The following is a 71,292-nucleotide window of genomic DNA, read 5'->3' on the forward strand; positions in this document are numbered from 1 at the left end:
AGGTAGGGTTTTAGAATTAAAATTAATTATAAATTCTACGTCCTTTTTTGCTTCCTGTCCTCCTTTTCGGATACAATTAACTATGCGTTTAATCCAAGGCGTAGATAAGATCTTTTCTTCTACTTCCTTCTAGACGTCTAGGTTTGGTTTCCATCCTTATAGGCGCTTTTTCTTAGTAATGTAGTAGTAGTTGTTAAATTGATGTATAAGGCCGTATATACATTTCTTATTCCATCTTAAATTAGAATTAAAATTGCCGTTAGAATTAGAATTACTATTAGAATCTAAATTGGAATTTAAATTATTTTAAAGGGTTGCAAATACAGAGCTATTAGCAGTAGTAGCAGAGGATACCACTTACTACATGCGGTAGTGCTCCTTAAATTCCTTAATCAGTTCAATAATAAATAGTGCATCTTCGCCCTTCTATTCCTTATAAATAAGGTCTACTTCTAAAGCTCCTATAAAGCTAGAAGAGATTGGCTTAATTACTTAAACGAAATTGTAGTATGCCCTAAATCCCTAAACGTCTAGAAGCTCCAATTGCTCCGTAAGCTCATAGACGTTCCGCCAGTTATTTAACCATTTTTCGATGCTCTGCTTTTTATTATAGGATTTTAAAGCCGTATATTAATTAAGGACCTTATATTTTTAACCTAAGGAGGTAGGGGCAAGTGTAGTCTTTAATGCTTAAAGCCGTTTGTGTACTGTATTGAGGCCGTTAATAAGTAGAAGGTAGGCTACCAATATAGTGCGAACGATATAGTTACTAATATCGTTTATAGCCTGTTTTTGCTTCTTATATACGCGTAAATCGTCCTTATATTTGGCGTAGAGCTAGTTATAGGTAGTAAGCTTAATTTAGTCCAGTTAAGCTATTAATATAGCATTAGAAAGTACGTCTGCTAGTATAGGTTAATATAGTGGTTCTAGCTTTAAAAGCTCGTCTTTTATAGATGGGTTGATATACTTCTATACCTTATTAGTTATGGCTATATCTTAGATAATAAAGAACCATTAGATCCAATTAAATGGCTAGTTAAGAATAAGGTTAACTTTTAATTCGTTAGTAGTTGTTATTTTTAAAATTTATGGGGTTAGGCAGGGTCCAATTAGTAGCTTAGCGAAAACCTTATTTTAATATTCTAAACTCTTAATTTAATTCGTCCGTTCGTTCGTTGGTCGGTTATACAGTTATTAACTAGGGTTAATTGTCCGTTTGTTTAATAGGTAAAGAAGCTTAAGACACTTGCAAAGGTAATAGAAGTAGTGACTTCTTAAATAAGGTAATAGATTGATTGGTTAGCAGGTAGTGCGATCCGGGCTTATAACTGTAAGCTTTGCAGTGTGGGAGAATTAAGTAAACGACTTAATTGTAAATCTATAGAAATCAGGTGAAATATATACACAAAAGTAGAGCCCTAATAGTAGGGTCTGTAACTTGATCTTTAACTTATTTAAGCCATATACAAGGTATGCGAGATATATAAGGGTAGTGCTTTGGAGCCTTCTAGGCTGCAGTTGTATATCTCAGCACAGTACCAGTAGTCGGTTACATTAGAGGTAAGCAGAAAATACAGCATTTATCTTAGTTTTCTACCTTTTAAATAGCTTAACCGCAAAATCCAATTTTCTAAATTTTAACCCCCCTATTCGTCCTACCTTCTTACCGCTTTTAGAGCTGTTAGATATACATATAATAGTATATAAGGAGAATTAGTAGTATTACTAAATTAATATTACTGCTATCTATAGCGTTAATTAATTTTTAGAATTTTTAGAATTTTTTTTAAAGGGCGGAAATGTTACTTATATTAAGAGTTACGTAACCTCCGAGAATATATACTACTTAGGACCGCATATTAACAGCCACGACTTCTCTACACTATAGTTAAGATTTTATATATACCGTACTTAGAGCTACTTAAAATAACTATTACCTATAAATCTGCCAATTTATAAATTAAAAATTAGACATAGTTAGAGCTGTTAGTAGGGTTTATTAATTGCGCTCCCTATAATAAAATCTAACTAATAAACAAATTAATAAATTAAATTAAAAGTTCAGAACGTCCAAATAAGGTTCTATTAAGACGCTAGCTAGACTCTAACCTAAACCCTTTCTAACCTATTAAATTCTAAAAATAATAACCTCTACTAAATTTAAAATTATCCTTATCCTTAATAAGCCATCTAATTAGATTTAATGGTTCTTTATTATCTAAGACATAGCTAAAACTAATAAGGTATAACGTAGGTGATGGGCTTTTGACGGTTGGGGGGGGTTTTGACGGTTTTTCCTTATCGCTTGCCTGATTAGGCTTAGCAACGTATACTACCGCTTTAAAAATTAAAACATTTAATTCCTTAATGCTTAATCTATATTTAAGAAATTTACCACTAACGCTACTATGCCCCGCTGGACTCGCGAACCTAATACGGATTAGAGGATTGAGTTAGCAATTGCTGGCTTTAAGATTGGCCTCTATAAAAGCCGGGAAGATGCTGCAAAGTCCTAAGGCGTTAACCCAAATACATTGCGTAGGTGACTTAACGGCAAATATAAATCTCATAAAGTCGCGCATACTCACCAGCAGCGACTACTACCTCCTGCAGAATCTGCAGTCGTGCGACAGTATATATACCTTATAAATGCAGGCTTTCCTGCTCAAATTTGAACGATCTGAGTTATTATAACTAAGATTCTTAAAGAATAAGTAAGAAAGCTTCCTCCCTATTAACCACTACTACTGCTAGGTAAAGTATGGATAACTGCCTTTCTTACCCACCAGAATAAGCTTCGCGTTTACTACACTTGATTACTTAATTAAGAACGTGCAATTGCTAGTAATAACATTGCCGTAATTAAGGCCTTCTTTAACGACTATAATACCATGATTTAAAACTATAGAATTCTGCTTAAGGATTAATATAATATGGATGAGACTGGCTATGCTATGGGGCTTGCTCTAAGTGCAAAAGTGGTAGTTCTTAGAGGTAGAAAATAAGCCTTTAAAACGGTAGACGGCTTACGTGAGTAAGTAAGTTAAGTTAACTATATAGGAATAGGCGGTAAAACGATTCCACCTTATATTATTTTTAAGGGTAAGTAATATACAGATCCGCTATAGCAAATGGCTAAGGAAGCTGTACCTAGCTGTACTATTAGAATAACTAAGAATGGCTAGAGTTTATAGGAGTAAGACCTTAGTTAGCTAGAATACTTTAAGCGATATACTTAACGAACTAAATAGTGGTAGGCCTTAAATAAAGAGGACAATAACGATCTTAATTTAAATAGCTACCGCCTACTTATAATAGACGGTTATATAAGCCACATTAACCTTAAATTTATTTAGTTCTGTAAGGACTATAGGATTATACCAATCTGCCTTCCTCTGTATACAACTTACCTACTATAATCTCTTAATTTGGTAATATTCTTACTACTTAAGCGGGCCTACTTACAGAAAGTAGATAAGTATATTGCTTTGGGTATTACGGGCCTTAATAGGGAGTAGTTTTTTAAGATTATTGGCAAAATTTGGTTAGAGATCTATACTGCTAATTATATTAACAGCGCCTTTAAAGCCGTAGGCCTCTACCTATATAATCCAGAACGTGCCCTTAGCCGCTATAAAAAAAGCGATCCTATTTGGGCCCTTACACCTACAGATGAATTAGTATTACTACTATTCTCTCCCTTATATCTATAAACTCTGATAAGCGCTAATAACCGCGCCTAATATCTAAGGATAATTACTAACCCTAAAACGTTACCGGAGGCAGTTAAAAGCTATATTTAAAAGCTTGTTAAGCGGCTACAATTATATAAAAATTAAGAGGCGTTGCTTAAGTAGGAAAATAAAGACCTTTGCTACGGCGCTATAGAGAGGAAGAAAAGGAAAAAGGATAAGAAAATAGTACTATTAACAGTAGTAGTGCTTACTACTAACGCTATAAAGGCGATTATTGCTGCTAGAGAGGCTATAGAGGAAGCTAAAAGAAACGCTAGGGAATAAAGGAAGCAATTTAAAATTAAGCGGGAGGAGGCAGTAATACTCTATAAGGAATAAGTTAAGATATAGAAGGAGGCTTGGGCTGCCGCATTAGAGGCTAAAAGGAAGATAAAGCAATACCAGTAGTAGTTTTAAGCAGCGCTGCTAGCGTTAAAGAAGGTATAGAAAGCTTTAGAGACTGCATCTAGGATAGCAATAAAGAAGAAGACAGCTAAGGTATAAGATAAATTTAGGAAGACAGAGGATCAAGCTACATTAGCTAAAGCGCTCGCAACCGCTGCACAATTAACGGTAGAGGCATCTACTGTTATATTTAAGGCAGCAACGGCTTACTTAAAGGCTTTAATAGCAGCTACAAAAAAGGTAGCAGAGGTTAATACGTAGGTAGAGGTAGATGACGATAAGCAGAGCAATTCGAGCGACAGTGAGGTGCTAGATGAGGACGTTGACATGGACGTTGGCATGGATATAGGCAACGCCGTGCAGTTAATTAAGTAGAGCTTCCAATACAAACACTATAAAATGTCGCGATAGAGCCTTGATTATATAAAACTAAAGCTTCATTTTATTAATATCGTGGATAATGCTGCGTAATGCCTTTTATTAAGAAAATGCCTCAATTAAGCATTTTGAGGTAGTTTTAATGTTCAAAACCGTCAAAACCCCCCCAACCGTCAAAAGCCCATCACCTACGTTAGTAGTATGTTGACCTATTTAAGAAGAAAGATGATCTTCTAAAGCTAGAACTACCAAATTAGCCTATACTAAGGGATATACTACCTACGGCTATATTAATAGTAAAGCTAGACCTAAATTAGCTTACTGCCTATAACTAGCTCTACGCTAAATATAAGGACGATCTACGCGTATACTAGAAGTAAAAATAGGCTATAAACGATATTAATAACTATATCATTCGCACTATATTAGTAGCCTACCTTTTACTTATTAATAGCCTTAGTAGTCGGTTATATTAAATATTTAAGGCTTCTCTACTACTATAGTAGCCACTATAGTGACAGAGATACCCTGTATTTTAGTAAGTAATTAAGCCCATCTTATATAAGAATCTTATGCTTATTAGTACTTACTAAATTACATACTTATAAGGCCTCCTCCCGTCTATAAATACTCCCTTCTCTATACCTTCCTTTCTTCTTTTCTTCTTTCTTATAAGAGCTAGTGGTTCTCTAATACTCCTCCTTAATCCCTATTAAGGGATTTATTAGTTAATATAGCGATATAGCCAGTATTAGATAAGAAGATAGGTAAGAGAGAAGATAGGAAGGACAGAGGAGTCTTTAATAGGTATTAGCCAAGTAATATTAATGTCTATATTATGGCTGCCTAATCTCCCATTTATAGGCCTCCTCCCATTTATAAATACTCCTCCTCTATACCTTCCTCTCTTTTTTTCTTCTTCCTTATAAGAGTTAGAGGTGCTCTAATACTCCTCCCTAGTCCCTACTAAGGGATTTATTAGTTAATATAGCAATATAAATAGTATCGAATAAGGAGACGGGTAAGAGAGGAGATAGGAAGAATAGAGGGGCGTCTAGTAGGTATTAGTTAAGCAATATTAATGTCTATATTATAGCTGCCTAATCTCCTATTTATAGGCCTCCTCCTATTTATAAATACTCCCTCTTCTATACCTTCCTCTCTTCTTTTTTCTTTTTCCTTATAAGAGCTAAAGGTGCTCTAATACCCCTCCCTAGTCCCTACTAGGGGATCTATTAGTTAATATAGTAATATAGATAGTATCTAATAAGGAGATGGGTAAGAGAGGAAATAGGAAAAACGGAGGGGCGTCTGGTAGGTATTAGTTAAGCAATATTAATATCTATATTATAGCTGCCTAATCTCCTATTTGCAGGCCTCCTCCTATTTATAAATACTCCCTCCTTTATACCTTCCTCTCTTCTTCTTTCTTCTTCCTTATAAGAGCTAGAGGCGCTCTAATACCCCTCCCTAGTCTCTACTAAGGGATTTATTAGTTAATATGGTAATATAAACAGTATTAGACGAGGAGATAGGTAAGAGAGAAGATAGGAAGGACAGAGGAACCTCCGGTAGGTGTCGAGTAGCCTCCCTTTCGTCTCTGCCGTCGCCTCCCTTTCGTCTCTGCCGTCGCCTCCCTTTACTCCTCCGCCGTCGTCGCAGGGGCGCCGCCGATTATATACCCCCTGAGGACGCGTCACACGACGCGTCACCACAACAACTAACCACCTCCACTACAACCAGTCTGCCATAAGGCAGATAACCCCCTCTATAATTAGTCTGCTATAGAGCAGACGACCCCCTCTATAATTAGTCTGCTATAGAGCAGACGACCCCCTCTATAATTAGTCTGCTACAGAGCAGACAACCCCCTCTATAATTAGTCTGCTATAGAGCAGACAACCCCCTCTATAATTAGTCTGCTATAGAGTAGACGACCCCCTCTATAATCAGTCTGCTATAGAGTAGACAACCCCCTTTATAATTAGTCTGCTATAGAGTAGATAACCTCCTCCCCTATAACTAGTCTGCCATAGAGCAGACGACCCCGTCTATAATTAGTTTGCTATAGAGCAGATAACCTCCTCCCCTATAACCAGTCTGCCATAGAGCAGACAACCTCCTCTATAACGAATCTGCTACAGAGTAGACGACCTCCTCTACAACGAATCTGCCACAGAGTAGACGACCTCCTCCCCTATAACGAATCTGCCACAAAGTAGACGACCTCCTCCCCTACAATAAGTCTGCCATAGAGTAGACGACCTCCTCCCCTATAACCAGTCTACCATAAAGCAGACGACCTTATCCCCTATAACTAGTTTACAGCTATCGCGCTATAGGCAATTACTATACTATAGGCGTATAGCAGAGGCACCGCAGGCGCACAGCAGACGCACCACAGACGATGCACTGCTAGGGTAGCTATAGTAGGGGGAAAGAGGCCGGCCTGTATTACTTTAGTACGTAAAATATAAGGTATATAGGCGAATTAGTGTTTATAACCTATACAAGACAACCTTATAAAAAATTTTCCTTCTAGGGTGGGTTTATATAGCAAGGTTCGCCCTTATAAAATACCCGTTTTCTAGAACGTAAATCTAGGGTTAATAGCCTACTTTTAGGGAGAGTAGCTATTAATTACTAATTCCCTACCTATTCTTAAGCAAGGAGAAGAAATAGGTCACATTACTGAAAAAAGTCGTATAGGAATAACTGGTAGTTATCTCTAAGCTGGCAAACTATATAGAGCCCTTTGTTTTTATATACAAAAATGTTACTAAATCTATCTTTTAGAGCGCTTTTTCTACTCTAGGAACGGCAGAATACGGCAGAAATAGATAAAAGAGCCAGGATTTCTTTATTTCCTTAGTGCAAACTAAATATTAAAAAGCAAAATACCAGGATAAAACTCCCCTAGCATCTAAAACGGGCCAGAGTGTCCACTTAGTTACTAGTATATGTTAAGCTGCCCTAAGGGATTTATGTATATAGGACTATAGCGCCATAGCCTAGAGGCTGCATGCGCAGTATTGTACGTAGTATAATACAATCGGATATATAAAATAAAAAAAAAAGGTGTCGAGTAATATTAACGGCGGTTTTTGTTACCTAAAAATTGTGTTATATAATAACATTTAGGAACGCAAATATATACCCCTGTCCTATACTTATACCACTACTAAATATTCTAGATTTTATACTTGGAGCTACTTATAATAGGTATTTCTAGAAGATCTGCCGGTTTAAAGCTCTATAATTAAATATTGTTAACGTTTTATATAGGGGTTATTAATTAAGCTCCCAAGACACGATTTTTAAAGTTTAACACTATACTAATATTATAACCTTCTTATAGTGGCCAAGCCACCCCTAATCTCCTCCCCCTCCTCCCCCCTCCTATTACTTAGTGCCGAGCTATTACGTTATTGCCAAGCTATTACGTTATCGTACGTCCGAACTAGGTAGGTAATAACGTAGTTATTTAATTATGTTAGACGTCTCTATATACAGTTATATCTCTTCCTATACACGTATTTAATTAAGTTGGGGTAGTAGACTTACCTTAATTTCAGCTATACGGCGATTTAGTTATTAGGTATTAAAAATATTTAGTATATAAAGCTTTAAATTGGAATTATTATCTACTATATTAGATTCTATATAGAGGGCTCTATATTAAAGCTCTGCAGTCTAAATATATACTAGATTCGTGACCAATATAATCCTTAAGCCCAGCTTAAGTAGGGCGCCTTGGTTACTATAGTAGATCCTTACCTAGTAGTAACTAAGGCGCCTTAATCTTACTACTACTTCTAAATTAAGCAAAAGCTCTATATAGGGGGGTCCCAGGGGGTCTCCCCCTGGAAAACCTTATCTCTATATATATTAATTAAAGTCTATATAATAAAGCTCTAAAATTAATTGGCTTATTACTTATAAACCCGGGTCAAAATTTACGTTGGGGGATCAACGTTCCGCATGTTAGATTATTAGAATACTAGTCTCGAATAATTATCAACATCAACCCAGGTTTTTACACCCCAATAGACCGGTGAGCTATGTTCTCAAATAGGGACAAAAAAGGTGCTATGAGACTCGACAAGTTATTCTTCAACCCCCGTCCGTACGGTCCTTGCCTTTAGATACCGTATTGAAGGCGACCACCAGAATGCTTGCAGGGTCTGCGAGCTACGTAAATCCCATAGGATAGCATTGTAAGCACCCCCCATTTACTGGAAACTTTGCGAAGCCATAATTGGAAGATACGCTGAGAATAGGGGTTGTCAGTATCTAAAATGGTTCAGTTGTCAGGCAGAAAACAGTTGCGGGAGTGTTTAGATTATACCTCTCCAGCCTAAGGCCGAACGATGTCCAGCTCCAAAGCGCCTGTGGTCAGACTGCCCGGCCTTGTGTACTATCTAGCACATTTCCCTCTAACATAGAGCAGCCTCAGCGGGTAGGTACAGGGGTTATATATGATAAACGTGGGTTATCTAGTGTGCTACAATACAGTGCTCTGGCAGGGATTCTAGCACGCTTGCTGACAACCACATCGGACAGTTAGAGGCAAATCTGCGATTAATGAAAGCGAGATGGAAAAGCTTTATGACAGGTCTAAAACCACCCGCCCCTTCAATTTCCCATCGAACATTTCCTGGAACACATCCGTAAGCTTATCCATTTTCTCGACACGGAAATGCGTCTTTACGACGCCTCGAGCCTGCATTTTACATCAGCACAGTACTATAACCCTCAAAAATCGAAGGAGCAGGTAAGAGATGGAAGGGGATCCTACAGCAAAATCCAAACACTCAATAGCCTCCTTCCGATCACCCACCGCCACTCCCACAATACTGAGCGCCTTGGCGATCATAAGCTGCGGCAACGCGCTCTTGATCGGCATTGGTTCGCCTTCCGGGACGCCCACACAAACCACCCTGCCCCCGAACCGCAGCATATCTAGACTCGACGCATAGGCGGCGTTGTTCGCCGTCAGGATTAGGACGGCGTGCGCGCCGAGACCGCCGGTAAGCGCTTTAATGGCTTCCGGGATCGACTCGGTGCCTTCGAGCGGGATGAAATGCTCGGCGCCGCAGGAGAAGACGAAATCCTTTTTTGAGGCCGCGTCAACGCCGACTACGCGGTGCGCCATGGCGCGGGAAGAGAGCTGGACTGCTAGATGGCCGAGACCACCGCCGGCGCCTGTACATGAGTATTAGTAGTGAAATGTAGTATATTTGCTGCATAGACTGTTAAGATTGAGAAATCGGGAGGTAGAAGATGTCAGAGCATAGTAGGGGAAGCACGCACCCAAAATTACCACCCACTGCCCGCTCTTAGCATTGCTTTTACGAAGGGCAGAATACGCCGTCACACCGGCACAGAGCATGGGTGCAGCAGAAGCGCTCTCCAGGCCTTCGGGGATGGGAGTTACATAGCTTGCCGGACCAAGCACGTATTGTTGGAATGTGCCTGGAGTGTAGTAACCACTGATTTTCTACAATATATGTCAATAATTGTGGGCTAATAGGCAGAATTCACGTAGTAGAGAACACATACCTGGTTGAAGCAGATTCCGTCATGGCCGGAAAGACAGGCAGCTGTAGGGATTCAAGGAAATGGTTAGCGTTGTACTGAATTCCACTAGAATTGAGCTCGGGAACATACGACAGCTATCACAAATAGCACTAATCCACTTAACGCCAACTCTATCTCCAACCTTAACGGCCGCATTCTCTGTACCTGGACCCATTTTGACAATTTTCCCCACCTATGCCATATTAGTCTCCAGTCCTTGAGCTGAGTCTAACTAGATAACCTACGCCTTCATGTCCTCCAACCTGTCCAGGCCGCGTTGGGAACGGAAGACCTGCCCAGCTAGAAACACCCCACCGCAATTAGCATCAAATTACTATTTTTAGGAGAGAAAAAATGGAAATCTAAAGTACCTATTCATCATCACTCCGATGTCTGAATGGCAGACACCCGAATGGGTCCTGTAAGTCAACCATATTAGCAAATAGCCTATACTACAACAGCAAGAGTGAAAGCGAAGAAAAACTAAACATACAGGTTAATCAAAACCTGGCCCGGTCCCGGCTCCGGCGTCTCTAGCGTCTCAACCTCCGTCGAGATGCTGCCCGGCTTGTCATAGACCGCCGCCATATACGTCTTAGGAATCTCGACTTCCGCCATATTGCTCAATGCCAAGTCCTCAAGTCGTACACGAGAAACGCGTAAGTATACAGGGTAGTGCTAGACAACGCGCCGTCACTTGAGCTCCAGATCCAGATCCAGAAAAACTGCAGAAGCTAGGAACATATAGCTCGAAAAACGAGGAGCCACCCACCAAGGGCTTCCCCACCCTATATATCTCTCCGCGCCCTCGTCCGCGCCGCCGTCCTACCCGTGCCACCAAGACTGGCTACAGCACCAATTGTAAGTCCTTGCTTGCCTCGGCCATCTACCCCTGGCCCCACCGCCCCTCTCTGCGGGGAAGCTCGCGCCACGCACGGAGTGTCGGGCGGCCTAGAGACTACGGAACGCAATTGTGGGGATTCGCGATCTAGCGGATGTCATGCTGATAGTGCCGTGAGCTGACTCGACTTTGACCGAGGCGCGTTCGTTGCTCCCGATATGCAAGTAAGAATTGCCGTTGCATCGTTCCTGCGCGTTGTGGCGGCGGCTGAGGGGTAGAGCCAAGAGGTGCGCGGAAGAGGGAGGATCGGTCGTGTGATTTCACTCTCAGGGGTTAGAAATAGATGTGAAGTTCTATGACTAAAAAAAGACAAGGAGCTGATATTTCAGTGTAACTCCCGGCACGCCCGTGTGAGGTTAGCTCTTCAGAGAGTATTGATAATCCAAATGGATGCTGTATCTCTCTATCCAACTCAACCGAACCCCAAGACAGGCAGGTCTTAGACCGAGGAGACATTGTGTATTCGTATTCACAGCAAGGATACAAATATTGCGTTTTTATTTTTGAGAACCTTTTCAGCGATAACTAAAATATGACTGAAACTGTGAGGCGTAAACCGACCCATCCAGTAACCTCAAAACACGGACCTCCATTTTGTGAAGTCAATGCCGAGAAATTATAGTTACGGGTCTAGCCGTCCCAAAGCAGACAGCCATTCCCACGTTTTCCATACATTTATCGTAGCGAATTTGAGGAAAACTCCTAGAGTTTTTCATCTTGCGTAAACTTATCTTGAATTCATCTCTCTTTACGCGCCAACCTCCACCATCGCACCTAACGCCCGCTCAACGTTCAGCCAACTATCACCAAACTGCTCAATCGCATCCTGAGCTTTAGGCACTCCGATCAACACAATGCCTCTTGGTACGACCACATCCTCAATGCCAAAGCAGCCGAATGCAACCACTTTCTTCAGACTTGGGCAACTCTTAAACATACCAGCGACCACGACTGTATCGACAGTCGTACAGAATGAAACATTGATTTCCTCAAGGCATAGATATTGCTTCTGACCATCAAAGACATCAGAGAAGGCGGAGTGTGTGATATGGCGGCAGCTGGCAACGCTTAACCGCTCGACCTTGGATCCAGAATGCGCCATCAATGCCTTGAAACCCGCAGACGCCAGGCCAATAGGGTCTTCCGGTCCTTCCGGGTTGCTATTATCTATATCTCTATTGCTACTGAGATCCACAAATCGAAGAGGTGGGTTCGCCCAGTCGGTGAAGAGAGCGACGAAGTCCACGTCGGCACAGTAGTCATTTTCTGTAAAACGGAACTTGGATAGATTCCGACACGTGTCGTGGATTGCGGCGAGGACATTATCTGAAGCATCGAGGAATCTCTCGAGTGATAGAGTGCGGAGCTTGGAGCCGGCATGTCCAATGAGATTGACGAGACGCTCCCCGGGAATCTCCTGGTTGAGCTGAAGAGAGAGGTGCTCAAGCTTCTCCAGCCTAGCAATCGCATCTATGGCTTCCACGCCCAACTGGCAACAACGCTTGAACTTCAGGCGAGAGACATTCGGACAGAACTCAACCATGGCTTCAACAGCCTGATCGTCAAAAGCCGCGTCTAGCCATTCTAACTTGAGTGTTTCAAGTTCCTTAGCACGGCGAACGAATATTTCGATCCATTTGTCGTTAGTGACGAGATTGGCGCTGTAAAGTTGGATATACTTGAGTTTGGTCGCTTTCTCGAGCATGTATTCCACGTTTTCATCTTTGAACTGACAGCAGTTTCGAAGGGAGAGCTTCTCTACATAGGGAACGATGGCGAACATCTGTCGGTAGTTTTCAGTCTCCAGATCTTCTATATATTAGCAGTTTTCCCTTTAGTGATCAGACGCAAACCTACTAGCACACTCATGTATTGCAACCGTGTCTAAATCTGGCCGCAAGAAAAGATCTAAGGTTCTAGGATTCATGACTCGATTCTTCGAGAAGATCTCGCTCAAACGATCTAGAACGGTATCCGGGAGATCTCCAAACTCTTCGATGTCGTGATGGTGTTGGGCAACCTTCTCAATACACAATTGTTGTAGAGTCTTCGCTCCCTGGGTAACAATGCCGTCTAGACGATTGCTTTCAATTTTACGTCGCCTCTTTCCGGTCGCGGGTTTCCTGGCTGCCTTCTCGGCAGCCTTTGAGTCCTTGGTCAGCTCTTTCCCGCAAGGCGTACACACTAAACCTCCATCCGGACCAGCCTTGCTATACGGTGTCACAGTAAACCGCTTGCTGCAGATCTCGCAGTTTTCCAACTGGCCAGGAAGCGGCTTGGCCTTTGCGTACATATCGCCCAGCTCATTATAGTCTTCGTCGTCCTCGTCATCGGAATCATCACGCTTTTTCTTTTTTGACGCCTTGCGCTTCAGCTCCTTGCCTTTCTTGGCTCTTGCTATAGCCTCCTGATTCCGCTTCCGCTTCTTAGACCGTTCCGCCGCTCGTGCTACTAATTCTGCCTGTTCAGCCTCCTCCCGTTCAATTTGCGCCTGATCGACCGGGACTTCACCGTTTGCCGCATCGCCTTCTCCATTTTGGTCAGCGGCTTGTTGGGCACGTTGGCGGTAGGAATCGCGGATTTCGGCTGCCGAGATATTGTTGGCCTAATGTGAGCATGGACATATTAGTTTTTAAAAGGTTGAAGGAATGGGTTCGAGGTAGTTAGCTGGACAGCTTGGCCAGGACTAGCTGACCCTAGCAATAGAAGGAAAATTGCTTACAGCTAAGAAATCGGTCAAAGCCGAATGCCTGCAATCGCAAAAGGTCAGTCAGGTTCCTCCATTATGCTGTAATGAGAAGGAGGACATACGGGCCGCGAATACGATTGCCAGCTCGTCTGCCGGACCTGTTTGATGGAAATTGTCAGCTTCCGTAGAAATCCAGTCACGGTCATCATAACTCACATCCTTTCTATACGAGTACAGACACGAACTCAGATAAAAGCAGAATGCAGCGAAGCGCGAAACGAGACTGTCTAGGGAGACTGATGAGGATCAGAGGGGCTTTCTTCCTCGCGTCGCGAAGTCAGGTGGCAATTTGGCGGGCACTTTGACCTCGGAAAGGAATGGTGTACTTGGCCCACCCCTTTTCCTTTCTAACGTTCATCTACAAACAGAGAGCCATAGGGTTTTATAATGAATCCACAAAATAAGTGTACAATTTAAATGATTTTTAAGTGTTTCACAGCTACTTTCACTTTCGATGGATTTCAATTACAGCATCAGTGTTCCGCACGGTCAAATGTCAAATATTCAAGTAAATTCCTATCGTGATCATAATTACCATCGAGTTTCAGGCTAAAGAGACCAAATTTGGAAGACCAAAGGATGTCTGCGAAGTGCCGCAGCCAAATTTATAATGCCACAGAAGACAGTGCCTGTCACATTATGTCATAAGTGTCCACCCTTTAGAGGACAAGAGTGCTCAACCCAGTTCTGTCCGAAGAAGAGGAGAACCGACGGAAGCCCAGCCTGCTGTAGTGCCCTCAAGGAAATGCGAGAGCACATCATTGCAGAACTATTCATCAGAGATCGGTCTCACTACCATCGCTGTCCGTATCGTCGTCCTTCTTTTTCCACTCGTCGTCAGAGTCGCTTTCATCCTCATCCTCCGGTTCAGGCTTAGGGGGTTTCTATGCTTCAATTAGCTTAGATGGATAAAAAAAGTAGAGGACTTGTACGTATGCCGGGATCTTTGCCCATCCACCTCTCCCTGTTGTCGTGTCTGACTGCTCCGTCACATTTGTAGTAAAGGACAGTGAGGATCCGGCCGTGGAGGGTGCATGGCTTGTCGAACGGCTAGGGTGGCCGTAGCTTTTTGGATCAAAGCCACAGATGGTAGATGATCCTCCGATGATGCTATTGACATTGGAGGAAGATGTCAGTGAGCTGGACTTCCATGACTTGGTCTTTTGCACAGCCCAGCTACTTCCACCTAGGGCGACTCCATTCCTATTTCCTGTCCCGTCTTTACGACTGACTTCTTCCCAGGTATTAAACTCATTTTCAGTATCGTCGTCGGTGGTTGACCCGTTGGAAAAATCCGTAAGTTTAAGGTTCCCGATCCCCACTCCTCCGCCCCACTCTCCTTCCTGTTAACCATTAGTAGGCAGTCTGGACACCAATTTGCAAACGAAATAAGTGTACGCACATACTCGGAAGCAACAGAGCCTCCCAGCTCGTAGTTGACGTAGTAGGAATCGGATTCAGAAATAACGGCGGCTTCAGGATTGTCATATTTGCTTTCGTCAATCGGTTCCATATCGAGCTGCTCCTGCATACACTTCATACATTTCTGACCGGACAGCAGATTAGCACCACCGAAGTCCAAAGTGTAAAGAGGTTGTTTTACAGCATGATCACGCCTGCTTCGCTGAGCTTTGGCAAATTCTTCCAGGCCTTTCGTCTCACCGCACATGAAGCATTCGAGCTCGACAACTTGGCCGCCAGTGCAAGCGCGACAGTTGATGGTGACACTGGCATTGATGCTCTTGTGGTATTTGTAGCGAGCGTCAGCAAGCTGTTTGTTCGAGAAATTTGGCTGAAATTTCCACTTCTGGCAACGACCACACTTGATCCTACCATGATAGCAATTAGCAGTGAACTTTCATTACCCGGGAGATAGTCCGAAGTCTTTATTGATTTGATCACTTGTCAGCAATGTTCCGATCGGAGGATATAGCGGGACGTAACTCCCTGGCTCGGTGTAGTGTTGGAGGACTATCTTGAAGTAAACGTACTTGTCAGGAAGCTTGATCGCTTTGACACTGGACAAGAAATATCAGCAAAGCCTAAGCTCAAAGGTTTGTCGTTAGCTAATGAGCTATTGACTCACTTATCGGCTGTCAACTCGTTGTATCCACCTGTCATGGCATTCCAGCCTCCCCCTTTAGTTGGCATTATGAGACTTGACGTTATCCGTGATGAGAAGAGATGGCAGTGACGAAGGAGATGTTAGGGTGACTGAGGTGGAGGCTATGAACGAGGAAGTTGGGCAGAGAGAAGTCGGGTGGAAAAGTCGGCCGTGACTTGTGGTGAACTTGGCTTGATTTGGCCTGCAGGCAACCGAAGTCATGATGCGAGTCATTAATGGTCAATATGAAATTGCCTGAACTGGTGCTTAATTCTGGCCTAGGAGGGTTTTTGTAGCCAGAAGCGATAATGAACGAGAGGTGCTGCAGCTGGAAGCAAGATATGGCTAAGAAAGAAAGTCAGCCCTACCGTCCGATACTCAAGCAGTAGGTGGGAGGGTTTCTTAGGAATGGAGTGCTAAATGTGGATATTTAAATTTTCCTATTGTGGTGAAGAAGCAACCATTTTCGAGGCAGGTACTAGTACACCAACCATTCCGCCTCTTCGCTGAACACTCTAAGGCTACCTATGCCGGGCATAAATCAAAGAATGCCGTAGAACGAGCTATGTCGCAACTTAAACATTTATGCAGCATTATGACGGGACCTCAAACATGCAGGTAAACGAGTTATACTAATTTGGCTCTATCAGGTTATGGTGTAGTTTAATATATAATTTATTGGGCTCAGTATAGTTGTCAATAATTTATTGTTAAGCTTATTATCAATATCGCTTATTAATAAGATTAATATCGATTGAATTTATTATTAATATTTCTTGGCACCTACACAAATTTTAAAACTACTTTAAAAATCTACCTTTTTCCGGCACTACACGAAATATAGATTCTAAAGTTAATTTATCTTCTCTTACCCCTTTAACTACTTAAGACTTAATTAAAACCGTGTTAAAAAAGAGTAGAAAACGTATACCTACGGCCACTAAAACTTAGGCCTATGCATATAAGCTAAAGGATGGAGAGCTAGAAAAATAAGGAAAAAACCACGTTTTCTACTATAAATACTGTTTAGATCCACTATATAGTACTCTTACTAGTAATAGCTTTTAAGCTTACCTTAATAGCAAATATAGAATTAAGGTTGAATTAACTCTAAGCCCCGTTTAATTAGTAACTCTTAATTAACTATAACAGCTATATATTAGAGCAATATCCATAGGTTAAACGTAACAGCTTAATATCTAAGTTCTTTAGAAAGTCCTAGATAAAAATATTATTAATAAGGCGCTAGTTACCATAATTATTATAGGAAATCTTCCGTTCTGCATTATTAAATGGCTAAAGTTTTATACCTTTTATTAAGTTCTTAACCTTAAAGTAAAAGGCAATATTATAACTGCATACTCTAAAGTTATAAAGAAGATTAAAAAATTATAGCTATCCTATAAAGACCTTGTATAAAAGAAGCTTTAGTTAGCAATAATAAGCGTTTATCTTTTACTTAATATCTAGACCTCTTTAAATAGACTTCTTCTTTTTGGGATCTGCGCCTACTTCGTTAAAGTAATTAGTAAAAAGCTATTAAATATTCTTATTACGCTTTATCTAGTTATAAATTATAGTAAAAGCAAATAACTCTCTACTCTTCTTTTAGTCCTTTAAGAGTATAGGATTATATAAAAAATTAGTGCTATTATTTCTAATAACGCTTCTTTAAACGATATTCTTTACTAATAATTTGGTATTTACCTCTAGGAGGAAGAGGCAATTAAGTAGGATGCTTTATATTAACGGATTCGCTATATTAGGCATATTATTAACCTAGCCGTATAAGCCTTTTTATTTTAGAATCTAATTAAAATAAAGTAAGTTAAATGGTATAATAAATAGAAAGAAATAGGAGAAGTTAGAAATAAAGAAGAGAAATAGGCAACCTTTTAAGTAATAGGTTTACTTGGAAAACTTTATAATATTATTATATATATCCGCAGTTCCGCTAATTATATAAAGGAGTTTAAAGCTTTAGCAGGAAGGTTAATTCCCCTTAATAATTAGATAAGATGGAATAGCTAGTATCTAATACTACTTATAGTAATTAAAAAAGTAGGAGCTATTAATACCTACTTAAAGAATAACTTCGCCACGCTTAAAAAGGACTATCTCTCTCTAAGTAACTAGGATTAACTTTAGAAGATTAAGGCATTTCTTTAACCATTTTATTAAGTAACACTTAAAACTTAAGAATATAACGCGATAATTAATCGTGTGCTATTTACGATAGATATCCTTATTTAATACTTTAAAAAGGCTCTCTCTAACTATGCTAATAATAAAGAGTTTAGCTCCCGAATTAGAAAGGGATAGGAGGCCTTTAATAAGTATTATACTAAAATAAATGACTACCCTCTCTATATAGCCGCTCTTATTTTTTATCCAAACTAATATATAAGGTATATTTGCGCGAATTGGAAGGTAAAGTGGTAAAAGCCAGTACTTAAGAAGGTGAAAGAGCTTTAGGAGTCCTATTAGGAAAGAAGTCCTTTCCCTCTTATTTCTTTATACGAAAGGAAATCTACTTAAGGTTAAGATCTTAACGTGTTTAATTAGATTGCTTAAGACCTAGGAAAGTACACTTAACTAATAAGTTAGGATAAGTATAAAGACTATTCTAATGGAGAACTATATAATATTAGAAAAATTTCTGCTCTTAAATAGTGGTATTAAGATTAATAAAGAAAGTGTTGGCTAAGGTTATTAATTATAGCAATTAATATTTTATTAATTTTAGCTACTAGTATAAGCGATATACCAGAGCAAGCCTTTTTAGGAGGGCGTTATATGATTTTATAGGAAAGGGTACGGCTAGGGGCTAAAAATATTAAGAGAGTAGAGTGTTTAAAACATTGTAAACGGAGTAATATTGTAAAAGATAAGCTTAGGGTAGAGCCCAAAGCATAAGCCGCATAATGCAACTAATACCAAGCATTATTAATAATAAGAGTTATTAATATTAATTGGTATTATAAAGAATAAGCTTAAGATAGAGCCTAAAGCGTAATGCGGTTAATACTAAGCATTATTAACAAGCGTTGTTAATATTAATTGATATTAACGTTTAATAAACAATATTGATTGAAGCCTTATTGCCTTATTGACAACCACACTGATTGGGCTATATCAGGGAGTCACAAAGCCTGAATTGCTTTTCACGACCAGACACATGCCATACATTCAAGCACACAGATTCACGAGTGTTACATTAATCTACATACCTCGAACAGGACCTCGCTCTGATCCAAACAATACTCCATACAGTAGCAAAATCATCCACACACCATAACTCAAAACAATTTTACCCAAAAAGCAATCCACGGTGAGATAGCAGTAAACGTAAATAAGGGATACTGGTTCGATCTTCAAGAACAGATATGTGTCATTTCATTGGCCAAACGTTCCTAAGAACTACATGAAACATTATAGGGGCCATACCCTGTGGTTTCTAAGGGCTTATTAGTTAGCCACCGTATCCGATCAAGGGCCCCGGGGGGCACACCAGGCTGTCAAGCAACTAGATAGAGCTCGCAAGGTTGAGCAGAAACCGGATACTGTGTCGACCTGAATCAGGTTATCTTATCACCGACTTAGCTACCTCCCATTGACTCAGTCATTGACTCGGTCATTGACTCGGTCACCTACCCCTTGTTTCCATTGCCACCCCCCCTACCCCCTTCTCGTCCTCATTTCCTACACCTTTCCTATGTATATATAGAGGCTCTAGAGCCACCATCCAATAGACAGAGTCATCATTCTTTTCTTACAATCGGTGCACGGACTACCGATCGACATACTGTCCTAGAAACCGCCTACCTAAAACTCCCGACCCTCTCAAGAAAAAAAGGAAGTTTTAATGTACTTTATTCCACAAGATGCCTGACAGTAGACACCTTCCCTAAAGCTGACAGTGTGAATTCCAGTTAAAAAGACCCACGTATTATAGGACATAGTATCCGGCGTATGCTAGACTATCAAGGTGTCCAACAGCGGGTCTTCAGCGAGCTTTGGGGCTTGGCAGCGAGCGAGCTGGCCAATCAGGGCCGCTAGCTGCGCTGCACTGTCCAAATCGAGGTCGAGACTGCAGCGCGCTGCCAGCGTTTCCTAATTAGGCAATTTAGATGGAGTTTTTGGAGTAGCAGTTGAAAATTTTGGCAGCACCTTAGTATATATATAAATTGACGTTGCCTAGTAAAAAATACATCCTTGCTCGCCTGGTGTAAAAATTAATAATATTGTTTAAATTATATCTGGAGGTTTAATAGAGCGTTAAGATACTTTAGCTAAGGCAAAGGCCCTATTTTTAAGTTAGTTTCCGCTCTAATCTCAAGCACATATATATATAAAGCTTATAAGTCTAGTGTTTCTTCCGTTCTAGGAGGCTTATAACTAAATATTAAAGCTTATTAGCCAGGGCGTAGTTAACTCACTGTTAGTATTAATATAGTTAATTAAGCTGCTTGGAATAAGGCCTTTAATTACTTACCACTTCTAGCACTAGCCGGCTTCTATTATATCTAGCCCCTTGCTTAGAATAGCTATCATTTTAGCTAAGGGCTTAGAGCGTATAGATTTTGTATAGCTGTCGCAAAGGGATTAAAAAGCTTTACCTTCTATTTATTAGTTTTAAATTTGCTAATAGGGATACTGCGTTTTCTCTTTAGATAATTAGTAATATAGTTATTGCTATTAAGGATAAGCAGAGCGCCTGGTTTGCGAGCTAAGCAGTAACTTCTATATAGCTAGAGTCTCTTTTTACTATCTAGCGCCTTTTAGTATAGGTTAGCTCTATACTGCTATATTTCCAATAGGCTTTAGTTTTTAGATATTATACATTTATTTAGTACTTAATATCCAAAGTCACTAGTAAGATATTGCCTACTAATATATAAATCGTCCTATCTAATAGGAAACATACAACTATGCATTAATTAGCTAGGGTTGGTAAATAACGCATTAGTAGAGTAATTAGGTGTTAGAAAACAAGCCCGTAACAATATTACGTAATAAGACTTCTAGTAGAAAGCTCTCGGCAGGAATCTAACCAATTAGATAACTTTAACCAGCGGTTAAAGTTTCTTAAAATCTCTTCAACTGTTAGCGACTTGGTCAATTAAGGCACGAGTATAGTAAGAGGGACGCGCAAGCCTATATAATCGGATTATCTATAAATAAGGATCTAAAGCTAGAGAAAGGAAAGGAGAAGAAGAGTAGCGCTAGTTAAAGTAGGGTTCTTTTATACGGTCCTCTAGTTATATAACCGTAAAGTTTTATTAAGTTCTACTAGCCAAGTTCTACTATAATATTAACCACCTATATATAAAATAAGCAATATATAAAGTTTTAGCTCTATAACCTTAATTTAATAGGTTCTAAGCCTAGGTTTACGCCTAATAAGCTAAATCTAATTACTTTATTATTATTATAATAATTACTATTATAATATTACCACACGGGCGTTAATAGAAGTTGGTAAATATTTACTAACTTATAACGCCAAAAACCTATAACGAGTAGCTCTATAGCTGTTAATAAACTTTACGCTAAATATATAAGAGGATCCTACTAAGGACGAGCCTAATATAGCCTATAATTAAATAGCGGCATTAGAGGCTTAGGAGGACCTCTTATTTAGTAGACAACCTTACTATTATTATTATAAAATAATAGAGTTTTAAAAACAAAGCTTTATAATATCTATATTAGTAGCGGATTAAAAAAAGCTTATTAGAACTACCTATACCGGTTAAGGAATATATTAAGTTAAAACCCTATATTATATAAATACTACTTATAAAGGAAACCAATCTAATAACGTTGTTTTAATAAGGCCTATAGACTACCTATTATAAACTACTTATAATATAAAGCCTTACTAATATAAGTAACAAATATACTGCCTAAGCCTCTGTTTAAAAGCTTATTAAATAGAAAAACTAGTTAATATTTAGTATTAATATATAAAACTACCTCCAATTTAAAAATATTAAGTAGGTCCTTAATAATCTACTACAGCCTCTTTTTATAAGATAAGGATATAGATATGGAGTCTAATAATAGAATAATAGGTATATTATATAGACAGAGACAAATCCTTAAGAGAAAAGGAGGAGTCTATATATAAGGTAGGAAGGGTTTTCCCTAGGTATATGCAGAGCACGTACCTTACGGGTAAGTCACCCCTAGGTTGCCCTAGGGTCGCCTATACCTTACGGCTATATAACTATCTACTTAGGTTTTACCTAATAATGCCCCCCCCTTTAAAAAGGGTTGTCCCTAATCCTTTATATACTTAAGCCTTAATAAAACCCCATAAAAAACCTTAGTAAGGAAAAAATTTAGAGGGGAAAAAGCATTTTAATTTTGTATATAGAGAGACGGGTAGTATATATACGCGGCGCGAAGATATTAAGGAACTCTAACCAGTGGTTAAAGTTATCTAATTAGTTAGATTTGCCTTACTAAAACTCCCCCGTATTTAACTAAGCTAGTAGTAATTTTATATACCCGGTATAGAAAATCCTAATTAGTCTATTTAATAGGTAGAGCTAGTAGAGCTTAATACTGTCGCCTAAATTTAGTAAACTAGAAATATTCTAAAGTTTACTTATATAGGTAGGTTACTAGTACCTTATAGGTAGGTTATAGGTTATTTATATATAGCCAGATTTGTAAACGGTAAGGCTATATACCTATTAAATCCGTTACTAACCCTACTTTAGCCTTACGCTATACCGGTATAGCGCCGTATATACTTTACGGGTAGGTTATAGGTTATTTACATACAGCTAGATTAGGATGGTAAGGCTATATACCTATTAGACCCGCCGCTAACCTATACTTTAGCCTTATACGTTATTTGCGTAGTATATATATAGAATAGTATATAAGTTGTTGGTATAGGTTACTACCGGTAAGTTACTAGTAGGTTATAAACACTAGTTAAATGGACCCCAGTTATAAATAATCTGCTTAGCTAGTATAGAGTAACGGATTAGGTTTAGGAAGGGTGCTTTCTAAATTAAGGCTTTAGTTTTTATAGCAATCGTTACTTATTCTTTAATCCCTTAAGACATCCTTTACTCTACTTTAATGCAGGTTATATTTTAATAGCGGCGCTTACTTTTTGCCTGCGCTTTAGCTATAAGGCTAGGGTATCCCACTTATAGTACTTATCTAACAGTTATTAATAATTCTTAAGTTCTATCTTATATTTTTATTTATTATACTTATTTAGCTATCCTAGCTATTTAATAAGGTACTATAGTTGTCTAATACAATTCTAGTAAGTAACGATTACTTTTACTTCTTAGCTGCCTTTCTTAAGCTCTTTTACTACTAGGGGTTAAAACCTAGGGCGTAACCTATAAGGCTCTAGTAAGGAGATATAGAAGACTAGGTAGAGCTATACTATAATAGGTAAAAGCTCTAGCTTATATACTTACTGCCCTACGCGCTCTAGGATCTAAAACGGTTCTATTGTTACGGCTTAAACAAATACCTTTGAACCGAAGCTTAAACGAATGCTATATTACAAAGATACTAAGCTAAAGAGAAGGAAAAGGGGTCGCTAGGACCGATATAAACAAATATATAGGGTGAGCCGCTAAGGCGCTAGCTTTGGGCGGGCCAATTACAGGTTAGCAGAATATAGCAGAATTTGGCAGGTAATGTGCGATAGCGCCGTTACATTACCCCCCTCTTTAAAAGAAAGCCTGCCCTTAGGCTTAGTTAGAAAAAATAGGGTAACACTAGGCTTATAAACGTAGGATTATAAAAATATAAGATAAGGAGATAAAGGGGACACGAGTCCGTCCTAACTAAGTACAAAGGGCGATTATAGGCTAAGTAGAAGCACTAGGCTAGAAAGAGTAGCCGTTAAAAGTCTTAGCACGGATCTAACTAATTAAACAACTTTAACTGGCGGTTAAAGTTCCTAGACATCTGAAATTTTATGGTACTGGCAGAAAACGGCAGAATATAGCAGAATTTGGCAGACAGCTGTATTAGGGCTTTAGGGCGTTTTTATCCCTATATTCTTCCGGTAATTTATTATCTTTATTATACTAGCATTCTATCTATTTATCTAGGTACTTTAGGGGTCTAAGTGCATTAGGGTATTAGTTATAGAATTCTTTAAGCTTCTAGGGGCAGCCTATAAAGTTCCACGTAGGGTACTAGGTTGGGTTAGGATTATAGCCCTTCTATTAGATATAGTATTTTAGCGCTCCCTATACTATCTTATAGGCCAGTATTTTATTAACCTCCTATTTATTATCACCGTTTACTTAAACTAGTAGGGGAGGCTCGTTCTTTTATCTAGGTAATAGGTTATTTACAGCTTTCCGTAACTTATCTGGTAAGAAAATAGGGTGAACCCTAATTAAGTCTGGGAGCTTTATCTTATATAAGTTGCCTATCTTCTTAAGAACCTTATACGGTCCTGCTATCTAGTAGTCCAGCTTACGGCTAGGTTATTTAGTCCTTTAATTTCTTGTTATGACCTAGACTATATTACTAGGGGCAAAATCCGGCTCTTAATAGTGTTTGTTCGCCTACTATTCCATCGACCTCTAAGCTTTTTCCAGGTTCTTACGGGCTACCATCTAGGCCTCCTCCAATCGTTTGGCGTACTATTAGGCCTTAGTATAAAATAGCTTCTCTTATATAGTCTAGGGTTCTTCTAGCCTTTTCTAGTTAAAGCTTATGTGGGGTAAGTATCCCATTTCCAGCTAAATTGGGGCAAACCCTATAGAGTTATGGGGTAGGGTTGCTTGCGTATAGTCTATTAAGGGTAGTAATTTAGACTAGTTGTCCTAAAAATAGTTAATGAAGGGCCTAAGCCTCTGGTCTAGGTACTAATTTATAATCTCTATCTAACCGTCTATCTAGGGGTAATAAGCTATAGAAAGCTTTAGCTTAATGCCTAGGATCTGGGTAAACTTATTCTAGAAGGCTAATATAAACTATAGCCTATAATTGGATATAATAGTATCTAGTAGTCCGTAGATTCGGTAGACGTAATAGATATATAGCCAGGCTGCCTCTTTAGCATTAATATTCTTATGACATAGAATTAAGAACGGGCGTTTACTAAAGCGGTTAACTATAACCATAACCATATTATATCCGTTATGGTCCCTAGGTAGTTTATAGAAGTCTATAAAGATATACTGCTAAGGGCGCTCTAGTATTAGGAGTGGCTTAAATAGTCCTAGGGTCTTATCCCATAGGATTATAGCTCTCCGGTAGTCTTCGCAGTTCTATATATATTAATTAATATCCACAACCATTCTCAGCCAGTAGTAGCGGCAGTTAATGATTTTACGGGTCTTATTCTTGCTAGGGTATACCATAGAGACTTGGCAATAAGCTTCGCGGATTAGTTTAGTCCGTAAATTGTTAACGTTAGGGACTATAAGCCGCTCCTAGTATAGGAGCAATCCTTCCTCCGTTTTAAAATTGGGGTCTCCTTTTACGGCTTATTCGCAGAGGGCCCTTAGGGCGTTAGCCATGCAGTTTGCAGTTAGGAGGCAGTTAATTAGCCCTATTAGCTTATCTAAGGACTCCTCTATTGGTGCTAGCTCATTTTACTAGAAGTCTAGCTCCTTAAAAATCCGCGGGTCGAGCTATTCTGGATAGAAGAGGGCGCGCGTCTAATATTAGGTCTTTAGCTTATCCTAAGGTCCTATATCTTGTTCTCTTTGGGTTAGGGTATTAGCCTTAGAGTTTTACTTGCTAGAACGATATATAATCGTAAAGAAGAATTAGGAGAGTATTTTGGCCTACTAGGCTTATTACCTTATAAGCTGCTTTATAGTTATAAAGTACTCTAGGGCTTTATAATCTATATATATCTTAATCCGGAAGTTTATACCTTTAAGCTCTGCGCGCTATTAGGAGAGTAATTAAATAATAGCTAGCATTTCTTTATTATATACTTTATAGTTACACTTAGCCGGGTCCATTATCTTTAAAAAGAAAGCTATAGGGTACTATTTACCGTCTAGATATAACTGTAATAGGATTCCCACTACGACCCTATTAGAGGCGTCTGTTTCTAGCATTAATTTAAGATCTGGGTTATAGTAATAAAGGATTAGGGAAGAGATAAGCCGATCCTTTACCTCTTTAAAGGCCTCTATATAGCTATTATTAAAGACAAAAGGTATATCCTTCCTGGTTAGTTATATAAGAGGTTTTGCCATAATTCCGTAGTCATGGATGAACTAGCGGTAGAAATTATAAAAACTAAGGAAGGACTAGATTCCTTTTACTATATAAGGGGGCTTCTAGTTACAGATTACCTCTACCTTCTTAGGGTTAACCTTAATTCCTTCTATAGTTACAATAAACCCAAGGTATTTTATACGTTTTACCCTAAACTCGCATTTCTTAATATCAACTTATAAGCCTACGTTCTATAGCCTCTCTAGGACCTTCTTAACATAAACTTAATGCTTAAGTTCGTCGTCTAAGTATATAAGAATGTCGTCTAGGTATGCCGTATAGAATTCGTTAAGGTAATTAAAAAGAACGTTATTTATATACCTTTGGTACATAGCTAGTCCGTTTATTAGTCTAAAAGGAAGAACTTTACATTTATAGGAACTATAGCGGGTACAGAACGTTATTAAATCTTTAGATATAGGGTCTATCCTAATTTGGTAGAAAGCTTAGCGGATATTAAGTTTAGTAAAGATCTTTACCTAGCTTAGACGTGCAAGGGTCTCGTTAATTAAAGAAATAGGATACTAGTCCTTTTAAGTAATAGCGTTTAGCTTTTAATAGTTAATATAAAAACAAAGGCCTCTATTAGGCTTTTTTACGAATAGGATAGGGGAAGCAAAAGGGGCTTAACTTAGCTCGATAAACCCTTTATCCAGGTTGTTAATTAAGTACTGCTTTATTACTTTTAGCTTATCCGTTAATTAATGGTAGAGGGGGCTATAGCCTAGCGAGTTATTGGCCTCTAATTGAATCTTGTAATTATACGTCTAGTAGGGGGGTAACTTATCTAAGGCCGCCTTTAAGAATGCATTCTTGTAGCCTATATAAATGGTAAAAAGAAGGCGTTTAACTAGTTCCTCGTTGGTTTCCTTATCTAGCCTTTCCTCTCTATTATTAATAATTTGGTTAATCTTATATAGGCTCATTATAAAGACCTTATTGTCCTTTCGGTATATATTAAAGTGGAACACTATAGCGCTAATTACGGCGATGTTTACGGTAGGGGGGTTAACTAATAATAGGGGCGTATGTAACTTTAGGGACTTCTAGGGTACTAGTGTTATCGTTACTCCTTTTAGCTCCTGTTGCATCTTTTAGAGGTTATCCCTTATATCCTATTAATACGTTCTTTTCTATAACGGTTAAATCTATATAATTTAGACGTTATCTACGTTATTATCTGTCCTGCTTCCGTACGTAGAGTCCTCTTTAAACGTAGCGCTTTAGGAGAGTATCTTTATTGGTATGGAGTTCTTTCTAGCTTCGCGGCGGGCGTCCTCTTAGGTAAAGGCTAGGTTACGGGCCCGGACATCCTACTAGTAGGTAAGATTACCCCTTACGGCTAGTGTCTTACGGTTGGTTTGGATCTCCCTAATAAAGGAGGGTAACCTCGGTCTATCCTCTGGCTAGATAAACCGTCTTTTTTATATATTTAACTAAATATTAAAATAGAATATCTATTTTTATCTAAGGATTATATTATAGGACCCTAGGTCTAGGATATAAAAGGGGATACTATATTAGCGTCGTCCGTTAAGAGCAATATATAACTTTAAGACGTAGGTAACGGGCTAACCGGCTTGGCCGTTATAGCCCTTTACCTAGACAGGCTTCTCTAGTTGGATAGCTTCTGCATTTAGAAACTTGGCAATATTATTCGCATAGGCAGTATTTATAAAGGCGAAGCTATTTACTCTAGTGTTAATAAGGGCGGTTATATTAACTTTATATCCATTTTAAGATACTATATATAGAACCGTAAAATGCTTTCTACCTATTAACTAACTAAGATTAATCTCTTTGAGATTAATAGGGTACCCTAGGGGGGAGTCTTTCCCTAGGGTTCTTCTTTTCCCAACTTATTGGATATTTCTCCTTCCTCTATCTCCTTAATATTGCCTATATCCTTTAGCTCCGGGCAGGATAAGACAAAGTGACTTTACTTATTATAGTTAAAGTATATAGCCAAGGTAGGGTTAATCGGAGTATTACGGCAAATACTAGTTAATAGCGTAGTACGTAACTAGTCGGGTAAGGCTCGCCAGTACGTAGTTATAACCGCCTTTAGTATAAGAGTAGTCGTAACTTGTCTTCCTACTCTAGCTTCTATAGGTATAGCTAGTAAGTTCTAATTGTTACGGAGTTGCTTTTGCTAATTAGGGCGGGCGTTAATCCGCTTTAGTTCTGAGTCTAATAATAGGTAATAAGCTATAAGTCTTTTATAGGTTGGTAGGTTATTTAAGGTTATAGCAATCTTTTCTTATAGCTAGATTGTTAGCTTATTATATAGGTCTAATTAGTAGTTCTTAAGGGGAACCTAACCTTCTCCTATAAAGTATAGGAATTAAGTTTAGAATTCGGCAAAGGGTTAGTTTGGTTTTATTATTAGGTAATTATAGTTATAACGGGTATCCTATACTTTATTTGGGTTAACGTAGATAGCCGCTAGGTGCCATATTATCTTATTAATAGATATAAATTAGACAGGGGAGTCGTCCTCAAACTTGGCTTAAAGGTGCTATTAGGCGTCCCTAGTGGTTCGACTAAAGAGGTAGAGCATTTTAGCTTCTTTAGAAAGGAAATAGTTATAATTAACGCGGAGCTTTCCTTATACTTAAATCCTCTAATTCTTAAAGGTAGGGTCTATCCCGTTGGATAGTAGTAGGGGGTTAGGGAGCTTAACGGACTTTAATTGCTTTGTTATTGTATCCGTACTCCCTGGTATATCATATTTAGTAGAGTGAATAGGTCGGCTAGGGCTTTAAGAAGGAAAAGCTGGGCTATTTTATAGGGCCGTAAGGCTTTCTAGGATCTCTTATAGGGTCTCTTGTATATTTCTCGCTTTAAGACAATTAGCTTCCTAGCTGGCTATAAGGGCGCGAATCTGCTCACGTATGTCTATAATATTATCATTGTCTTCGATTTCTGATCCTAATTAGATCTTAGGTTCCTCTTAGATAGAGGCAGCTCTCTTAGATAAGCTTGCTTTAGGTGCCATCGTTAGCTTCCTAAGGTTTATCGGTATTATATACTTTAGTTTTAATTCCAGGGGTATAGGTCCAGTCCTGTCTGGCTTATAAGGTAGGATATTATCTAGGCCTTCCTAGGCAATATAGAGTTGTTTTGGTGTCTAAGTATAGCGCGTTAATGCGTTGTTGCAGACGAAGTTTCTTTAGGGTAGGATATTATTGAGGCCTTCCCAGGCAAGGTAGGGAGAGCTTAGTATAATGTTATGGCTTAAATAAATGCCTCTAAACCGAAGCTTAAACGAATGCTGTATTACGAAGATACTAAGCTAAAGAGAAGGAAAAGGGGTCGCCAGGACCGATGTAAACAAATATATAGGGTGAGCCGCTAAGGCGCTAGCTTTAGGCGGGCTAATCGCAGGTCAGCAGAATATGGCAGAATTTGGCAGGTAACGTGCGATAGCGCCGTTACACCTATAAACTTATAGTTAAGCTTTTTATAGAGACGTTTTGTGTGGATATTCTTAGAGAAGAGTAGGACTTATTTACTAACGGCGAAGTGCTTAGCTAGGTAGTAATAATTATAGTATTTTACCTAAAGCTTTTAGGCGTATATTATTAACGCCGCCACTACCTTATATATAAGGCGTAGGCGTTATAGGTACGTCTCTGCGAGTTAGATATTTATTAACTTAGATCTCTTTTTACCTTATTAGGCGTCTTAAATGCTATCTAGGACTCTATCTAGGACGTTTAGTAGCTAGCTATAGGCGAGCTTAATAAGGGAACGCTTTATTATAGTATAGACCTTAGAGTTATAGGTAAAGGCTACTTCTTTAAGTAGGGAGGCCTAATTAGACTATTCTTAGTTTATATATATATGTAGGTATACCTTAAGCTTCTAGTTCTAACGCTCTATCTAATTATCTATCTATAGGTAGAATATAGTACTAAGTTTACGTTAAACGCGGAGATAGTAGTACATAGTGCTCTAGTACTCGCTTATAAATACACTACCCCTATTAAAGACGATATTATTTAAAGGCCCTATTTACGCAAAGACTCTAAATAAGAGTTCTATAAGTTGCGTAGTATTAATTATCTTATACACTAGATAGTAGCGTACTAGCTTTATAAAACGGTCTATAAGAATAAGGACGGAGTTATACTCTACGCTATTAGGAGTCTTAGACTCTAGGAGATCTATAATAAAGTTAAGTAAATAATACCGCTAGGCTTAGGTAGGGACCTAAAGAGGCTATAGCTTACTATAGGGTTTATAGCGGCGCGATTTAGAGCGTTAGTAGGTATTATAATTATCTAGGTATTTGCGGAGGTCCTAGGTAAGGCCGTTCTAAGTATGATTAAAACTATAGTGGCCGCCTATAGGATTGTTATAATTCCGCTTAAGGATCTCCTATTATAGTAGTATATAATTTAGTACCTAGACCTTATTATTTTACCTTAAGAGTCCTTAATTATTAAGGGTGTAGTCCTTATTACTAGTAGGAACTTATCCCTAAGTTAACTAATTATATATAGAGCGTGTAAAGGCGTTCCTTTTTTATACTCTATAAATAAAATTAACTAATAATTTAGGGGGTTGTTTTATAAACGCCGTTTTAGCTAAAGTAGCTACTACTACCTCTTGCCGTAGCATAAGACTCTGCGTAAAGTTAGTGCTAGTAAAGTAACGTATAATACGTAGGTAACTTACTAGGTTATTATAGGGGACTATAGCCTAGGCTAAGGGGTCTTCCCTAGGGTTAAGCGCTATTAGGTTAGTTAAAGTGGTCTTAAAGAAAATAGTAGGACGCTTTAGTTTGCCGGCGTTAAGTTTATAAGGGTCGCTTACATACTATATATATACTACTCGCTAGTTTAGTGTAGTAGCACTAGGGCCGCCTATAAGGCCTATAACCCGCAACTTTTGCTATAATATAGGCAGCATAGTATTAAGGATTGTCCTCTTACTACTATTTTTAAAGCCTTTAGTATAATCTAGGCGCTGGGATAATATATTAGTAGGATTTATCTTACCTAGCTTATATTTAATCTTAAAATTAAACTTAGTTAGTTCCTTAGCGTATTAGGCCTAGTAAGTAGATAAGCTTTTAGTAGTTATAAAATATTTAAGATTATTATAATTATAAAGCACGCGCGTTATATACACGGCGTATTTAAGGTAATAGCGCTACGTCTTAAAGTATTATACTATAGCGAGTAGTTCTTTATTATACGTATTATACCATACTTCTAGGCTAGTAAGCTTCTAACTATAATAAGCAATTAGGTGCTAGTGGAGTTAATCTCTCTACCTTAAAGGCTATAGAACTATACCGCTATAGGTATAGTTAAAAGCGTTAGTATTCACTATTAGGGGTAAATTAGGGTTAAAGTGATAAAATAGAGGAGCCTATATAAATATAGCGCGTAGCTTACGGAACGCCTACTACGCGTTATTAGGCCAGGACTAAGGTTAATACTATTTAGTAGGCCCTTTTAACTTATGCTTTTTCTTCTTCTCCCTATCTAACGTTAGGTTGCGATATGCCTATATAAGATATACGTATAGGGGGTATACGGTATCTAAGTAGTTCTAGGTAAATCGCTTATAGAAGTTAGTAAAGCTAAGAAAGACCTAGATATCCCTATAGGACTTAGGCTTAGGCTATTCCTTAATAGCTTTTATACGGTTAGGGTCTATTATAATACCCCTAGGGGTAATAATAAAGCCTAGGAACTTAACGTTCTTAATATAAAAGATATATTTTAATAGTTTGGCGTATAGGCCCTAAGCGCGGAGCTATTATAGTACCTGCTTAACGTGCTTAACGTACTTATCCTTATTATTTAAGTAGATAAGTATATTATCTAGGTAAATTATATAAATAGTATCTACTAGGGTTCCTAAAGCTTTATAAATATAGCTCTAAAAAGTTATAAGGGTGTTAGTAAGACTAAAGGGTATTACTAGGTACTTAAAGTAACTATAGCGTATCCTAAATACGGTCTTTTATTCGTCTCCCTTTTTAATATAAATCCTATAGTACGTATTATAAAGATCTAGCTTTATAAATATCTTTATATAGCTAAGCCTATTAAAGAGCTCGCTAACTAGTAGTAGGGGGTACCGATCTCTAACTGTAATCTTATTTAGGCGTCTATAGTTAATATATAGCCGTATTATACCGTCTACTTTCGGTATAAAGAGGATAGGCGCTCTAGTAGGCGACTTGCTGGGCCTAATTTAGCCCTTTTTAAGAGTATTATCTAGGTACTCTTATAAGATCTATAACTCTTTTTATAAGAGGTTATAGAGGGGCAGTTATAGTGGCGTCTTGCCTTCTTCTAAGTTAATCGCATAGTCGTATTTAGAGTTCTACAGTAGTATACTTACTAACTTATTAGAGAAGATATTAATTTCCTCCTTATATATCTCTAGTAGGCCGGAGGCTATAAAGGTTAAAGCGACTATTATATAGTAGTGTGCTTCTAGGAGCTAGTAGAGAAAAGGGTGCGGCTAATATACGTTTTATAGGTATACTTATATAAAGAGTGTATATAGCTCTACTATAGTATACTTAATAGTTTTAGGGTTTTAATTACCTCCCCCTTATATATAGGTAATCTGCGCTAGCACTGGAGGGTCTCTATAGGTACTTACTACCAGTAATGGTAGGTTTTCTACTATGTTTATAACCGGTGTCTCTATATCTAAAGGGTCTATATAGGTACTCGCTACTAGTAATAATAGGTCCTCTATTATATTTATAACTAGCGTAAAAAAGGAGTCTTCTAGCTATAGCAAATAGACTATTTTACTAGCCTTAATATCTACTAAAAGAGCGTTAAGGGTGACTATTTAAAGGCGTTTAGGGTCTAAAGTACTCTAAATAAACTATCTAGAATGGAAGCTAATTAATAGATCTGCTTCCGCGAGCTAATCCTATTTAAGAACTATATTATAACTATTAAATAAGCCGCCCTAAAAGGTCTGCGGGCTAATAGTACGAGAGGTACCCTAGAAGTCGCTAGTAGAGACTATTAGATTATAAGCATTCTAGATTGTTATCTAGTTGCTATTAAGAAAATATATAATAGGTTTACGTAAACGTAGCGTATAGTGTATAGGCAGGTTAAACCTATAGACAATATCTTAATTAATAAGGTTAATTTAGTACCTATTGTCGTATAAAGTATATAGGCGGACTTTACCCTAGGGCGTATCTATCGCGATATATACCATAATATATGTTACGGCACTTGGCAGATCTTCGCACCGGCAAGTTGCCATAGATTGCCGTATATTGCGGTTATGTAACGCGAAGATCTTATAAAACATCGAACGGCGCTGCCCTTCTTCTCCTTTTCTTTCCCTAGCTTTAGATTCTCGTTTATAGACAATCCAATTATACAGGCTTGCGCGTCCCCTTTACCGTGCCTATGCCTTAATTAACTAAGTTACTAACATTATCTAAAGCTTACTCTACTCTTTCTTCCTAAGAAGGAACTTAAATATATCTATAAGACTATAAATAGGACAAGAACACAGAATAGGACCCTAAGGACATCACTAGGACCATAAGGACAGGACCTAAAAGAAAAAAATAGAACCCTAAGGAAAGGACCTATAAGACACGCACAGACTAGAACCCTTAAAGAAATTACCCAGAATTATCTAATACCCCTACTACTATGCTACAAAATATAGCAGTAGGTAAAGCAGCTATAGGACCCTTAAATACTTTAGATAAGGAAATAATTAACGTTTTAACCCCCTAGGCGGAGCTTGCGGCTACTAATACTGAAATTAAATAACTGCGAGAGCTGCTTAAAGCTAGAGATACCCCTATATCTAATAATAAGTTATTATTAAATAACTAAAGACTTGCTATAGTCCTTTAGGCCCTATCCTAGCACCTTAGTAGATCTATTAAGGCCTATATAGCACTAAAGCGGTTAGCAAAGGTTGTAGACCCCCTACTACTTATAGACGGAACCGACCCTATATTTAATAATTAGAAGCTTTAATTATAGAATAAGCTTAAAGTTAATGTAGACTACTTCCCTAACGCCTAAGCCAGAATAGCCTATATCTTTAGCCGTACTGGCGGAGACGCCTAGATGTATTTACGCCCGCGATATACCAAAGACTTAGTAGACCCCTTTATCTTTAAAGAAGAAATAATTAAATACTTATCTTTTATTTATAAAGACCCTTTTAAAGTATAAAACGCCCGCCTTAGCTATAAAAGCCTAAATATAAAAATAATGAAGACCTTTTTGGCCTTCTAAACCCGCTTTCTATACCTAGCCGGATAGGCCTAAATCCCCTAGAAAGACCTACTACTAGACCTCTTTAACAAGCTTACCCTAGACCTATAACGGGCCGTATTGCTAGCTTATACTACGGTATTAACGTTAAAGGAACTTACGGACTATTGCCTAGCTATTAACTAAGGCCTCCGTTAAATTAAGGCACGCGCTAATTGGCTAAAAACTAGAAACCTTACAACCTAGGCCGCAAGTACTATAAGTACGGCCCATAGTGCCCTGGTATAATCGGCAACTCCTATAGTTAACCCAGCAGCTAGCCGCGCAGCTACCCCTACTATAGGCCTGGTGTATACACGGCCTATATATAGTAACCCCCGTATATAGGCCCTTAGCAATTAAAAAGCTTGCTTCTCATGCGGTTAAATAGGCTACCCTATAAGGAACTGCCTAATAAAGGCAAAGATAAATAAGGTCTTATTAATTTAGGAGGATAGTATAAAGCCGGAAAAAGAGGAACCTTAGAGGAAGACTCCTCTCTAGGGTTAAAAGGGATTGATATATTATATATTAATCTAGGTTAGCTAGTTAGTAGAAGAAGCTGCACTATCCCTTATACTTTATTTTGTAATAAATATTAAGTTTTAACCTCTGCTTTAGCTGACTTAGAAGTAAATGCCTTTACCTTAATTAATATAAACTGCGCTATAAAACTAGCTGACTTTTTAAATATACCCCTTAAAGAACTACCCAAACTAATCCCTATTTACGGTTATAACGGACGGATAGGGCCACCTATTATAACTATCCTGCGGATCTACCTCCGCGTTAACGGACGAAGGTAGTATAATATCCCCTTCCTTATTACGGACCTTAGAAGCTATAATATAATCTTAGGGAGAAAATAGCTAGCCTATTTAGGCTTATAGCTTAACATACGGAATAGGCAGCTTATCTAGCCCAAAACTATGCCCCTAACGCCTTCCTTTATAAAAGAGATCAGTATTATAATAGAAAACCTTATACGGCCGTAGATAAACACCGTTTACTAGGCTAATATAACACGTAGGGACTAGGCTTTTAAAAAGGATATATAGCTTAATCCGCAACGGATCCGTATACTATACCGCCCCTAAACTACCTATATCACACTACCCGCACTAAAGACTTAGGAAGTTAGTAGTAGCCTAGCTAAGTCCCTAATAGAGAACTTAGGCCCTACGCAGCTATAAAGGAAGACTAGGGATATTAGACGATATATTAAATTAATAGACCGGAAGGATAACTTATAGAAAATAGAATATAAGCTAAGGAAGACTATAAACCCTATACCGTAAAATACGGCCTAATAAACATCCGTAAAGAAACCCACGGACCTCCCACTAGTTAATATCTGCTATATTAGCGCTATAGGATTTTACTAGAACCTAGTTTAGCCTAATACTATTACCTTTATAACTAGCTTATATAAAATTAATTAAATAATTAAAGAGAAAGAAGCCCTAGCCTAAGAGAAAGGTAAGCTTATAGATAAGGAGCTAGTAGAATAGAAACTGCCCTGTTAATACCAGAAATTTAAAGACACCTTCTCTAAAGCAGCGTCTAATATACTCCCGCCTTACTAACTATATAACTATAAGATTAAAATTAAGCCGGATAAGGTGGTTACCCTTAGCTATAGCCCCCTCTAATAGTAATCTACTGCCGAATTATAGGCCATAAAGTAGTATCTTATTAATAACCTAGATAAGGGCTTTATTAAGCCTAGTTAAGCCCCTTTTAACTTACCTATTCTCTTTACTAAAAAGCTAAATAGAGAACTTTGTTTCTATATTAACTACTATAAGCTTAATAATTTAACCCTTAAAGACCGCTACCCACTGCCTTTACTTAATAAGACTTTAGCCTAAATAAGTAGAGCTAAGATCTTTACGAAGCTTAATATCCGCTAGGCTTTTTACTAAATTAGGATAGACCCTAAATTAGAAAACCTTACTATATTTTGGACCTGTTACGGAATATATAAATATAAAGTACTACCTTTTAGACTAACTAACGGACCGGCCATATACTAACAATATATAAATAATATACTATTTAACTACCTTAACGACTTCTATACCGTATACCTAGATACTATTATAATCTACTCTAAAAATAAACTAGAATATAAAGAGCATATTTATAAAATCCTATAACGGCTTTAGGAAGCTAGCCTCTAAGCTAATATTAAGAAGTTAGAATTTAGTGTTAAGCGTATAAAGTACCTAAGGTTTATTATTAGTATAAACGGGATTAAGGTAGACCTAAAAAAGACGGCCGTAATTAACTAATAGGTACCCCTAAGGACCGTAAAGGGGGTGTAGTTATTCTTAGGGTTCTATAACTTCTACTGACGCTTTATTAGGAACTATAGTAGAATTACCTAGCTACTAAACCTACTTACCCATAAGGACCAGCCCTTTTACTTTAACACTGTATATAGGCAGGCCTTTAACGAGCTTAAGAAACAACTAGTCTCTGCTCCCTTACTCGCCTACTTTAACCTAAAATGGCCCTTAATGCTAGAAACCGATGCCTTAGATAGTGTTATAGCTGGTGTTTACTCCTAAAAGCAGATAGACGGAGAATGGTACCTTGTTACTTACTATTTAAAGACTATAGTAGATGCTAAGCTAAACTACCCGATTTACGATAAAGAAATACTAGCTATTATTTCTAGCTTTTAGCACTAGTGAGCCTAACTAAAAGGCACCCCTAAGTCTATCTAGGTAGTTTCCAATTATAAGGCCTTAGAATATTTTATAATAATAAAGGCCCTTACGGCCCGATAGGCGTGCTAGGCGGACACCCTATCTTAGTTTAACTTCCTAATTATATATAGGCTAGGCGCCACTAACCGTGCGGACGCTTTTATAAGGCGTAAATAGGATATAAATAACCAGACAGCCGTAAAGATCTTATTATAAACCTAAGCGCTACTATAACTAGAGCACCTTAACCCCTAAATACGGGCAGAACTAAATATAGACTCTTTAAATGCTAAGATATGCCCGGTTAACTCTATAAAACTAGACCTTATTAATAAACTATTATAGGTAAATTATACAGCCCCTTCTCTATAGGAGTACCGCGAAAAGGTAAAGAACGTTTTTAGCCTATAGTCCCTTAAAAGTGGACTACTTAAGTACCGCGAACGGCTAGTGGTAGCAGAGGAATAGAACTTACGGACTTGGCTTATTACTAAAGTATATGCCTAGGTCTCTACGGCCTACCCTAGAAAAAATAAAACCTATAGGATTATTAGCAACCGCTATTACTAGCCTGGAATAATTATAAATATTAACCGCTATATATAGAACTGCAATAACTGCTATAGGTCTATAATTCTATAAGATAAGACCCTAGGATTATTAAAACCCCTCCTAATACCTAACCGCCCCTAGTAATATATCTCTATAGACTTTTATAAGCTACCTCTAGACTATAACGGATATAATATAGTTATAATCCTAGTTAACCGCTTTAGCAAGCGCCCGTTCTTAATTCCCTATTATAAAAATATTAATACTAAAGAGGCGGCCTAACTATATATTTACTACGTCTACTAAATTTACGGACTACTAGATACTATTATATCTAACTACGGGCCGTAGTTTATATTAGCCTTTTGGAATAAATTCACCTAGATCTTAGGTATTAAGCTAAAGCTTTTTACGGTATATTACCCTTAGATAGATGGTTAAACAGAGATTATAAATTAATACTTAGACTAGAGACTCCGGCCTTTTATTAACTACTTCTAGAATAACTAGGCCGAACTATTACCCTTAATAGACTACGCCTAAGCGACCTTACCCTATAACTCTACCGGATTTGCCCCTATTTAACTAGAAATGGGTTACCTCCCCCATACAAGCTTTAACTAAAAAAGACTAGAAGGGCCCCAGACCGTACGCGAAAAACTATCTTATGAGGAAGCCTAGTAGTACGCTAAGCGCTTAAAAGAAGCCTGGAAAATAGCCCGTATAAACCTAGAAAAGGCCTAAAAATTAATGGAATAGTAGGTAAATAAGCATAGGCGCGAGCCTAACTTTACTATAGGCGATATAGTTTGGATTATAATAAAGAACTAGAAGATAGAACGGCCTAGCTATAAGCTAGACTATAAGATGGCAGGACCGTATAAGATTCTTAATAAAGTAGGTAACTCGTATAAGGTTAAGCTCCTAGACTTAATTAAAGTTTACCCTATCTTTTTACCGGATAAGCTACGGAAAGCTATAAATAACTTACTACCTAGATAAAAGAATAAACCTCCCCTACTAATTTAAGTTAATGGCGATAATAAATAGGAAATTAAAGAAATACTAGCCTGTAAACTTGTAAAGGGAACATTAAAGTATTATATTAGTTGGAAAGGATATAACCTAGACCCCACTTAATACCTTATATAGAACTTTATAGGTAGTCCCTATAAGCTTTAAGAGTTCTATAGCCGTTACCCTAATAAACCTAGACCGCTAAAGTACTTAGATAAGTAGATAGAATGCTAGTATAATAAAGATAATAAGCTACTAGAAGAATATAAGGACAAAAACGCCCTAGAAATTTCTTAGTTATATAAGGTCTTAAGATATCTAGGAACTTTAACCGGCGGTTAAAGTTATCTAATTAGTTAGATTCTCTTACTAAGACTTTTAGCAATAAAGCCTAAGGGTAGGCTTTTTTAGAGGGGGGGGTAATGTTACGGCACTTAGCAGATTTTTGCACCGGCAAGTTGCCACAGATTGCCGCATATTGCGGTTACGTGACGCGAAGATCTTATAAAACATTAAACGGCGCTACTCTTCTTCTCCTTTCCTTTCCCTAGCTTTAGATTCTCGTTTATAGATAATCTAATCGTATAGGCTTACGCGTCCCCTTTGCCGTGCCTATGCCTTAATTAACTAAGTCGCTAACAATATGTTTCTTCTTTCCCTCTCTATTAGGCCCTAGTTGTAGTTAAGAGAGATACGCTACTAGGGCTTTAGGTTTTCTAAAGCCCGAGCTAACTTCTCTTTATTAGCCTGCTTTTAGTATTCCTTATAGTGGCCGCCTACGGTCCTTTAACTTACCTGCGTAATACTAGCGTTTAGGGGGTCCCCTAAGCCATCTAGCTTTTAGGTAATCTCCCTAAGAGTTTATTTAAAAAGCGTTGCCCTTTTTAGGTTCTATTCCCTAAGCCTAACTTTATAAAGCCTATGCTGCAATCGCGCTTTATACGCAATAATTTACTACTATTACTTACGCAATCTTCCGCGAGCTTTATGGTATTAAGCAATTGCTCTATACAGCGGATTTCGTTAAAGAGGTCTTTAGTAGTTTTTACCCGTTAGGCGAAGTTCTGGCGGAAGAGCTCTGCTTATAGGTAGGCTAGGAGATATAAGAACTAAAAGTCTACCTATTGTTTAGAATTAATAAAAGGGGTATATAAGAAGAGGTCCTTTAAGCTATATATACGGGCTAAAAAGACGTTAAACCTTTAGTTCTCCTTTATAATAGCTATATAGTATATTATAGCGTTATTAAAGCGTCTTACTATAGGGTTCCTAATCTAGTCTTAGACTATATAGTCTTAAATTCATCCTATAGTAAAGGACCCTTATCCTTAGTACCTAACCGGCAATAAACTAGTTAGGTAATTATCTTCCTTTTTATAAGACCTTTCATGGCCTAGCGCGTGCGTCGCTTATAGTTATAGTTAGCGTTATTAACTTTAAATTAGTTCTTAACTGCGGCGATCCACCAGTTAAAATACTGTTAAGTAATACCGCTAATATTAGGTAGTAACTTCTTAACTAGGGCATTAAGATTTATTTAGCGTATATATTTACTATATAACTTATACTCTTTACTAAAAAGGCAATAGGAGGGCTTTATTAAATTAATAATACTCTATAAGTTGGCTATTTTCTTAGCTAGCTTATTTAGCTCCTTTATATTAGCGGTATTAGGTAGGACGCTAGTAACCTTACTAAGCTCCTATTAAGCCTAGGTATATAAGTTAAACTAGTTTTTAGCATTTATAGATATCTAATCGTTTTAAGATTTAGAAAATAGCTTAAATGCTATTAGTGTACTTTTAGCGGTTTTATCTGCACTAGATCCTAAGGCGTTTTGCGGTTATATCGCTAGCGTATTACCGTTAGGTATAAGCGTCGGTTTTCTTTTTAGAGGTATTATAGAAAAATTAAGCCGGCTATCCTCCTAAGGGGATTAGTAAGGATATAAATGTAAGGTAAGAATATAGATAGGGAGTCCAATAATAGAATAATAGGTATATTGTATAGACAGAGACAAATCCTTAAGGGAAAAGGAGGAGTCTATATGCGAGGTAGAAAGGGTTTTCCTTAGGTATATATAGAGCACATACCTTACGGGCGAGTTACCCCTAAGTTGCTCTAGGGTCGCCCGTACCTTGCGGCTATATAATTATCTACTTAGGTTTTACCTAACACTTTCTATACTTAAGTTAATTAAGAAAAAATAAGCGGACTTAGGATTTACTAGTAAACAGCTAAAAATTAAACTAGCTAAGCTAGTAAAGGAATAGCTAGCTTATATAGCTAGCTTTATTAACTAGAGCATTAGTAATATCTATAAACTATTTATATTAAACGCTAAATAGGCGTTTAAAAAAATAGAAGGCCTTAAAAAAACGGTTTAAGGATTTTAATCCAGTAGCTATTACTAATATTATAGCTACCCTTTTTACTAAATGCGTATAAAACTTTAAGAACATAGAGGAGTTTGTTTTCTGTATTATATTAAACCTTAATTATCTTATTAAAATGAACTAATCTATTAACTACAAACTTCTTACCTAAGCCGCCCTTCTATATAGGGTTAACTCTACTAAATATACTTAGTTTAAGACAATAAAATTAATAAATTAGATATAAGAAAACACTAACCCGCGAGCTTTAGGTAAGGAACTTATTATTTTTAATAGCAAACTTCTAATAAGATACTAAGAGGTCCTCTATTAAAACCTTTGTTTATAGCACCCTAAAGGCTTATTTTAGTGCTATATAAGTTTAATAGGGTGCTTTAGAGTAGCGGCGCGTAACTTAAAACGCGAATATCTTTATTAACCTACAGCTGATTCTTACTATTCTAGTATAAGTAGAAAGCGCTTAGCAGGCTCTATATATAGCGCTTAATGGGTATTAAGAGTGCGGCGTCGCTAGTAATTAAAAATCGACTGTAAATATAGGGTAATATTTATAGTCGCTAAATGCACGGACCTCTTTACCTGCGTAATCGTGACTTAGTTACTAATTTAGCTATATAAATATACCTATAGATATACTATTGGTATAAAAGGCCTAGCTAATCGTTAGTTAGCTAGAAAATTACGTATCTAGCTAGCTACTTAGGGCAGATTTAAGGATCTCTATAGCGTTACTAGCGCTAAGCTAAGTAGATACGCGTATTAAGGGCTATCTACTAATTAAGCCGCTGATTAACGCCGACCATAGGGTAATTAGGGCTATTAGAGCCCTAAGTATATATAAAAAAAGTCCTTCCTACTTAATTTTTAATCGCGGTAGTATATTTACTATTATACCTACTATATAAGATAGCGCTAACTAATTGCGTAAAGATTAATACCGCTAATAATACCGAATTACGCGCTAACGCGTAGTATGTCCTTACCCTTATATATACTATAAAACCTAAAAATATATCTATAACGTACAATCTAAAGCAGAAAGAGTTTAAGGTAATACCCCCCCCCTTCTAAAAGTATCGTAGCCCGCGGCTAACGCGTTATTTAGCTTTAGGCCTTCTATAAATAGAAGCAGTACTATAATAGCAATACCGTTATAGAGGATACGCTACTTCTTTTCCTTATTAAGGAGGTTATAAGCTAGCCCTTAAAAGGGAAGAGCCGTAAAGCTAATATTAACGTACCCTAAGAGGAAACGCGGCTCTTATAGCGGTTAGTTTATAGCTATATTACCGCTTTAACGGACCTTTATTAAATATAAAAGGCTATAGGAATAAATAGCCACCTATTTCTGTAAAAGGATAGCGTTAGAGAGTACTTAAAGACGCTATAGCGAAGGAACGCGTAGCGTAAGAAAGAGCAGTTCGCCAATAAGGGTAGAGATACCCTCTTTAACGGCTATACTAAGGACGAGTTTTAGAGTATTTGCTATAAGCTTTAGGCTAAGGGCGCTACCTTATCCCTAGAGTGCTACTTCTATATACTTATTAATATCCTACTAGGCTACTATATACTTACCTACAGCGGTAATAAACGCTCCGCTAAGATCTTAGATCTATTTACCTTTAAATTTAAGGGCAAAGGCCCTACGCGCTATATGCCCTTAATATACTATACGCGTAGGTAAGTAGAACTAGTATAGCCGCCTTAAAACTATTAGGGCCCTATAAAATAAAAAGCCGCTCATTTATATACTTAGCGGGCTAGCTTTCTATCTCTTATACCGCTAGGATATTAGTATAGAGCCATTTCTAAACTTTAGTAATTATTTAGTATAGTATAATATACGCCTAATTAAGAGCGGTACTAGGGACCGCGAGGCGGCCCTTTTATATAACTTATAGCGAGATTAGGTTATGGGGGTCTTTTAGTATATTAGTATCTTTTTAAAGAAGAAGATATATATTAGGCGAAGCGTTAACATTAAAATGGCGGAGCTTAAGGGGGTTAGTAAGGACTAGATTTAGTACACTAGGAGGTAAAACTAAGAGTAGATAGTAGGCTATTACTTAAACTCTCTTCTATAAGAGTTTATAAGATTAATAGTAAGATACCCCTTATAAATAGGCTGCTTTAAAATCCGCTATGTGGGTATTGCGCCGCCTAACGTATTGCTATTAATAATATAGCCTAAACTAGATAAATAGAAGGGCCGTTTTAGCCTATAGCTATACTAGATTAATAACCTTGCCGCTATAAGGGTTATAACCCTTCTCTTTTACCTCTATAAGGTTATTTTATAGGACTTAATAGCCCTCTATAAGATATTCCTAAGCCATTTAATATAGAGCTACCGTATTTTTTAGTATAAGGTATATAAGGCCTTCGCGTAAAATCTAAAGCCCTACCTATAGGAAGAGGAGAGCCTAAATTAGCAATTAATTCTTTATTAGGCTATACTACTCTTTACTAACTAACTAAAGGCTTTATATACTAAATATAAGCAGATAGCTAGTAAGGTTAAGGGCTTATTAGATTATCTAGATAAGTTCTAATAGGCCTAGTCTTTATAGCTGTTAGCGACTTAGTTAATTGAGATATTAGCACGGCAAAAGGGTCGCGCAAGCCTATATAATTGGATTGTCTATAAACGAGAATCTAAAGCTAGGGAAAGGAAAGGAGAAGAAGAGCAGCGCCGCTTAATATTATATAAGATCTTCGCGTTACGTAACCGCAATATGCGGCAATCTGTGGCAACTTGCCAGTGCGAAGATCTGCCAAGTTCTGCCAGTGCCGTAACATTACCCCCCCCTTTAGTAAAGCCTGCCCTCAGGCTTTGTATATCCGTATTACTCCTATAGGGCGTTCTTATCTTTATATTCTTCCGGTAGCCTATCGTCTTCGCTATACTAGCACTCTACCTACTTATCTAGGTACTTTAGGGGTCCTAGTTTATTAGGGTAACAGCTATAGAATTCTTAAAGCTTATAGGGACTACTAATAAAGTTCCATATAGGGTACTAGGTAGGGTCTAGGTTATAGCCTTTCTAACTAACGCGGTACTTTAGCGTTTTCCTTACAAGTTTATAGGCTAGTACTTCTTTAATCTCCCATTCGTCGTCGCCACTGACTTAAATCGGCAGGGGAGGTTCGTTCTTTTGTCTAGGCAATAGGTCGTTTATAGCTTTCCATAGCTTATCCGGCAAGAAAATAGGGTAAACCTTAATCGAATCCGGGAGCTTTACTTTGTATAAGTTACCTATCTTCTTAAGGACCTTATACGGTCCCGCCATCTAATAGTTTAGCTTACGGCTAGGCCGTTCCGTCTTCTAGTTCTTTATTATAACCCAGACCATATTACCTACGGTAAAGTCGGGTTCGCGCCTATGCTTATTTACCTACTATACTATTAATTTCTGGGCCTTTTCTAGGTTTGTATAGGCTACCGTCTAGGCTTCCTCTAAGCGCTTAGCGTACTACTAGGCTTTCTTATAAGACAGTTTCTCGCGTACGGTCTGTAGTCCTTCTGGTCTATCCCAGTTAAAGCTTATCTAGGGTAAATACCCTATTTCTAGTTAGATAGGTGCAAATCCCGTAGAGTTATAGGGTAAGGTCGCCTAGGCGTAGTCCATTAGGGGTAGCAGTTCGCCCCAGTTATCCTAAAAGTAGTTAACAAAAGGCCGGAGTCTCTAATCCAAATATTAATTTATAATCTCCGTCTAGCCGTCTATCTAGGGGTAGTATGCTATAGAGAGCTTTAGCCTAATACCTAAGATCCGGGTAAACTCGTTTTAGAAGGCTAATATAAATTACGGGCCGCGATCGGATACTATAGTATCTAGTGGTCCGTAAATACGGTAGACGTAGTGGATATACAGTTAGGCCGCCTCCTTGGCATTAATATTCTTATAATAGGGGATTAAGAACGGGCGCTTGCTAAAGCGGTTAACTAAAATTATAACCATATTATATCCGTCGCGGTCTATAGGTAGCTTATAGAAGTCTATAGAGATATACTGCTAGGGGCAATTAGGTATCGGGAGAGGTTTTAATAATCCTAGGGTCTTATCTCGTAAAATCGTGGACCTATGGCAGTTATTACAGTTCCGTACGTAACGGTTAATATCTATAACTATTCCGGGCCAGTAGTAACGGTTACCAATAATTTTACGGGTCTTATTTTTTTTAGGGTAGGCCGTAGAGACCTAGGTATATGTTTTGGTAATAAGCCGGGTTCGTAAGTTCCGTTCCTTTACTACTACTAGCCGTTCCCAGTACCTAAGCAGTCTATTTTTAAGGGACCATAGGCTAGTAACATTCTTTACCTTTTCGCGGTATTCCTATAGAGAAGGGTCCGTACAGTTTGCTTATAGTAGTTTATTAATAAGGTTAAATTCCATAAGGTCAATGGGATATATCTCGGCGCTTAAAGATTTAGTACTTAGTTCTTCCCGTATCTAGGGGTTAAGGTACTCTAGTTATAGTAGCGTCTAGGTTTATAATGAGATCTTTACGGCTATCTAGTTATTTAGGTCCTATTTACGTCTTATAAAAGCGTCCGCATAGTTAGTAGCGCCTAGCCTATATATAATTAGGAAGTTAAACTAGGATAGAATATCTGCCTAGCGCGCTTGCCGGGCTATAAGGGCCTTATAATCCGAAACTACCTAAATAGGCTTAGGGGTCCCTTCTAGCTATACTCGCCAGTGCTAAAAGCTAGAGATAATAGCCAACATTTCTTTATCGTAGATTGGGTAGTTTAGCTCAGCATTTATTATAGTCTTTAAGTAGTAAGCAATAGGGTGCCATTCTCCGTCCGTTTACTTCTAGGAATAACCGCCAGTAATAGTATTATCTAAGGCATCCGTTTCTAGCATTAAGGGCCATTCTAGGTTAAAATAGGCGAGTAAGGGAGCGGAGACTAGTCGTTTCTTAAGCTTATTAAAAGCCTGCTTATATACGGTGTTAAAGTAAAAGGGCCGGTCCTTTATAGTAAGGCGGCTAAGGGGTTAAGTAATCCTGCTATAGTTCTTAATAAAGCGTTAGTAAAAGTTACAGAAGCCTAAAAATAACTATATCCCTTTTACGGTCCGTAGTAGTTTCTACTAATTAATTACGGCCGTCTTTTCCGGATTAGCCTTAATTCTGTCCGTACTAATAATAAACCCTAGGTATTTTATACACTTTACACTAAATTCTAACTTCTTAATATCGGCCTGGAGGCCAGCCTTATAGAGTCATTATAGGACCTTATAGACGTGCTCCTCGTATTCTAACTTATTCTCAGAGTAAATTATAATATTATTTAGGTAGGCCGTATAGAAGTCGTTAAGGTAGTTAAAGAGTACATCATTTATATATCGTTGGTACGTAGCCAGTCCGTTAGTTAGTCTAAAAGGAAGTACTTTATATTTATATAATCTATATCAAGTCTAAAATATAGTAAGATCCACAGATCCGGGGTCTATTTTAATTCGGTGGAAAGCCTAACAGATATCAAGCTTTGTAAATACCTTAGCTTTATTTATTTGGGCCAGTGTCTCATTAAATAGGGGCAGCAAATAACGGTCTTTATAGGTTATATTATTAAGCTTATAATAGTTAATACAGAAACAAAGTCCCCTGTTTAGCTTTTTTATAAAGAAAATAGGGGAGGTAAAGGGGGCCTAGCTAAGCTTAATAAACCCCTTTACTAGGTTATCAACAAGGTACTACTTAGTGGTCTATAACTTAGCAATAGATTGTTTACGGAGGGGGGTATAGCTAAGGGCGTTTTCCTTATCTGACTTAATCTCGATTTTATGGTCGTACGGTTAATGCGGTAAAAATATATCAGATACTACCTTAGAGAATACGTCCTTAAACTTTCGGTATTAATAGGGTAGTTTCTATTCTACCAGCTCCTTGTCTATAAGCTCGCTTTCCTATCCGCTAAGCTCGCTTTCCTTTTCCTTAAGTATTCGGTTAATTTTATATAAGCTAGTCGTAAAAGTAATAGTATTAGGCTAGACCAAGTTCTAGTAGAATCCTACGGCGCCAATACAGCAGATATTAACTGGTGGGAGGTCCATAGGTTTCCTTACAGCCGTTTACTAGACCGTATTTTGCGGTTTAGGGTTTGTAATCTTTCTTAGCTCCTATTCCATCTTCCGCAAGTTATCCCTCCGGTTTATTAATTTAGTATAGCGTCTAACGTTTCTTACTATTCTTTATAGCTATATAAGGCCTAAGCTCTCTATAGGGGGCTTTTCTAGGTTATTACTAACTTCCTAGGTCTTTAATGCGGGTAGCGTAATATAGGTAGTCTGGGGGCGGCGTAGTATATAGATCCGTTGTAAATTAAGCTGTACGTCTTTCTTAAAGGCCTAGTCCCTATACATAGCATCGGCCTAGTAAATAGTATTAATCTAGGGCCGTATGAGATTTTCTATTATAATGCTGATTTCTTTCATAAAGGAAGGAGTTGGGGGTAGGGTTTCGGGCCAGATAAGCCATCTACTCCGTATATTTAGCTATAAGCCTAAATAGGCTAGCCATTTTCTTCCTAAGATTATATTATAGCTTCCTAGGTCCGTAATAAGGAAGGGGACGTTATATTGCCTTTGTCCGTTAACACGAAGGTAAATTTATAATATAGTTATAATGGGTAGTCCTACCCGTCCGTTATACCCATAAATAGGAATTAGCTTAGGCAGTTCTTCTAAAGGCGCATTTAAAAAGTTAGCCAGTTTTATAGCGCACTTTATGTTAATTAAGGTAAGGGTATTTGCTCCTAAGTTAGCTAAAGCAGAGGTTAAAACTTAATATCTATTGCGGAATAAAGTATAAGGGATAGTGCAGCTTCTTTCATTAACTAGCCGACCTAGATTAATATATGACATATTAATTTCTTTTAACCCTAGAAAGAAGTCTTCCCCTAGGGTTCCTCTTTTTCTAACTCTATACTATCCTCCTAAATTAATAGGACCTTATTTGTCTTTACCTTTATTAGGTAGTTTCTTATAGGGTAGCCAGGTTAACCGCATAAGAAGTAAGCTCCTTAATCGCTAAGGGCCTATATATAGGGGTCGCTGTATATAGGCCGGGTGTATACTAGACCTATAGTAGGGGTAGCTGCGCGGCTAGCCGCTGGGTTAACTATAGGCTGAGCGGCTAGTGCTATAGGGGTTGCCAATTATGCCGGGGCACTACGGGCCGTTCTCGTAGTACTTATAGCCTAGTTTGCGAGGTTTCTAGTTTTCAGCTAATTGGCGCGTGCCTTAATTCAACGGAGGCCTTAGTTAATAGCTAGGTAATGGTTTATAAGTTCTTTTAACGTCTATATTATAGTATAAGCTAGTAATACGGCCCGCTATAGGTCTAGGGTAAGCTTATTAAAGAGGTCTGGTAGTAGGTCTTCCTAGGGGATCTAGGCCTATCCTACTAGGTATAGAAAGCGGGTCTAAAAGGCTAAAAAGATCTCCACTGTTTTTATATTTAGACTTTTATAGCTAAGGCGGGCGTTCTATACCCTAAAAGGGTCCTTATAGATAAAAGATAGGTAGTTAATTATTTCTTTCTTTGAGACGAAAGGGTCTGCTAAGTCTGCAGTGTATTACAGGCGTAAATACGTCTAGGCGTCTCCGCCAGTACGGCTAAAGACGTAGACCATCTTAGCTTGGGGGGTAGGAAAGTGGTCAGCATTGACTTCGAGCTTATCCCGTAATTGAAGCTTCCAGTTATTAAATGTCGGGTCTGTTCCATCTATAAGTAGCGGGGGATCTGTGACCTTTGCTAACCACTTTAGTACTATATAGGCCTTAGTAGATCTACTAAGGCGCTGGGATAGGGCCTAAAGAACTATAGCAAGTCTTTAGTTATCTAATAATGACTTATTATTAGATATAGGGGTATCTCTAGCTTCGAGCAGCTCTCGCAGTTATTTAATTTCGGCATTAGCTGCCGCAAGCTCCGCCTAGGGGGTTAAAACATTAATTGTTTCTTTATCTGAGGTATTTAAGGGTCCTATAGCTGCTTTACCTACTACTATGTTTCGTAGCATAGTGGTAGGGGTGTTAGGTAATTCCGGGTAATTTCTTTAGGGGTTTTAGTTTATGCGTGTCTTATAGGTCCTTTCCTTAGGGTTTTATTTTTTCCCTTAGGGTCTTATTCTGTGTTCTTGTCCTATTTATAGTCTTGTAGATATTTTTTAAGTTCCTTTTTAGGAAGAGAGAGTAGAATAAGCTTTAGATAATATTAGCGACTCAGTTAATTAAGACATTAGTACGGCAAAAGGGTCGCGCAAGCCTGTACAATTGGATTATCTATAAACGAGAATCTAAAGCTAGGGAAAGGAAAGGAGAAGAAGAGTAGCGCCGCTCGATATTATATAAGATCTTCGCGTTACGTAACCGCAATATGCGGCAATCTATGGCAACTTACCAGTGCGAAGATCTGCCAAGTTCTGCCAGTGCCGTAATAATAGCTTTAATTATTAATATCTAAAGGCCTTATATTTTAACTAGAAGCCCCTTTAGCCATAGCTATAGTAGTAGCTATAATATAGCCTTACGGCCGGTCTACTAACCCCCTATATCCGCCTATAGAAGTAGCCCCTTTAGCTCCATCTATTATAGGATTTAGTATATATATATCTACCTAGGTAAGCGCTATAGGCTCTCCTTTTTATATAGTTTTACTACTACCGCCGCCGTAATAGCTGCTGCTATAGCTATAGCTAGAGCTATAGTCCTAGCTAGAGCCTAGGTCTAGGTCTCTACCTATATACTATATAAGCCGCGTAGTAAACGTTATATAGGCCCTTTAGTATAAGTAGACTAAAGGGCTAGGAGGTAATCCTTTTATAATAGCGCTAGATTCTAAATAGGGTACTAAATAGCGGGCTAGCTAGTAAAAGGAGGTTTAATAGTACTCCCTACAGCTTAAGGTTATTAAGGAGATTAAGTGGGTTACGTAGGTCTAGAAGGTTAGTAAGGAAGCGGCTATATAGTAGGTTAATCTACAGTAGGAGCAGATGTAATACTTACTAAATTAGCTTTATAAACGGCTTTAAGCGGGTAAAAAAGCTTTAAAATAGTTATATATATAACTTCTAATAAGATACTAAGAGGTCCTTTATTAAAACCTTCGTCTATAGCCCCCTAGAGGCTTATTTTAGTACCATATAAGTTTAATAGGGTGTTTTAGGGTAGTGGCGCGCAACTTAAAACGCGAATATCTTTATTAACCTATAGCCAATTCTTACCATTCTAGTGTGAGTAGAAAGCGCTTAGTAGGCTCTATGTATAGCGCTCGACGGGTATTAAGAGCGCGGCGTCGCTGGTAATTAAAAATTAACTGTGGATATGGGGTAACATCCACAGTCGCTAAACGCACGGACCTCCTCGCACGCGTAATCGTGACTTGATTTAGCTATACAAATGTACCTGTGGATATACTATTGGTCTAAGAGACTTTCGTAAGGTTTCTTAGGCGACCCGACTTGTTTTATATGTAGAGCAGTCACCTTCTTTAACGAAATTGTTAAAGCTACCTATGTAAGGTCTAGGGCTGTATATAGGCTTAAAATAATTATAAGAACCAGCTCTATAATCAATTAACTTTTGGGCCTTATATATACACCCGTTGCGACACCCGTTGCGACGTCTGTTGCGACGTCCGTTGTGACATCTGTTGCCTAAATTTATATGGGGATATATAATCTTTAATAAAGTTAATAAAGCTACCCACGTAAGGCCTAGGGCTGCATATACTCTTAAAATAATCGCAAGAACTAGCTTTATAATTAATTAACTTTTAGGCTTTATATATATACCCGTTATAACATTATAGCTAAGTCTGACGTCCTTAATAACTGGTTTTTTTTTTGGCGAAAATAATCTTAACTTTAGGCAGCCGTGGGCTAGTTTAAACCCAATATTTATAAAATATTGGGTCGTCTCTCTAATCGATTAGCTTTTAGTAGTATTTTATGCCGTTATGGTTAAGCAATTCAACCGCGAATATAGGGAAAATCGTAAAATAGGCTGACGAGGTCTACAAGTGCTACGAAACCCGCTCAGACGTGATTCCGGTGGTTTCGCACAAACGTAGTTAGTCGGCTTGCGGACCGATTGAAAATCCACACCAACGGAATCACGTCTGAGCTTGCTGAGGTAAGGATAAGAGTGCGAGCGGCGAATTCTATTACAGCACTGAGCACGAGGACTGGGACACCGACGATGAAGTTGAAGAAGCAAATGCAGCAGACGACATGATCAAAGTTATTGAGGGAGACTGGTGACAGACAGTAGTCGCTGGGTTGTTACTTTATTGATTCTTGTGACAAGTTATAATCGTAGTCAAATCATGGCTCGTTGCGCAATGAACACTACTTCTGAACTCCAATCCAGTGCCGACCAAATGAGCCTCGAAATGAGTTGAGCTACACTCGCTTGTCCACCGAAGGTTGGAATTTGTGATGCGAATAAATGACTGAGTTACGTTGAGCGGCATTCTAACTCCCCGGAACTCAGGATCGGGCAAAAGAGTACACCGTGCTTGACTGTGTTCTCCAAGCGAAACCTATATTGTGCTCTCTCGAGATTATAGTCGACACATCCACTAACCATGCACAGCTGCAGTTTATTGCACCAATTTTTCTTCCTACCAAATCTTTACAAATTTCCAGATGATTCTATCAGATAACTTATTTCCAGTCCTCCCTAGCTTCTGCAGCCCTTTTTCTACATTAATCACTATGGGCCGAAGCGTCTACTAGTCCAAAATCTGCATGATATAACCTCCCTTTGGCACCGGAGTGATGGAACAGTGCCTCCATTTATTATGCTGTTCTGCCGAGCACCTTAGTCTCCCATTCTAATTGTGACACAGAAACTTATTCGAAATGCGATTCCGGAAACCGAGCTAGCCTTCGGTTTCCAGTGGATGGAACCACGGCCGCCTGGCGGGGCCAGCACAACCTGCCCGTCAAGCAGCGTAATTACATGCCCGGACGAGATAGAGCGGATGACAAAGGTGAAATTGTGCGAAGGGATACTGCTGGACGGGTTGTGGTTTTCTAGGAGGTCTGCGGTAAAGTTTTCGGAGATTGTAGTGGGCATGTAAATGATGGAGTTGTCAGGGTCGGAGATGGATTTAGAGCTGAATTGGTTGAGGCTTATGATGACGTTTTTGGCCCGCGGAGAGCTGTTCTGTTTTCGAAGCTGAAAGGCGGAGTCAGGCAGTTTGCCCTGGGCGTAGTAAATAAGATTAGCCCGCCAGAATGTGGTTTGGTCAGGTGTCTAAGCAAACCTTAAGCGGCTCGCGGCCTTCTTCAGACGCTGTCGTGGGTTTGTTGGACGGATGAAGTTGGTGTCGACGGTGGAAGGGATAGTGCAGAATATAATACAACTAGCGCAATGTTAATACAGCATAACGTAAGCACACTAAATCCTCATGCCAAGATGCGTGGCGTTCTGCAACCCCCCTTCGCACGGCTAAACTGCCGGAATGCTAGTTGCTAAGGATTGCGTGTCGTGAAAGCTTTGGAGCCATAATCTTCTTTGATCGGCCTTTTATACCATTGCTCCGAAATTTGAAGACATGCCGATAGTCGTGATGGAGCAGGGGGTACAGCTGAAGCGCCTTTTCGTGCCATGAATCGAAAGATCGACAGGGTGATCAAGACCGCCGTATTTTTCTCGCTGCAACCTGATTTCTTGTGGGGAAATGGCTGAACAACAATGAGATATTGACCACAACTTCATAGACTCGCGAGGGAAGACTTGAGATGCTTGAACAATGGTAGTGGTTTCGGCACGGTGGGTTTCTCGCCACGCAGGGAGTGACGTTGGTATTCTTTCCTTAAGCGTACCTCTCTGGGGTGCTACGGTACGGTTGCTAGCGAAGTCGGCTTCCGCCCATAATGTTTGTAATAGCGCTAGTAAGGGGGGTCCCTGCTGCAATCGACTTATCCTAATAAAGTAATAGGCCTCATAACACCAAAATCTTCAAATCTATTACTCCGTATATTGTCTATATGTATCTAGTGCTTTATAAAAGCTTTGCCTTAAGGTCCACATGCTGTTCCAACCTGTCGAATTATATAACCACCCAATATCGTGTAGTAATTGGTAGTCGCGTCGCTGGTCACGAGTAAGAGTTGGAGGGTGTGGCATGGGCCCTATCCCTTAACCCGCCAACGTCCACAAGGTAGGTGGTCCGTGCGGAACAACAGAATCAAAAGTACGCGTATGGTCACGGAGCCTTGATCTTATTGATTCTATTGGCCAACCCTTATCGATAACGTGTGGACGAATTTTGGCGGGTTAAGGGATAGGCTCTATAGGCTGCTGGTTCTGGTTCTCTACCATTATAATACTCGTGTAGAACGTGTATTCTGTACGCGTCGAGGTAGATTTTGGTGTTATGAGGCCTATTACTTTAGGCCACTGCTAGTTACACACCCCCTAATCACTGCGCGCACACCCCCCAATTGATACGCGCACACCCCTCACTGAACAGGCTTAGATTTTTCCTCTTTAGGTTAGAACGTCACGTGTGTTTGACTTGTTTACATCTGCATCAGTGCGCAACGGTTGCGCGCCCATACCCAAATCAACACCTCGCATTTGCATTACTTTCCTACATCTGCCATGGCTCTTAGCCTACCTCCGTTGAAGTTGTACGATTGCGCGAACTTTACCCTTGGTGATATCAACAAGTTCGCTAAATCGCAGGGCTATGCGGTGTTACAGGTGGTGAGAATGGCGGCGGAAGTTAAGATGCCTCTATAGATGGCTTGCTAAGTTTTTAGCAGTAATATTTCACAGGCTTACAGCCGTCGTGGGGCCTCGCCCTTTTAACACGACTTTACTGGTGGGTCCTTTGGCGCATTCCAGCTCTGGTTTGAACTCTACAAGTTATACTACAGTCGAAATTAAGACTTAATTGTGGTGGCACAGTCATAGAAGTTGTATTTTAAAAGTTTGATTTTCGCGATGCAGATGCATACAAGTCAAACACACGTGACGTTCTAACCTGAAGAGGAAGAATCTAAGCCTGTTCAGTGAGGGGTGTGCGCGTATCAATTGGGGGGTGTGCGCGCAGTGATTAGGGGGTGTGTAACTAGTAGTGGCCTTACTTTATTATTAGGATGAGTCGATTGCAGCAGGGACCCCCCCTTGCTAGCGCTATTACAAACATTATGGGCTGTACCTCCGTAAGCCACATTGCCAAGACGCTAGTACCCTTCATCCATGCGCACGCACACCTCCATTGTGTCACGTGTGAGCCAAGCCAACTTTGTTCTAAATCAAGGGTGCCTGGTTATCTCATAAATCAGACCCCCGGTGGATCGTTGGTACGTGCACTACGCGCACGGTGCGGGCATACTGCTCCTTATCAACCAACGAATTTTCCACCGAGGGTCTGAGAGCTTATGGGCGCAGCTTTGGTGGTAACTCATAATTTTGAAAATCAAAATTTCCTCTTTTTTATCTTGTTTTATACACCACAACTTAAATATATAAGTTATAATATCTTTTGTTAATGTAATAGATTCTTTAAGTAATTTTATATATCGATATATATATTATAGTCCTATATTTATAATATTAAGTGGGGAGATACATTGTTGAAAAAGGTGAATATTTCTCTAAAATTTCTCCAACTTGAGAATTTTTTGGACGAGTTTGGGTAAATTTTAATCGAATGCGACCGATTGCCCATATCTAATATTTTATATAATATAGCTACAACGTTGTTTTTCGATGCAATAGATAGAGAAGCTAAAGAGCTCCTACCTCGTAGTATTTTTATAATAACTAGACGTTGTGAAAGGGTCGAGATACGGCAGTGAAAAAGGTGATTTTTGGTGTATTTTGACGCTCCGTTACCACCAAAACGACGCCCATAAGCTCTCAGACCCTCGGTGGAAAATTCGTTGGTTGATAAGGAGCAGTATGCCCGCACCGTGCGCGTAGTGCACGTACCAACGATCCACCGGGGGTCTGATTTATGAGATAAGTGCCTGGCGGCAACCTCACCGATTAGGCTGCACGTTAAACACTGATCACTAGCGCCGCTCTGCATTATTGCTGCCCGAATTTACACATCAAAGAAACATCATATCGCAATCCTATTGCGTATCAATATCGTCGCCTTATTTTATTTTATTGCCCCCTCGATTCTACCCTCAGAATTTCCGGAGGCTGGTGCAACACCGGCCCATTTAGCTATTCCTGAAATATGACGCCTGAGTCGCCAATTGGGGAGCAGATGGCTCCCTCCTCTCCCGAAAACCAAGACTACGCTCCCACTGTTAGTGCCTCTCCCGACCCGCCTACAATCTATCTCGATAGTGACGGAGATCTGCGGCTACGTGTCACGGCGAAGGAAGGCCATACCCAAGACTTCGTCGTGTGCTCAAAGACGTTAATGCGCCTGTCGCCAGTCTTCAAGGCGTTGCTTTCCGGCAGGTTTAGGGAATCGAGGCCAACGGAAGGGGAATGGATTGTGCCGCTACCGGACGACGATTGTGAGGCTGTGCTAACTCTCCTAAATATCATTCACGGAAGTTTCGGCATGGTTCCTGACAAACCCTGCCTAGAAGATTTATATTGGATCCTATGTGTTGCAAACAAATACAACATGACGGAAGCAGTTCGTCCTTGGGCTGACAACTGGGCGAAGCTGGCAGAGGAAGCACAAAAAGACAAAATAGGAGGTAACCCTGCAATGTTGACGTTTGTAGCATGGGAACTCGGGCACCAGGAACTCTACGCGAATATAGTCCAAAAGTTCTTGGGCGAATGTTCCATCGATGAGAACGGCCGTCTAATAACACCTAAGGGCCTCTGCTTAGAGGATTACGACCAAATTGGGCCACTAGACCTGCTCAGTATGCCAGACCATTTTGATATTCCTCTAGAAAGCAGGAACGCTAAGTTCTTCTAATATTTCTGTAGAGAAAATCGGCGAATCAAGAAGGACCATTGTCCAATCTGTCCTCAACCTGTTTCATAATTTGTCCAAAACCCTGCTGGATGGGGACCATTGCCGCAAGCGAACAATCGCAGCAAAGGACAGCATATTCTGCGATTATGTTATCTTCGGAAGTTTATGCAGGGCAACGTTCAAAATTAGAGGCTTGCTTCTACCGGAATCAGCTGACGACATTGTGGAAAGCGTGAATAGCTTCTGTTCTTCCGCCCAAAACATTATTAACTCCATAATTTGCATTTCTAACCACGGCACCTGCAGCCCAGCGCCGAATCTGGAGAAGAAATTGGACGAAGCATTAGCTGTGTCTCGAGACGTGATTGTGACTCCTAGCCACAAGCGCTATATGAAGAAACAACGTCAGAAGACCGGGTTACACGAACCACTGCCTATCCAAGGGAAAGGGAGCGAAGGAAAATGAAGCATCGGATGAAGTATGGGACGCAAGGAATTGATTTCTGCCGTGATAATGAGTGGTTTTTGGTCCTGTGATCGTTCGGACACGAGGGGAAGCCGGTTTCGCTAGCGACTGTATGTAAGAGGTCCGACAGTATTCTCTGAAGCAAAAGCAGAAGCGACGGGCGTTGCAACATGCTCTACTGTATCTCGTCATTCCATCATAGGGTTAGTGGGGCATCCAAATAAGGACCCTCTCACACACCGAAAGTCGTCCTCGTTGTTATGGTCACAATTCCCCATCTTTGTATTGTACAGTCGTCGAACAGTCGCTTTACAGTTGATTTTACCGTTGATTCAGTTGATAGTCGCTCACTGTCCTCAAGTTCGGTTCAATCTACTCAACCTGTCGTGTGCCCAACTCGACTGTCACATAAACTCATTTAAATAGACACGGCCATCCGCGAATACCAGCTTGACCACCGCCTCGTGCCCATTGGGCTTCGGCCTGTGATTGCGGCGTCTGACCAAACGTGTTATATAGTAGTCAGAGCCGACGCGCTCCTTCCACCAGCAGCTGCTTTACCATCGCCCCGCGTCCGCGTCGCGTGGCCCACCGCAGCGGTGTCCGTCCTTTAGTGTCCTCGGAGTCCAGTGCGACGCTTTTCTCAAGCAGCAGCTCGACCACGGCCTTACGCCCACTCCCAGTAGCCCACGACAGCGGCGTCTGATCGTATTCGTCCTTGGAATCCGGATTGACGCCGTTCTGTGCTAGTAGCAGCTTCACTACCGCCTCGTGCCCCTTCTCTGCTGCCCACGATAGCGGAGTCCGACCGTTACTGTCCTTGGACTTCGGGTCGACTTTGCCCGTTGCCAGGAGCAGCCTCACCACCACGTCATGCCCGTGCGCTGCGGCCCACGATAGCGGTGTTTGACCGTATTTGTCCTTGGAGCCCGGGTCGACAACGTCATTTTCGAGAAGCAGCTTCACCCCGGCCTCGTGCCCCTTTTCTGCGGCTATCGATAGCAACGCCCGACCACCATTGCCCTTGGAGTCCGGGTCGACACGGCCATTCCCGAGTAGCAGCTTGACCACCGCCTCGTGCCCACGTCGTGCGGCCCACAACAGGGGTGTCTGGCCATATTTGTCCCCGGAGTCCAGATTGACGCGGTGCTGAGCCAGTAGCTGCCTCAATACCGCCTCGTGCTCGTTCTCTGCTGCCCACAACAGCGGCGTCCAACCGTCGTTGTCCTTGGAGTCCGGGTCGATGCCATCCTTTCAGGGTGGGCGATCAATCAACTCAATCAACCGGGGGCCTCTAGTTGATTGAGTTTAAGGCTTAAGTAAGCATGCTCTATAGTTGATTGAGTTGATTCAACGAGATTCAACCGGCTTATATAAGACTATCACCAGTCTTGGCATCGTGTTTTGTGCTGTACTGCTTACCTTACTGCCCTGCCTGCTGCCTTTCCTGCTGCCCTGCCTGTTGCCCTGCCGGCTTACTTGCCGTATTTTCACCCCGCTTAAGCTTTCCGTCTACTATATTGATTACGCCTTCTTTGTCCCACGAACTTAATGCCATTGTAGCGCCAATTGTATCAGATTGTAGTTGGTTTCGATTTGCAGTGAGGAGCAAGCCAGCAAGGCTGAATATTCGTCCCCGGTTCTGACGACATAGCCGGTATAGAGAGCAGATCAAGAGCCATGCGAGCCAGTCGTGGATATTCACCGCTATTGAGCTTTAATATCCAATAGGCAATAGGATCGGTGCACGCGACGTCCTCTCGATGTCCGCCTCGAGCAAGCCACTGTTCGTACTCATCGTGATTGTCGTCAATTGGTGTAATTGGAGCAAAGCCACCGCGGAAGTAGTCATCTATATCAGATGAGGCGACGCGCTGCTGGTGTTTTGATACTTGATCAGTGGTAGAATCAATAGGGGGATCTTTGTATTCGGGCCGGAGCTTTTGAAGAGCTTCTTGAGCTGCCGTTTTCCAGTGAGCCCGTTCCTCACCGTCCCAATATTTATCAGCAAACGTCCATTTGATTGCTGGATGTAGAACCGTTGCGGCGATATAGGCAGGCGATCGATCGGGGAGATTGTAGTACTGATTTAGCTTCTCCCAAGCTATATTAATATTGTGGCGGAAGTGAGACTCTTGGTGGTGTTTGTACTCAACTTTTAAGCGCTTAAACTGATCAAGCAGATACTCAAAAGCAGGGAGGACTTCCCACAGAGATCCGAATTTGCCTAATTTGTAAGCTAGTAATACTCAATTGGAGTTAGTTAAACTCACCTTCCTTGATGCGGCTCTCCAAACGCTTTGTGGCTATCTTAAGAGGTTTTAAAATCGCCAGATATTCGGTCAACGTACTCCAATCCTCATCCGTTAGATAGTTCTTAACTATCTTAGGCTCCTGGCGGTGGTCTGGAGGCGGTAACTTGGTACCGTTAGCAGTAATCCTATCCCAGTATATCTTCCGCTTAAGAACTTCTTCGCCGATAATACGATCAATGGGATTTCTAAGCTTTGTTGCCCGCTCAATCGCTGCCTCTATTGAGTTCCAGCGAGTATTAACTGGCTTAATCGGAAGCAGCTTGGTGTCGGCTTGCGCAGACTCATCCTGGTTAACGGCGACAAGCTTGATGTCTTGAATTTTGATGAACTTATTGACGCGCTGTTCCGAATCAAATATCCATATTATAATATTATGCAGCTTGCCCACAGGGCCAAGCTTCCTCCAAAGCTTGAGCTGAGCAATTAGCTCCTTATCTGATTGATTCTCTTTTTCAAGTGTCCGCATCGACTCTAAATAGAACCATGCGAGCCACCAGTTTAATTATATGTCCCATGCAGCGAAGGCGTCGGTGATATTTGTTAAATTTAAGGTCGATCGAGAGGTCGCGAATGCAAGTATCATTGTTATCCGCATTATCAGCCATAAAGTAGCCAATACGCTTTGCATCAATTCCGAAGTTCTTGAAGATCCCCCCGACGTTGGCAGCGATATTAACTCCAGTATGTCGCTTATTTTGAGGGGGAAGGGCAAGAAGGAAGGAACGGTGCTGGCGGCTAGCGTCCATAAAGTGTACATTCATTCCTATGAAGAAGTTAGCAGCTAGATAGTTGAGGCCTTAAATAGAAGCTTACCAATAAGGTATAAATGATTTCGAGAAGTTCAAAGATTAAAGGATAGATGAATTTTGCCAGGAGATGTACAGATTAGAGCAACAACCGCTTCCTTATGCCGATCAAACTCAGCAACGATTAACGATCTCACAGTTGAATGATTAGGGAGGCAGCCGCCAGTAATTACGGCTTGATTTGTGTATGCCAAGAGCTGATGAAAGTAGTCGCTTTCAATCTTCCGAAATGCAATGTTGTCGTGTATGATCCACTGAAGCAGGAGCCGGCAGAAACGATTTGGATCGAAGCTCCGAACTAGAGTATTAATCCGCTTTTGATCCTCTGGTAGATCGGCTTGAAGCCGAAGCCGCTCAAAGACAGTTCGCCGGCGCTTAACAGCCTGCTGAGGATCCTCGCCGATTCTATGCTCCCTAAATAGATGCTTGGCGTGGTTTTGAGTCCCTATTCCGACATATAGATGAGTTTTATGGGCCTTCCTTTGGTGGCAGATTCTGCAGAGCCAGTATCGAATACCGGATTTTGCATGTTCTATCTCATATCCGTGTTTCCAGGCATCACCAGTACGGCAGGATGAAGTAGTATGTGGTATATGGTAACCCAAAAGTCACTTCCAATCAATTCCTGCATACGCATCGGTATTGAAGTCAACTGACGCGTCGGCGTTAATATCTAAGCTGTGTGCTGAGGTTCTCTGAAGGGCAGAAGGAGCAGACAGATCAGAAAGGGCTGTAGAAAGGGTTGAGGTAGTTATTTGGCAGTCTTCTAGAGGTATGGACGTCATAGCGATGAGGTTGAGTGGTAAAAAAACGTCTAGATTAAATATACGAAACCGCGTTTAACCAGTATTTACCTGCCAGCGGTATGGTCGGGATAACAGCGGGTGATGCTCGGGTAAATAAAATTTATCCGTTACGAAATGAATTAGAATCCTTGGCATATAGATCCCCGATTTTAGCACCCAACCCAACGTATAAAACCGTGAGATAACCCATTTCCACATTAAACGCGCCTTATTGTCCATATAACGTCTCTATTGTTAGTTAGTAAGTTGAAGCCGACGTCGCCCTACTATTTGCCCTATCTTAATACGTTTTCTAGTATTATAGTACCTGTAAAGAAGGCTATAAGGAAGGCCGCGAATTAAACCTTAAAATTAACACTAGTAACGTTAACGCTATTAGCAGCTCCTTTAGCTAGCAGTACTCGCTCTATTAGTAATACCCGTGCTTATTTACGTACTGCTAGTGTTACTTTTAAGGCTTCTACTATAAATAAACGTAGAAAGCCGTCTGCTTCTCCTCCTCTAGGGCCGCCTAAGCCTAGGTATTAGAGGTCCGGGTTAGGCTTGGTATAACCTTAGTTACGCACAAACCCCCCAAGGTCCGCGACATATTGTTTAAATATCACCCCCCCCCCCTTTAGTAGTGGCCCCTACTTTTAGGACGCGTTTTTAAGGCTTAGGTTAGTACTAGGTTAGTATAAAAAGCCTTAGCGCGCCTTTAACCTTACCGTTACCTTAACAATCTATTTTCCAACCCTCTCCTATCCTTATACCTGCGATAGCTTATATAGGGCTTCTAATTTTATATAGAAAGGCCTATTATAATTCTAATTGTATAATATAGAGCCCTCTTCTTCTCCTTTTCCTTTAATATTTACGCGTTCGATAACTTTATTTACCCGCGCCGCACTTATATATCTCCCCCCTTACCTTTTACAGATATAGAGTCTTTTAGAAATCTTCTTACCCTATAGTCCACTTTATAGTTAATGAAAGCCCCCTTAGCCTTTTCCTTATATAGCCTCTAAAACGAATTTAAAGCCTAAATAGTATAGCTATATAATATTTATAAGACCTAGCGCTTAAAGAATATAACGAGGGCGTATAAGCCGGAGTAGAAAAAGTAGAAAGACTAGTATATAAAACTAAAAGGTAGTACGGACGGCGCCTAGGTAATAAAAAATAAGCTTTACCTATATTTAAAGTAGTAAGTTATTAACTAAGAATTATAGGCTATTAGCTATTAAAAATTGTTACGGAATCCTACCGTAGGGGCCTCTATAGGAGAGCCCCGTACTCTTACGTACACCTCGCGTATAGCTTATATCAGCTACGCGTAGGTATATTACCTCCTTACGCCCTCGACCCTTACAATCGATCGCGTAACGTCTTATAGACTCCTTAAATATATACGCTTTATAGCCACTACCCCCGTCCCATAATATTACGTTGCGCCTTTTTTACTACTAATACTTAGCCTACAACCAATTCTACGTCTCTATAATACCGTAGGCGCTACTAGAAACAGCATATCTATAAATTACCTTACTTTATACTTCTAAGGAACCCATAATAGTAAGATAATATCCCTTACTAGCTACTATGTTAAACTTAAAGAATAATTTAATACCTATACTTAGCCTATAACGCCAATTAATCCTAGGAGAATTTGATTTATTAGCCCTAGCCTTAACCCTTAAAGAGATAGATTAATAATATTTTATCTTTTATTAATTATATAACTATAGATAAGCAAATAGAAGGGCTATTACCTATTAAAATAAAAATATAAGACGCCGAGACGTTTATAAAAATAGTAGCATAAGACCCTAATAAATACTACCGCCTTTTATAGAACTACTACCTAAAGCTTATATAAGCCGAGATACGTACTATCTAAGATTATAATATTATCTAAGACCTATAAGCTTATTATTAGCGACTCAGTCAATCAAGGCATAGGTACGGCAAAGGGGACGCGCAAGCCTATACAATTGGATTGTTTATAAACAAGAATCTAAAGCTAAGGAAAGGAAAGGAGAAGAAGAGTAGCGCCGTTTGATATTTTATAAGATCTTTGCGTCACATAACCGCAATATACAGCAATCTGTAGTAACTTGCCGGTATATAGTTCTACTAAGTCCTACCAGTGCCGTAATATTACCCCCCCCCTCTAAAAAAGCCTGCCCTTAGGCTTTGTCGCTAAAAGTCTTAGTAAGAAAATCTAACTAATTAGATAACTTTAACCGCCGGTTAAAGTTCCTAGATATTTTACGACCTTACGTAACTAAGAAATTTCTAGGGCGTTTTTGTCCTTATATTCTTCTAGTAGCTTATCGTCTTTATTATACTAGTAATCTATCTACTTATCTAGGTACTTTAGCGGTCTAGGTTTATTAGGGTAACAGCTATAAAACTCCTAAAGCTTATAGGGGCTGCCTATAAAGTTCTATATAGGGTACTAAGTAGGGTCTAGGTTATATCCTTTCCAACTAATATAATACTTTAACGTTCCCTTTACAAGTTTATAGGCTAGTATTTCTTTAATTTCCCATTTATTATTATTATTAACTTAAATTAATAGGGGAGGTTTATTCTTTTATCTAGGTAGTAGGTTATTTATAGCTTTCCGTAGCTTATCCGGTAAGAAAATAGGGTAAACTTTAATTAAGTTTAGGAGCTTAACCTTATACAAGTTACCTACTTTATTAAGAATCTTATACGGTCCTACTATCTTATAGTCCAGCTTATGGCTAGGCCGTTCTATCTTCTAGTTCTTTATCATAACCTAAACTATATCGCCTATAGTAAAGTCAGGCTCGCGCCTATGCTTATTCGCCTACTATTTTATTAATTTTTAAGCCTTTTTTAGGTTTATATAGGCTACTTTCTAGGCTTCTTTTAAGCGCTTAGCGTACTACTAGGCTTCCTTATAAGATAGTTTTTCGCGTATAGTTTAGGGCCCTTTTAGTCTTTCCTAGTTAAAGCTTATATAGGGTAGGTAACCCATTTCTAGTTAAATAGGGGCAAATCCGGTAAAGTCGTAAGGTAGGGTAGCTTAGGCGTAGTCTATTAAGGGTAATAGTTCGGCCCAGTTATCCTAAAAGTAGTTAATAAAAGGCCGGAGTCTCTAGTCTAAGTATTAATTTATAATCTCTGTTTAACCGTCTGTTTAGGGGTAATATACTATAAAAAGCTTTAGCTTAATACTTAGGATCTGGGTAAACTTATTCTAAAAGGCTAATATAAACTATAGCCCGCGGTTAGATATAATAGTATCTAGTAATCTATAAATTCGGTAGACGTAATAAATATACAGTTAGGCCGCCTCTTTAGCATCGATATTTTTATAATAGGAAATTAAAAATAGGCGCTTACTAAAGCGGTTAACTAGGATTATAACCATATTATATCCGTTACGGTTTAGAGGTAGCTTATAAAAGTCTATAAAGATATATTACTAGGGGCGGTCGGGTATTAGGAGGGGTTTTAATAATCCTAGGGTCTTATCTCGTAGAATTATAAACCTATAGCAGTTATTACAGTTCCGTATATAGCGGTTAATATCTATAATTATTCTGGGCTAGTAGTAGCGGTCGCTAATAATCCTACGGGTCTTATTTTTTCTAGGGTAGGCCGTAGAGACCTAGGTATATGCTTCGGCAATAAGCCGAGTCCATAAGTTCTATTCCTCTACTACTACTAGCTATTCGCGGTACTTAAGTAGTCCACTTTTAAGGGACTATAGGCTAGAAACGTTCTTTACCTTTTTGCGGTACTCCTATAGAGAAGGGGCCGTATAGTTTACCTATAGTAGTTTATTAATAAGGTTTAGTTCTATAAAGTTAATAGGGCATATCTTGGCATCTAGAAAGTCTATATTTAGTTCTGCCTATATCTAGGGGTTAAGGTACTCTGGTTATAGTAGCGCCTAGGTTTATAATAAGATCTTTACGGCTATCTAGTTATTTATATCCTATTTACGCCTTATAAAAGCGTCCGCACGGTTGGTGGCGCCAGGCCTATATATAATTAGGAAGTTAAATTAAGATAGGGTATCCGCCTAGCGCGCCTATTAAGCCGTAAGGGCCTTTATTATTATAAAATATTCTAAGGCCTTATAATCGGAAACTACCTAGATAGACTTAAGGGTGCCCTTTAGTTAGGCTCACTAGTGCTAAAAGCTAGAGATAATAGCTAGTATTTCTTTATCGTAAATCGGGTAGTTTAGCTTAGCATCTATTATAGTCTTTGAATAGTAAGCAATAGGGTGCTATTCTCCATCTATTTGCTTTTAGGAGTAAACGCTAGCTATAATACTATCTAAAGTATTAGTTTCTAGTATTAAGGGCCGTTCTAGATTAAAGTAGGCGAGTAAGGGAGTAGAGACCAGTTGTTTCTTAAGCTTATTAAAGGCCTGCCTATATACGGTATTAAAGTAAAAGGGCCGGTCCTTATAGGTAAGTAGGCTTAGTAGCTAGGCAATTCTGCTATAGTTCTTAATAAAGCGTTAGTAGAAGTTACAGAACCCTAAGAATAACTGCACCCCCTTTACGGTCCTTAGGGGTACCTATTAGTTAATTATAGCCGTCTTTTCTAGGTTTGCCTTAATTTCGCTTATACTAATAATAAACCCTAGGTACTTTATACGCTTAACACTAAATTCTAATTTCTTAATATTGGCTTAAAGGCTAGCTTCCTAAAGCCGTTATAAAACTTTATAGATATACTCTTTATATTCTAGTTTATTTTTAGAGTAGATTATAATATTATCTAGGTATACTATACAGAAGTTATTAAGGTAGTTAAATAGTACATTATTTATATATCGTTAGTATATAGCCAGTCCGTTAGTTAGTCTAAAAGGCAGTACTTTATATTTATATGTTCCGTAACGGGTCCGAAACATAGTAAGGTTTTCTAATTTAGGGTTTATCCTAATTTGGTAAAAAGTCTAGCGGATATTAAGCTTTATAAAGATCTTAGCTCTACTTATTTGGGCTAAAGTCTTATTAAGTAAAGGTAGTGGGTAGCGGTCTTTAAGGGTTAAATTATTAAGCTTATAGTAGTTAATACAGAAATAAAGTCCTCTATTTAGCTTTTTAGTAAAGAGAATAGGTAAGTTAAAAGGGGCTTAACTAGGCTTAATAAAGCCCTTATCTAGGTTATTAATAAGATACTACTTTATGGCCTATAATTTGGCAGTTAATTACTATTAGAGGGGGCTATAGCTAAGGGTAACCACCTTGTCTGGCTTAATTTTAATTTTATAGTTATACGGTCGGTAAGGCGGGAGTATATTAAACGCTGCTTTAGAGAAGGTATCTTTAAATTTCTGGTATTAATGGGGCAGTTTTTACTCTACTAGCTCCTTATCTATAAGCTCGTCTTTCTCTTAGGCTAGGGCTTCTTTCTCTTTAATTATTTAATTAATTTTGTATAAGCTAGTTATAAAGGCAACGGTATTAAGCTAAACTAGGTTCTAGTAAAATCCTATAGCGCTAATATAGCAGATATTAACTAGTGGGAGGTCCGTAGGTTTCTTTATAGATATTTATTAGGCCGTATTTTGCGGTATAGGGTTTATAGTCTTCCTTAACTCACGTTTTATTTTCCATAAGTTGTCCTTCCAGTCTATTAGTTTAGTATATTATTTAATGTCCCTAGCCTTCCTTTATAGCTATATAGGGCCTAAGTTCTCTATTAGGGACTTAGCTAGGCTACTACTAACTTCCTAAGTCTTTAGTGTAGGTAGTATAATATAGGTAGTCTAGGGGCGGCGTAGTATACAAATCCGTTGTAGATTAAGCTATATATCCTTCTTAAAAGCCTAGTCCCTACGCGTCGCATCGGCCTAGTAAACGGTGTTTATCTGCGGCCGTATAAGATTTTCTATTATAATACTAATCTCTTTTATAAAGGAAGGCATTAGGGGTATAGTTTCGGGCTAGAAAAGCTGCCTATTCCGTACGTTAAGCTATAAGCCTAAATAGGCTAGCTATTTTCTTCTTAAGATTATATTATAGCTTCTAAGGTCTATAATAAGGAAGGGGACGTTATACTACCTTCGTCCGTTAACGCGGAGGTAGATCCGTAAGATAGTTATAATAGGTAGCTCTATCCGTCCGTTATAACCGCAAATAGGGATTAGTTTAGGCAGTTCTTTATGTCAGATAACTCATATAGAGCTATTCATTAATGAAATGGGTTAATTAATTGATGATCTTAATTGTGTCTTTATCGTTGCTTGACCTAGGGCCCCTGGGCTTAGACGAAGATATTTATAATGCACGTAACCCGTGCACGTCCTACGCCTTTGAGAATACAGATTATCTGACACACCCCCTTAGCTTCAACCTGGTTGAGGACGAAGCTAGCTACCTTCTCATGTCCGTCCATGCGTTAAATGAACCGTAATCTCATCTAAATCCTTCCGTCTCGCCCTAACCTTCTCCCTTAGGTCCTCCAGTTGCTTCTCCTTATCCAGCCGCTCCTTAATATCCACCATTCTAACTAGGTTAACAAAGTTCTAAAACCTCTACTTAGGCAGGGCCTTCGTAAGTCCATTAGCGATTATCTCCTTCGTCGCTTTCCATTAAAATACCACTCGTCTTATTACGTATTCTTAACGCAACTAGTATTAATAGATGTTAATGTATTAGAGAGTCGATGATTAAGGGCTTATTTAGCTGTAACGTTATTGCTTTAAACAGCCTGCTAATAAAGATAGCTTCCTTTGCTATCCTGCTTATTTGCTCTCTAGGTAATTAGTCCCCTAAATAGCTTTATAATGTATCCTTATAAGCTCTTTCTGTTAATAGAATTATCCGCGAATAATGCGTTGCTGGCATAGATAAATAATTACGCTTTACTTCTACCGTCTCCGTCGTCTTATCCTTTATCGCTTATTCCTTTGTCTCTCCCTTTCGCGTTCGTTCGTTCCTTATCTCCTCTATAGTAGATTACTCTACTCCTTGTGCTATATAGGTACTGGTCTCTAATATAGCATCGTAGAAGCTGCTTCTCTTAGTAGGGATATAGGACGGACTAGTAGGTCTATATTGGGGGACGGAAGCGTCGGACGGATTAATCGGTAATTAGTAGGAAGAAGTTCCTATTCTGCTATAGGAGTGTCTAGAAGACGCCCTTTAAGATCTATCTAATACTAGTTAGCTATCTTCTTAATATAGGCTTCCTGCAATAGCTATAGGAGCCTCTAGCTACGATCGCGTAGTATATAGATTTCTAGGAACTATTTTAGCTCTCTAAGGGTACTCATCTAGTATTCCTTGCTTAGCTCCTTAAGTGCTTCTTAAGCTTTCTTTAAGGTCTTTTATATACGCTTCCTTAAGGTTAGTCCAGTTAATATAGACGTTAAAATAGGGTTTATTAATATTCTAATTTAAGAACCTTTATAAGACCTAACGCTTAATTTTAGTAAGGCTGTAGTGTTAACATTCCGTTATCTTAGGGCCTTAGAGCTTAACTCCTAGAGCGTTAATACCTAGATAAAGGCTTATAGGTCCTAGGTAACCTAGACGCAGATGCTATAGCTATATATTACCTTTTAAGTCTAGATAAACGTCTCTTACCGAGATTCTACGCTTCCGTTAGCGACTTAGTAGTTAGCTTAAATTAAAAGCTAATAGACTTCCTAGTCGTACGTATTCGATAGTCTGTTATCTATAACGTTCTTCTATTTAATATAGGCTAGGACTCCCTTGCTCTTGTCTTATCGTTAAGCTTTGTCTTCTTATTTAAGTCTGATTTTAGTAACTAGATCAGTAAGATCCTTATTCTATTCTACCTTTTTTAGTGCCCTTTTAATACGATTATCTCTGATTGTAACTTCTATAGGTCTCTTATCTTTAAATAAATACTAATAGTCTTAAAGTGAATATCCTTATCTTTTACACGCTAAGCACTTAGGTGTTGGCTTCTTTTAGGACGTCTCCTTAACTAGTGACCCGGCTCTCTTTAAGCGGCTAGTGCGTGCCGAGGTGTTTCCTCTCTATAAACCTTTAGTAGTATTAGAGTGATCCTTAATAGCTTACTCTACAAAGTCTGTGTTAAAGGTACTCCCTCTTATAGTAGTATTAGCTTTCTTTAAGGGTCTTCTAAGCCCTTCTTGCAGCTCCTTTACTACTCTATAGTATTTAGAAGATCTTAACTTCTATAGGTTATTTAACTTAGTAGTATACTTTATATAATAGGCGTCGCTAAAAGGTCGAATAACTTCTGCTAGATCTTAAAGCCAGATTCCGTTAAACATTTAGGGTATTTTATACTTCTCTCCTAATACTATTATATATTCCTATTAATCTAGCCACTAATTTAATTTTAACAAGTATGTAAACCCCTTAAGGGCTTCTGTATACTGGTGTTATACCTTCTTCCTAATAAACGATGAGGTAGGTTCTATGTTCTCCTTTAGTCGAGATAGCCATTCTTTAACTGTTAAGGAAGGGTTAAGCAGTAGCTTCTTCTAAATTAATACTATGGACGTGATTTGGGTACGGATCTGTTAAAGGTACTCTTCTTATTTTAGGAAATACTTTATATCCTAGTTATAGTATCGTCTACTATTCTTATACGCCCTCTGTTAATTTGTCGAGAGCTATATATATAAGGTTGCATTCTTATTAAAATCTGTAACTTCTAGATAGGGTGGTTCTTATAGTAGACCTTGTTAAGGTGCTATATTATCTAGGTTAACGTAGGCCCAAATTTGTTTGTCCGTAAGGGCTTATAGTTACCAGATCCATTACTCCCAGTCTTCTGGCTTATTAAGGATAATTGTATTCAACGAACTCAACATTAGTAGAGTCATTTGACTGATAGGCAAAGGAGGAATTGAGATGGAATTCGTCGTTAGGATCGTCCTTGTCGCAGGATCGTCCTTGTCGTCAGGATCGTCCTTTGACGATTGAGGTGGAATCTCGTGGAATCTCGTGGAATCTCGTGTCAGAATCGTCCTGTGACAATTGAGGTAGGATTTCTGTCAGAGTCTGCGTCCTAAGACGATGAGGTGTTAGAGTCTGACGATGAGGTAGAATTTCTTTAAATGATTGAGTACTAGCTGAATAGCTTCTTGTGTCGGCGGACCGGGCTCATAACTGTCAGATAACTTATATAGAGCTATTCATTGATAAAATGGGTTGATTAATTAATGATCTTAATCGTGTCTTTATCGTTGCTTGACCTAGGGCCCCTGGGCTTAGACGAAGATATTTACAATGCACGTGACCCGTGCACGTCCTACGCCTCCGAGAATACAGATTATCTGACACTTTAAGGGGTATATTTAAAAAGTTAGCTAATTTTGCAGCGCACTTTATATTAATTAAAGTAAAGATATTTACTCCTAAGTTAGCTAAAGCAGAGATTAAAACTTAATATCTATTACGAAATAAAGTATAAGGGATAGTGCAGCTTCTTCTACTAACTAGCTAACCCAGATTAATATATAATATATTAATCCCTTTTAACCCTAGAGAGGAGTCTTTTTTTAAGGTTCCTCTTTTTCTAGCTCCGTACTATTCTCCTAAATTAATAGGACCTTGTTTATCTTTACTTTTATTAGGCAGTTCCTTATAAGGTAGCCTATTTAACCATATAAAAAGTAAGCTCCTTAATCGCTAAGGGCCTATATACAGGGGTTATTATATATAGGCTGGGTGTACACTAGGCCTATAGTAGGGGTAGCTGCGTGGCTAGCTGCTAGGTTAACTATAGGAGTTGCCAATTATATCGGGGCACTATAGGCCGTACTCGTAGTACTTGCGGCCTAGTTTATAAGGTTTTTAGTTTTTAGCCAATTAGCGCGTACCTTAATTCGATAAAGGCCTTAATTAATAGCTAGGCAATAGTCTATAAGTTCCTTTAACGTCTATACTATAATATAAGCTAATAATACGGCCCGCTATAGGTCTAGGGTAAGCTTATTAAAGAGGTTTAGTAGTAGGTCTTCCTAGGGGATCTAGGCCTATCTAGCTAGGTCCGTTATTTTTATATTTAGGCTTTTATAGCTAAGGCGGGCGTTCTATACTTTAAAAGGGTCTTTATAAATAAAAGACAAGTATTTAATTATTTCTTCTTTAGGGATAAAGGGGTCTGCTAAGTCTTTAGTGTATCACAGGCGTAAATACGTCTAGACGTCTTCGCTAGTACGGCTAAAGATATAGGCTATTCTAACTCGGGCGTTAGGGAAGTAGTCTATATTAACTTTAAGCTTATCCCGTAATTAAAGCTTCTAATTATTAAATATAGGGTNGGTTCCGTTTNTAAGTAGNNGGGGGTNNNCNACCTTTNCNNACCGCTTTAGTGCTATATAGGCCTTAGTAGATCTACTAAGGCGCTAGGATAGGGCCTAAAGGACTATAGTAAGTCTTTAGTTATTTAATAATAACTTATTATTAGATATAGGGGTATCTCTAGCTTTAAGCAGCTCTCGCAGTTATTTAATTTCGGTATTAGTAGCCGTAAGCTCCGCCTAGGGGGTTAAAACGTTAATTATTTCTTCGTCCAAAGTATTTAAGGGTTCTATAGCTGCTTTACCTGCTACTATATTTTATAGTATAGTAGTAGGGGTATTAGGTAATTCTGGGTAATTTCTTTAGGGGTTTTGGTCTATATATGTCTTATAGGTCCTTTCCTTAGGGTTCTATTCTTTTCTTTTAGGTCCTGTCCTTATGGTCCTAGTAATATTCTTAAAGTCCTATTCTATATTCTTGTTCTATTTATAGTCTTATAGATATATTTAAGTTCCTTCTTAGGAAAAAAGAGTAGAGTAAGCTTTAGATAATATTAGTAACTTAGTTAATCGAGGTATAGGTACGGCAAAGGGGACGCGTAAGCCTATACGATTGGATTATTTATAAACGAGAATCTAAAGCTAGGGAAAGGAGAGGAGAAGAAGAGTAGCGCCATTCG

The 71,292-nt window shown here is 39.1% G+C and overlaps 7 protein-coding genes across 7 annotated transcripts; 1 reads left to right on the forward strand and 6 right to left on the reverse strand.

The window, feature by feature from the left end:
- Positions 1-8,834: 8,834 nt before the first annotated feature.
- K441DRAFT_663665 (GroES-like protein) lies at positions 8,835-11,002 on the reverse strand. Its single transcript, XM_067649231.1, has 8 exons — positions 10,594-11,002; positions 10,472-10,519; positions 10,346-10,400; positions 10,191-10,293; positions 10,083-10,123; positions 9,834-10,020; positions 9,319-9,725; positions 8,835-9,243 (listed from the first exon to the last, which is right to left on the reverse strand). The coding sequence occupies exons 1-8, from the start codon at positions 10,716-10,718 to the stop codon at positions 9,127-9,129; spliced, it is 1,083 nt and encodes a 360-aa protein (XP_067501498.1). The 5' UTR covers positions 10,719-11,002; the 3' UTR covers positions 8,835-9,126.
- Positions 11,003-11,445: 443 nt separating this feature from the next.
- Positions 11,446-13,974, reverse strand: K441DRAFT_698087 (DNA repair protein Rad7, protein). The gene is made up of 5 exons (XM_067653032.1): positions 13,907-13,974; positions 13,813-13,848; positions 13,724-13,751; positions 12,859-13,606; positions 11,446-12,810 (listed from the first exon to the last, which is right to left on the reverse strand). Coding segments are annotated over exons 1-5 (1,875 nt in total). The 5' UTR covers positions 13,909-13,974; the 3' UTR covers positions 11,446-11,749.
- Positions 13,975-14,526: 552 nt separating this feature from the next.
- K441DRAFT_679224 (uncharacterized protein) lies at positions 14,527-15,901 on the reverse strand (the record flags this gene model as incomplete). Its single annotated transcript, XM_067651240.1, has 5 exons — positions 14,527-14,634; positions 14,683-15,093; positions 15,153-15,579; positions 15,742-15,768; positions 15,837-15,901. 5 exons carry the CDS (start codon positions 15,899-15,901, stop codon positions 14,527-14,529), a joined length of 1,038 nt encoding a protein of 345 aa, XP_067501500.1.
- A 15,829-nt stretch (positions 15,902-31,730) lies between these two features.
- Positions 31,731-31,991, reverse strand: K441DRAFT_571681 (uncharacterized protein; the record flags this gene model as incomplete). The annotated part of the gene is made up of 2 exons (XM_067643993.1): positions 31,731-31,853; positions 31,878-31,991. Coding segments are annotated over 2 exons (237 nt in total), but the record flags the coding sequence as incomplete, so codon positions are not given.
- Positions 31,992-51,704: 19,713 nt separating this feature from the next.
- On the reverse strand, positions 51,705-52,410 carry K441DRAFT_727791 (uncharacterized protein; the record flags this gene model as incomplete). Its single annotated transcript, XM_067654162.1, has 2 exons — positions 51,705-52,282; positions 52,344-52,410. Coding segments are annotated over 2 exons (454 nt in total), but the record flags the coding sequence as incomplete, so codon positions are not given.
- Positions 52,411-55,092: 2,682 nt separating this feature from the next.
- On the forward strand, positions 55,093-56,914 carry K441DRAFT_663672 (uncharacterized protein). Its single transcript, XM_067649232.1, has 2 exons — positions 55,093-55,932; positions 56,000-56,914. Exons 1-2 carry the CDS (start codon positions 55,281-55,283, stop codon positions 56,452-56,454), a joined length of 1,107 nt encoding a protein of 368 aa, XP_067501503.1. The 5' UTR covers positions 55,093-55,280; the 3' UTR covers positions 56,455-56,914.
- A 290-nt stretch (positions 56,915-57,204) lies between these two features.
- On the reverse strand, positions 57,205-57,636 carry K441DRAFT_453105 (ankyrin; the record flags this gene model as incomplete). The annotated part of the gene is made up of 1 exon (XM_067641714.1): positions 57,205-57,636. A coding segment is annotated over one exon (432 nt), but the record flags the coding sequence as incomplete, so codon positions are not given.
- Positions 57,637-71,292: the final 13,656 nt, after the last annotated feature.

Source organism: Cenococcum geophilum (assembly GCF_001692895.1).
Source record: "Cenococcum geophilum 1.58 unplaced genomic scaffold K441scaffold_34, whole genome shotgun sequence".
NCBI classification, from domain to species: domain Eukaryota; kingdom Fungi; phylum Ascomycota; class Dothideomycetes; order Gloniales; family Gloniaceae; genus Cenococcum; species Cenococcum geophilum.

Excerpts from the sequence above, each read along its gene's own strand:
- K441DRAFT_663665 (XM_067649231.1), bottom strand. The coding sequence starts at position 10,718 with ATGGCGGAAGTCGAGATTCCTAAGACGTATATGGCGGCGGTCTATGAC. Across the intron at positions 10,401-10,471 it reads ATCGGAGTGATGATGAATAG|CTGGGCAGGTCTTCCGTTCC; the intron begins GTACTTTAGATT and ends GGGTGTTTCTAG. Across the intron at positions 9,726-9,833 it reads GCAGTGGGTGGTAATTTTGG|GCGCCGGCGGTGGTCTCGGC; the intron begins GTGCGTGCTTCC and ends ACTCATGTACAG.
- K441DRAFT_698087 (XM_067653032.1), bottom strand. Across the intron at positions 13,752-13,812 it reads GGCAATCGTATTCGCGGCCC|GCATTCGGCTTTGACCGATT; the intron begins GTATGTCCTCCT and ends TTGCGATTGCAG. Across the intron at positions 12,811-12,858 it reads TGCAATACATGAGTGTGCTA|ATCTGGAGACTGAAAACTAC; the intron begins GTAGGTTTGCGT and ends AATATATAGAAG.
- K441DRAFT_663672 (XM_067649232.1), top strand. The coding sequence starts at position 55,281 with ATGACGCCTGAGTCGCCAATTGGGGAGCAGATGGCTCCCTCCTCTCCC. Across the intron at positions 55,933-55,999 it reads TGGGCCACTAGACCTGCTCA|AGAAAATCGGCGAATCAAGA; the intron begins GTATGCCAGACC and ends ATATTTCTGTAG.